The 72089-nt window shown below is 38.6% G+C and overlaps 1 protein-coding gene across 1 annotated transcript; it reads right to left on the bottom strand.

Moving 5' to 3' along the window:
- Positions 1-24881: 24881 nt before the first annotated feature.
- On the bottom strand, positions 24882-48533 carry LOC116552387 (U2 small nuclear ribonucleoprotein auxiliary factor 35 kDa subunit-related protein 2-like; the record flags this gene model as incomplete). The annotated part of the gene is made up of 5 exons (XM_032279116.1): positions 48383-48533; positions 48030-48208; positions 46578-46791; positions 30390-30393; positions 24882-24888 (listed from the first exon to the last, which is right to left on the bottom strand). Coding segments are annotated over exons 1-5 (555 nt in total), but the record flags the coding sequence as incomplete, so codon positions are not given.
- Positions 48534-72089: the final 23556 nt, after the last annotated feature.

The raw sequence follows: 72089 nt of genomic DNA, 5'->3' as shown, positions 1-72089 counted from the left end.
ATCCTCTTGTAAGCTTATTCTGGTTGTTGGCAGAAATTACTTCCAGGTGGATGTAGCACCGAGTTCCCCATTTCCTTCCTAGCTTTTTGGAAGATGTTCTAAGCTTCTAAAGGACACCTGGATTCCTTGGTTCATCACCTCCCTCATTCTCAAAACCAAAGTCAAATCTCTCTCATGTTTCAAATTTCACAGTATTTTTGGCTGCCTCATTTCTGTGGTTCTGCTGGAGAAAGTTCTTTGCTTTTAGAGGCTCATGTTATCTGACCTGGGTAATCCAAACTAAATCTCCCTATCCATAAATTTAATTATATCTGGTAAATCCCTTTTGCCATGTAATGGAACAAATTCACAGGTTTCAGGAACCAGGGCATGAACACCTTTGGGGAGCTGTTCTTCTTTCTTAATGGAACTATTTTAAAGTAATTACAGAAGGTTTAGTAATTGTCCCCATATAATTATCTGCCATTCTGAAATGAAATACTAGAACTTTGCATTTAAATTATTGGGAATTAGTTAATACTGAGTTATACTGTTTAAACATTTTGGTAAGGTGATATCTTTTCATTTGGCACCATTTTATTCTGTCTCTTACTCCACATATTTTATCTATTTGTGCATATCTTCTATATTCGTATTATATGTAAAATACTATATGTATGTATAAATAGCATATGTATATATGAGTGTGCATACTAAGGGTGTGAACTAATGGTCACTGAAAATTTATCTGCAGTAAGTATTTAAATTTCTCATGATTCTTTATCCTTTTTACTGCTCTTTGATATTTTACTGCTCTTTGAGATTTGCTGGTTATCTTTTGTTCATGTTGTCATTTATTTTTATAGTTAACATTTATTACCTAAATCATTAGTAAACCTGTTAAAGGTAGTTTCATTGGGGGAAACATACCTGCATTACACATGTGAAAAAAAGTCTTGCTCTTTTCTATTTTCCCCAATAAAATAATGGACTATCTTAGAACTCTTAAACAATGCAATACCTTAGCTCTCAACCCAAATTCTACACTTACTCAAATTGAAAGGGAAAATTAAAGATGTTCATGATTTGTATTTTATTTATAGCATGATCCACTTTTCCAAAGGCATAAACTTTTTGTATTCCTATTTACTAGAATCACGTATTTAACTTTCAAATTGCAAATTGGCTTAATTTCTTCTTTTTACAATCCACTTTAGGAGGAAATTGTTGATTTATAAAAAACAGCGCATGTTTAATGTTTACAACTTGGTGAATTTGGAGATAAATATATACCCATGAAATTATCGCTATGATCTGTCCCATAAACATACCCATTACCTTCTAAGGTTTCCTCCTGCCTTCTTTATTATTATTTCTCTTGTCCTCATAGATCCACCTGCCGAGAGACCCTGACAGCTGCCCCAATCACCCAGGGGTTGATTTCTAAGAAGCATATTGGAATATGGTCCCACAGACAATAGACAGTGGCAAAATCAGAGCCAGATGCTAATCCCTGCTGCTTCCGAAATCTTCATTCCAAATCAATGAGAAAAAAGAGAAAAACCCCAAAGGACCTGCACGCCACAGGATGGCTTTGGCTTTTATCAAGCCACAGAGAAAATGTATCAAACCCTTAAGAATCCGAGCAATTTTTTTTTTGTTGCTCTAAAATTTATCACAGTTAACATCAGAGAAGAGAAAACTTGCCTCGTCCAGGCCTACATTATAAAGAATGCAGTGAAATTCAGGTCCCAATATGACCAATACTGGCTATATTCTTTTTTTTTTAATGAAAGTAAATTCTATTTTCACAACAGCTTGCAATTTTTTATCAAAATAAAATGCTGACTTAACTCATTTGTTGTAGAACATTTCTAATGTAAGATATTTTCAGAGAAAAACACACTGAATTTAATCTATTCTAATCCACTGCTTAGTAAAAGCAAAGATTTAGCAAAAAAAAAAAAAAAAGTACAGTGGTAAATATTAAATGAAAAAATCACAACAGAAATGTCAGAAAGGAAATACTAAATACAAGAAAATCTGCCCTGAGCAAATATTGTATATTTATGTCATAGCATATCCAATATTATAAAATTCTTAATTGCCTTTAATATTTTAAAAGGAGTTTAAAAATTTGGCAAAGTGGAGAGGAAATTTCACAAATGGAGTCTCACACCATTGGCTTTGGTGCCAGAATTGGCATCAGGAACCCGGCCTCATTGTTTATGCAGTACATTAGATGCTACTCTGCTGTTATCCAAGGGCATGACAACAACCATAAGTGGCTGACATCACCCAGAGCAGGCTGAGGGCTGAGCCTACATTTAGTAGACATATCTCCTGAGGCTCCCCTTAGCTGTGACATTTGCTGAGATTTCCCTTGTTTTTAATGACTTTCACAGTTTTGAGGAGGACTGGTCAGGTAGGTGGTAAAATCCTTCTCCACTGGAGTTTGACTCATGTTTTTCTTTTGATTAGACTGGAGTTGTGGACCTGGGAAAGGAAGACTACAAAATGAAATGCCATTTTCAACACATCTTATCAAGGGTACATACTCTGTTTCCCTCCCTTCTTTTTTTCTTCCCCCTCCCCTCCCCTCCCCTACCCTCCCTCCCCTTCCCTTACCTCCTCTTTTCTTTTCTTTCTTTTTGATGGAATCTTGCACTGTCACCCAGGTTGGAGTGCAGTGGCTTGATCTTGGCTCACTGCATCCTCCACTTCCTGAGTTCAAGTAATTCTCCTGCCTCAGCCTCCTGAGTAGCTGGGATTACAGGCGCCTATCACCACACCCAGCTAATTTTTGTATTTTTAGTAGAGACAGGGCTGCACCATGTTGGCCCGGCTGGTCTTGAACTCCTGACCTCAGGCGATCCACCCACCTCAGCCCCCCAAAGTGTTGGGATTACAAGCATGAGCCACTGCACCCAGCCAAGGGCACATACTGTGAACCTAATGGCTATTGATGTTGACATTGATCACCTGAATTAGGTAGTGTTTAACATATATAAATAACACAATGCTAAGCTATTTTAAATAACTTTAAACATGATAGATGTGTGTTAAAGGCTAAGTGAAATCACACATTTTTTATGACTTTCAAGAGTGCTGAGTCTCTAGATGTTCTCAATGTTAAGAGCTATACATTTCTTGAGAATAGATTCACTTAGAGAAAAAAAAAAAAAAAACCATAAATGTTGTTTCATCCAATCTGTCTTCTGTTTTCCATGAAGATCCTATCACAGGAGAGTTCTTGTTGATCTGTGAAATACTTTGGGGTGGGTGTGGAGCTTAGTTTATCAGTGATATCAGGGGTGAGTTAAATGCTCAACAGAAATAAGAATTTGAGAGCCTGGGCACTATTCATAAGAAAAGAGAGTGAATAGTTAATACAGGAGTAGGAAAGAAAAGAAAAGAGCAGATAAAATAGGAATGAAGGTATACAATTGTATAAATGGGTGAGAGACATTCAGAGTCAGGAGACCCAGGCCATCGTAAGTTCTAGCTCATGCAGTTTGTGAGGTGAGCCCTTATGCCCCCAGTTCTCCAGTAGAGAATCTTCTACTCGGATGTAGCCAATGCCTTTGATGAGGCAAATAAAGTAGAACAAATTGTTTCTTGGATCCGAAATCATATTAGGGCAATGATATAAGGACCTCCTTAAAACACACACAAGATACTTTAAGTCATAGAGATGCTACATTGACACTATAGATGGGCAATGTAGACCTGCTAAAATTTTGGAGAGATCTGGGGAATGTTTTCAGAGTTCCACAGATGTTGGAAAGAAGGTTGGAGTCAATCTTTTCTGAACATTAGGTGTCAGGAAAACTTCACTGGCAGTGGTTAGCTCATCCAAGTTAATAACCTGATTACAGCCATGGTCTTAGTCATGCTAGATTCAGAAATATTTATCATAACTGTCTCCCTAATTCTGGGCTGCTTCTCATTTTTCTTGGTCCTCATCCCACTTTTCACCTCTTCCCTGCATACAGAATTGATCCCTACAAGCTGCAGTCCCATTTTCCCAGGACAGTTTTGTTTTGGGAGGATTCTCCCAATAGGAAGTTCCCGCAGGAAATGAGAGAGGGAAGGAGAGGGATAAACCAGAGCTTTTCTTGCCCACCTTCTCTCTTAGGTGGAGGCTGGCAGTGCCTGGGTCTCTTCTATGTCCCCATAGAATTCTGTGCCTGCCTTTGCCAAGGGGTGACCACAGCTCTGGGCTCTGATGCCTGCCTCCTGCCTTTGTTCTTCAAGCCCAGGGTGGCAACAGCTGCCTAGGGTGGCTCTTCCCTGGGTGGCCTCACTCACTCCAACATGGATTCTCAGCTTCTTCATCATGTGGATAAACAATACTGCTTAAATAATTTCTATTTAAATATGCCTGTCTAAAGCACACTAAATCATTTTCTTTTTCCTGTTTAGACCCTCACTGATAAATTGCTTATGCCCAAAGGTCCCCAGTAAGCCCCCATGAAAAATATATACCAGTGTTTCGCTTTAGATATTGTATTTCAACCAGTATCATTCTGTGAATTTAATGAGAAGGCCATCTGCAGCAAGAAGTATGGCATTTATTCTAAATATGTGAAAGACAAAGTAGCTATGGAATATAAAAGGTTTTGTTAACCCCTTGACAAACAGGAAAAGGACAATAAAGTCATTCATTCATTCATTCATTCATTGCTGCATTTATACATGTATTTAACGACATTTGCTAGCACCTTCCATTAATCAGAAATTCTCCTTTTTTTGTCTTCAGATGAAGGATTAGGGATCTGTGCACAGGGATTGTTAATAGTAAAATAAACAAAATTAGTTTCTGCCAAAATTCATTCAGATTCAATTGCAGGAGAAGAAAATCAACAGGTATTTACCATGACTCCCATCCTTCCACCACACTTGCTACCCCATCCACATTAATGCCAGGAGAGAAGGAAGGACCCAATAAAACACTTGTCATCAAATACACAGAAATGCAGTTTTATATAAATATTTGTTATTTCCTGAGGGTTTACTCTGATTACAAGTTAGTTTTCTGCATCTTCTGTTTGACTTTCTTAAGCCTGTTTTGATGTTCAAACCACAAATCTTGCAAGCTCTGCGGTCTCACAGCTGTTAAGGGACCAAAGTCCATGCTTTCCAAACTTAGGACCAAATAGAAAAAAGGCACATATGCTGCTAACCCAAATCATAAAACACCTGCTTCTCCACAGCCAACCTGTAGCTTCTCCAGGCCAACATCCTCTAGTCAGAGCACACCTAGAGCCTTCCCTCTTCACCCCCATGAAACCTGCCAGCCCTTGTACCTGTCTTGGAGTCTCTGGTAAATACAAATGGCAGTGATTGAATCTCTTACTATACACTAAGAAACTCTGAATAAATAACCTTTGCTGTTCTCATTTGGTTGGTCTTCATTTATTTCCAAATATGATTTCTCTACTTTCTCTTCTTACCTACATTGAGTTTACTAGATATGGTATTCATTATTATGAATGAGACATTTATCTTTTCAAAACCAGATTAATTACCTGAGCTTCAGTAAGCCACTTTTGAGAGAAGTTGTGAAACTGCTTGTTATGGAGTCTTAGCTCTAAGCCCGAGTAAATCTAATAAAGTACAATAAAGGAACAAAAGGGGATTCCTCCCTAGTGGTCTGTGCCATCTGGGCTAAAAAAAAAATAAAAATTAGATTTTAGTTGGGACAAAATCTAAAGCGATAAAATTAGAAATTGCCCAGAGAACAGCTCTGCAGTGCAAAGGAGTTTCACCAATAATTATCATACTTCAGGAGAGGGTGGGCAGGACATGGGGTGGGGCTGGAAGCCCCATTGGAGAGGACTAGTAACAACAAGCATTGGTCCACTCTTAGAAGAAATTAAAGAAGTTCATAGCCTACATCACAGATTTAAAAGGACCAGTGGTGGAAGGGCAAGGTGATCTTCTTTGTGATGCTCTAAAATACAGAACAAGAACTAATACGTTGAACATGGATGGAGAAAAACACATTTAACCATTAAAATATCAAAATGTTTCAGATATGAATTTTGGTGGGCATTAGGCTGAATGATTCCTTAGTTGTAACTTTTATTCCAGCTCAGGGGTACATGTGCAGATTTGTTATATAGGTAAACTTGTGTCACGGGGATTCATTGTACAGATGATTTTATCACCCAGCTATTAAGCCTAGCACCCATCAGCTATTTTTCTTGATCGTCTTCCTCCTCTCACTCTCCACCCTCCAATAGACCCCAGTGTGTGTTTCTCACCTGTATGTGACCTTGTGTTCTCATCATTAAACTCTCACTTATAAGTGATAACATGTAGTATTTGGTTTTCTGTTCCTGCAATGGTCTGCTAAGATAATGGCCTGCTAAGGATAATGGCCTCCAGCTCCAGCCATATCCTTGCAAAGGACATGACCTCTTTATTTTTTATGGCTGCATACTATTTCATGGAATATATGTACCACATTATCTTTATTCAGTCTATCATTGATAGACATTTAGGTTGATTCCACATATTTGCTAGTGTGAATAGTGATGCAATGAATATATGCATGTATGTGTCTTTATAATAGAACAATTTGTATTTCTTTGGGTATATACCAAGTAATGGGATTGCTGGGTCAAATACCATTTCTGTCTTTAAGTCTTTCAGGAACCGCCACACTGTCTTAGACTGGATGATTTCTAAAAATTCCTATGTCTCTAAGATTTTATGTTCCTACTCAACTACAATTATTATACTGAGATAATAAATAGCCAAATGTTGTCGAGAAAAGGACAGATATGATGTTTATAAAGTAAAGACTGTTTATTTTTTAGCTAGCCATAACTATTAGCAGAATCCAAAGCCTAAAGGTATTTCAGGACATTCTGACCCAGTTCCCCCTTGAAAATGTGTCCTCAGTGGAAGCTCAGGGACCATCCCAGATGGGTGGCAGTCATCAGCACCACACTCAGAACTATGTGTTCCATACCTGGGTTCTCCCTGCACAGGACAAGGCCTCACAGAAGACTAACCAGAATGGCCACACACAGCATTGTCACATGAAGTTGAAGGAAGATGAAGGGTTTAAAGAAATTGGCACATTTAGCCTCAGTAGCAGATGACATAGAGAAGTTTCATCTGAATCCGCGTTTGGGAAAATTATTATATGAAATACAAATCCTTCTTACATATGTGTAGTTCCACTGAACAAAATATGGCCATGTTTGGAATTCAGGAAGGAAGACTGTCAGTCAGTAATAGGAAAAGATTTAAAAACAGGTCTATATATTTCTTATAAGCTTTATAAGAAAACATGATGAATAAATTTATGTTTATCCCATATCAGATCCTGGAACAGAAAAAAACACAGTAGACAAAAACTTTGTATAATACAAACACAGTGTAGTGTTAATAAAAATATAACAATATTGGTTCATTAGTTGTGACAAATATACTGTAAAACATAGGACCTTCACTACAGGAGAAACGGAACATAGAATAGACAGGAACTCTCCACACTATCTTTGCATTTTCTCTGTAAATCTAAAAGGATTGCAAAATTTAACGTTCATTTAAAAAAATAAGAAATTCTTAAAAATGAAAACGGCTGATTGCCCATAGATTTTTACTTCCCTTCCACTCAGGATACGGAAATGCAACTAAAAACATTGTTAAAGGTATAAAGTGTCAAAGATAATATCATATGAAATTCTAATCTAAAGCTGTGTCTTCACAAATGCAAATAAAGAGGTATAACTCTTATTTTACAGGCAATTATTCACAAGAGTCACCAGAACGTTTACAAGAAGAACTTAGAGGCAGCCATAGCCATAGTTACAATCTAAAACCATTTTTATTGAACATCCTTTCCAATGTTCATGATTAACATTAAGATATGGAAGTAGAAATACTTATTACAAAATGTATAAACTATTACAAAGTGGTCAGGGTTTTCTTAAAAATGGGATTTTACTTATGGACTTGGAGTTCCTTTCTAAATAGTGTGGGAATTTATTCTTTTAGTCACTAAGTATTTAGCCAACCTAAATGAAAATATCTGCCCACACAGAGACTTACAAGCTAATGCTCAACATAGCTTTATTGTCAATAACCAACAACTGAAATAGTCTAGATGCCCATGAGGAGGTAAGTGGGTGCTCAAATCATACCATACCCATACCATGAAGTATTTAGAATATTAATAATCAAACAGAATGAATGATTGTATTGATACATACAACAACCAGAATAAATCACAAAATATGAAAGAAAGAATTAAATTTTGAGTGTGTGTACCTGTATGCCTGTAAATATACCTACTCTAAAATTATAGAAGATTCAACTAGATCAGTGTTCGCCTGTGGATAGGTGTGCTGAAGAGAGAGAAGAATTTTTAAAATGGCACAGGAACTTTTATGAGTTGATGGGTATATTCACTGTCTTGATTGTGGTGATGTTTAAGCACACATTTTACAGTTTCTGTATGTGTGGATATTTTATGCTAATTATATCTCAATACAATTTTTATTAAAGCTTCCATAAATATATGTATTTTAAAATGTAAGGATAAGTAATTTTTTAAAAATGTTTAACTTTTTCATATTAAATTGTCTCTAATGTATCCTTAATGAAACTGGAATTGGAGCATAAATGATTATGAGAGTTGCTTCCCAATATTTCTGTTAGCTTTTTTCTTTATCTATCATATTTAACCTTTAATTAGGCTTAATGTATGATGGATAACTAATTGTTTAAGGCAGCGTCCTGCTGAGTAGAACATGGTGCTTAATCTAGTGGAGCCGCTGATGTGAGGCTGCTCTTTGTCATCACTCTCGTTTAATTAAGTATCATTAGTGGTTGTTTATTAAATGACATGCTGTTATTTAGAATTTTGGGCCAGAACAGTTTCTTCATAAGAGAGGGTAATAATAACAGTGAAAAATGGATCAGGGTGGTAGGTCAGTCTAGATCTCCACTTGCTGGCCATATGGTTTTAGGTAAGCTATTTTACTGACAGTGCTCTCCTTTTTCTTCCATAATAGGGGGAATAAATAAAGTATCTTCTTCACAGGATTGTTAATTATTGTTATTTTTGTTCTACATTTTCCTTCTTAATTTGTCTAAAATCTTGCTTTACAATGTTATTATTTATTTCTTTAAAAGTCAGTTTTATTTTAAATTAATTAAAGAAGAAGGAACATACCATCTTTTGTAGCGAGTCATCTATCCGCCATTCATGATGCTCATCATCCCTTCTGTGGATATGCATTTCCAACTGGAAACCTTCTCCTTCAGTCAGAAGCACGGCCATTAGAAATTCTTGTAGCACAGTTGTCCTGGCAGCAAATTGTCTCAGCTTTTGTTGGCATCAAGGTATCTTGATTTTGTTCTCCATTTTGAGAAAAATCTCTCTGATAAGAGATTTTTATTTTCTTTTTTTAATATCCAACACTTAAAAAAGTACACTTCTGTTATCTTTTAGTAATTCTCCAGTTATTCGTATCCTTTCCCCTCTGTATGTAATGTATCTATTTTCTCTGGCTACTCTCAAGATCTTTTTTTAAACTTTGGTTTATAGCATGTTGAGTATAAGGTGTTGGGTCTTTAATAGGTATGGGTCTTTAATAATTATTTTACTTGGATCTCACTGAGATTTTTTAATGCGTGAGTAAATTTTATCAATCACTGAAAGGCTTTAGCTATTATTTCTTCAAATATTTTATTCCTTTCTAATTATACACTCTTCACCTTCTCAGGAACCAACAACATATACACCAGATCATTTGATGTAGCTCATAATTTCCTGAAGATCTTTTCAATTGAGGTCTCTCTAATCTTCAGATTGGTTAATTTCTATTGTCTGTCTTCTAACTCCAATAATCTATAAAGTAATTCAATGAATTTTTCGTTTATTTTGTTAAATTTTAACTTTCAGAATTTTCATCTGGTTCACTTTTATATTTTCCATGCCTGTTGAGGCTGTCTTACTTTCAATAAGACAACAAAGGACCCTGAATAATCATGGCCATCTAGGGCAAGAACATATGTAGAGGCATCACACTTTCTGATTTCAAAATATAGCGTAATGCTACAGAAACCCAAACAATATGGCACCAGCATAAAGACAGACTTATAGGTCAGTTGAACAGACTAGAGTCCAGAAATAAATTCACACATTTATGGTTAACTGATCTTCGGCAAGGGTGCCAAGAATACCCAATAAGAAATGGACAGTCTCTTCAATAAATTGTGTTTGAACAACAAGATGTCCACATTCAAAAGAATAAAATTGGACTCATATACTATATTTAAAAAGCAACTCAAAATATATTAAGTACTTAAATGTAATCCCTAAAACTCTTAGAAGAAAACACAGGGGAAAATATTTCTTACATTAGCCTGAGCAATAATATTTTGACTATGACAACAAAAGCACAGACAACAAAAGCAAAAATAAACAAATGGGATTTCATTAAACTCAATCGCTTCTGCACAGAGGAGCAACAGCCCAAAGAGTCAACAGCCTGAAGAGACAATGTACTGAATAGGAGAATATATTCGCAAACCATGTATCTTATAAATAGTTAATGTCTAAAATGTGTAAGAAACTCAGACAACCCAATAGCAAACAAAAAACACACACAAAATATTAATTAAAGTGGGAAATTATTTAAATAAACATTTCTCAGGAAATACATACAAATGGACAACAGCTATATGAAAATGTATTCAAAATTACTATTCATCAGGAAAACATAAATTAAAAGTACAATGAGATATTATCTCACGCTAGTTAGAATGACTATTATAAAAATGATGAAAGATACATGTTGGCAAGAATGTAGAGAAAAGAGAACATTTTACATTATTGATGAGAATGTAAAGGGGTACAACCAGGAAAGATGACTCACAACTATAATCCCAACACTTTGGGAGGTCACGGTGGACAGATCATTTGAGACCAGAAATTTGAGACCAGCCTGACTAACATAGCAAGACCCCATCTCTACCACATCTCTACCAAAAACACACACACACACAAATTAGCTGGGCATGATGGCATGCTAGTCCCAGCTACTCCAGAGGCCAAGGCATAAGAATTGCTTGAACCCAGGATGCAGAGGTTGCAGTGAGATGAGATCGCATCATTGCACTCCAGCCTGGGTGATAGAAGTCTGGCTAACATGGCAAAACCTAGTCTCTACTAAAAATACAAAAATTAGTCTGGCATTGTGGTGCATGCCTATAATCACAGCTACTCAGGAAGTTGAGACAGGAGAATCACTTGAAGCTGGGAGGCAGAGTCAAGATCACACCACTGAACTCCAGCCTGGGTGACACAGCAAGACTTTGTCTCAAAAAAAAAAAAAAAAAAAAGAAGACAGAAAGAAGAGAGTATTATAGAGGTTCCTTCAAAAAATTAAAATTAGAAATACTTCATGATCCAAGAATCTCACTTCCGAGCATATACACAAACGAATTGAAACCAATGTGTCAAAGCATATCTGCACCTCCACATGTATTACAGCAATATTCACAATAGTCAAGATATGTAAACAAACTAAATGTCCATTGATGGATAAATGAATAAAGAAAATGTAATATATAGTATATAATGAATTATTTATTTTTGTGTATATCTATGTATATACATACAAATCTCACTGAGATTTTTAAATGCATAAGTAATTGCATACATATGTAAACACAAAAAAATTGAATATTATTCAGCCACTAAAATGAAGCAACAATATAGATGGACCCAGAGAACATTATGCTAAGCAAAATAAGCCAGGTAGAGAAAGACAAATAATGCATGACCTCACTTCTATGCGGAATCTAAAAAATTTGAAGCCATAGAAACAGAGAGAAGGGTGAGAGGAAGTAGGAATGAGAGGATATAGGTCAGAGGATATAAAGTTTCAGTTATGCAGGTTATAAACACTCTGGAAATCTAATGCCCAGCAATGAGAATATAGTTAGTAATACTGTATTATAAATCTTCATAGCTTCCAAAATTTATGCCCTGATTATAAGACCTTTATCGCCTATAATATATAAGAAAGTTCACCTATTTTCTTCTAATCATGTAATTTGGTTTTATATTAAATTTTGGATATATCTAAAGTATTGATCTGGCTATATCACATTTTAATGGCTGGCTATTTCCCCCATCAGTGTATGTTTCAAAATACATAGCTGTATCACTTACTTAAATGGCTTAATTATGATAAATTCCTTATAAAAATATAGGTATAGTTGGGGGACAATATGCATGCACAAATTTCTAGGAGTTTATATATGCTTTGAAGAATATAAATTTGTACATACTCTAATGGAGACTTAGTTTCACTATTTCTCATTTTACAGATTAGAATTCTCCAGCTCTTTTCTGCATTCTTCCTTAGTAGAATTGTACTTCCCCAACGTCCTGAATTCGTACTTGGCAGTATGACATGCTTCAGTAATAAAATGTGAGTGAAAGTGGCATATGACACTTCAGGGCATTGCTGTCTGAGTCAGCAGATTCTTCACTATGTTCTCTTTTTTTCTGCCTTCCTGTTCATCTATGTCCCAGACAGTTCTAGTCTCACTGGGCTGGGTTTGACATGCAAATGACAGTGACACAAAGCAGATTCTGGAATGCTCTCAACGCACAATAAACATTTGTTGTTTTAATTACAACAATTAAATGTGAGTGTCATTTGTTATTTGTTACTAGAGCAAAATTTAGTTTATCTGACAGATACTGTAGGTCACATATGGATTTATTCATTAAAATTTTAGAATATCTCATCAGGGTTAATTTTTTTTTTACCACATTGAGTTATTAAGCATATAGAATAATTCAAAATAATAAATACATTTCGATTATGAATCTTCCTCTGCAAGAGTCTATTTATGTAAATATCTTAAGGGAAAATTTTGAGTCTGTTATGGTATAATTTATTTCAACCTTTTCCTAATGAAAAGTATATAATTATTTTATCTTTAATCTGTTAATAGTAGTGTAATAAAATTGTTTTACGTAAATATTTGAATTGACTTCTAATTTATTTCTCATTATAAATGCATAAGCAGGACCCCTAGATGAAAGATAATAATGATCTTGAGCTTCTATTGTCATCAAATAAAACCCTAGAAGAATTGCATGAATTTTCTCTTCCATTGGCTGTATTATTTATGTTGGTATTTTAATACAATTTTAATACTATTAAACGTTTTCTTTGGTAAAGTGTTCAGGTAGATAGGGAGAGGAGAGAGAAATAACATGTATGTGTGTGTTGGTGAAAAGATTCCCACAAATAAAAAGTGTATAAAACCTGGGCCACATGGTAAAACCCTCTCTGTACAAAAGACACAAAAATTAGCTGGGTATGGGGGTATGTACTTATAGTCCCAGCTACTTGGGGAGCTGAGGCAGGAGGATCATTTGAGCCCAGGAGTTCAAGGCTGCAGTGACTTGAGCTTATGCCACTGCACTCCAGCCTGGGTGACAAAGTGAGACCCTGTCTCAAAACAAACATGTATGTAAAATATGTGTGTGTGTGTGTGTGTGTATGTGTGAATGTTTATGTATGTGTGTATGTACACACACACATTTTAACCCACACAGTGAAATGCACAGAAATCTACTTATATACATGTTCCCACGCACATATCTACACATACACATATGTTTTTTAACGGTTGATTTCTGAGTGTTAACAATCATTATTTGGCCAATCTAGTTTTATTTACAGCTTTTTACTCTCCATACTCCCTAATCCACTGAAATATTGTAAAGCAAACTCCAGACAACATATCATTTCACTAATAAATTTGTCATTATGAATCTAACAGATAAGGAGGCAATACCCTTATTGCAAATAACAAAACTCTAGTGCTTCCTGAATGCCATATAAAGTTCAATCATTGTTCAAATTTCATAAAATGTCAACTAATATTTTTTGGTCTTAGGTTATTTTTTCTGGTCCTGTCTTTGTTTTTCTTGTTATCCATTGATTATAAGATTCCAGGTTATTTGTTCTGCGGACCTTACCACATTCTGAATAAAGTTAATTAATGTTCAAGTTCTCTTTTGTGATTCCAATGATATGGTTGGAAAACAGGGAAATACTGGGTGGAAGAGGGTGGTTCCCTGGCAATGCTCCACCCTCAATAATGAAAATCCATGGCCCTAAATGGGAAGAGGCATTCCTGTTTTTGCACCCAAATGTTGCCTTTTGGCCCACGACATCCCCCTATCCTGTACCCACATAAGCCCCAAACCCCACGCTCCATGAGCATACAAACAGACAAACAGAAGGACAGAGGAGCAGAAGAGTGCCATGGCAGTGAAGGAGAGAAGAGGAGCTTCTGAACGTCTAGAGGAGTTTGGCTGGGAGCAGTCAGAGAGGAAATTGGTCATAAGATTACCAAACTCTAAGAGAAGATCGTCTTCCTATTCCATCCCTTTTCCACCTCCCCATCTATCCTATTAAGAGCCACCTCCATCGGCAATAAAATCTCCAGCATTTACCATCCCTCAATTTATCCCTATGACCAGATTCTTTCTGGATTCAGGACAAGAACCTAGGTACAAAGAGGGCACTGAGCTGGATAACACTTAAGCTGTTTGCAGACAGCAGAGCTAAAAGAGCACTGTAACATGCCTGCTGGGGACTTGGGAGCCACAGGCACCCACCCCTAGACACTACCATGAGTCCAGAGCCCCAAAAGTGCTCACCCCAGCTCCCACACTTGCCCATCTGCATGTTCTCCCCCACCATGAGGGGTTTGAGCACATGGAGGCCAAACAGATGAGCCATGCCCCTCTTGCAGATCCTGTAAGGGGCATCAGGGAACTCTCCCATTTCACCAGTACATTGACTGTCATTTGTAAAGGCTTGATTACATAGGTCCCAGGGAAGGTACCACTGAAAGCAAGGATGTGCTAGTGGGGATGCTGGTGCCTCCTCCTGAGTGACCTCAGGAAACACTCCAATCTCATTTGTCTTCTTTTTGTGATGTTATCATTGGTAAGTCACTCAGAATTAGACATATTAGAATATATCTTAAAGAAGAAAACAGTATAGATTCAGGAGAATTCATTTTATATCCCTTTCACATTCTTTTACTCCATTCTCTGATGGAAACACATATTGTGTACCTTTATAGATGGGTGTCTGATGAAATATAGTGAATTTCTATACTTTTATATAAGCAGTCTATTACATATGTTTTTGTATCAAGATTTTACATTAACATCTTTCTTAGATGTATCAAGATACATATATAAATATAAATTTATTTGTATAGATACATCACACATTATGCATCCATTAAACTTTCAGTGAAATTTTAGATTTAAAAATTTATTATTACAAATCAGACTGAGATTAACATACTTGTGCATATATCCTTGTGATCCATTTAATCTTCAGTATCTCCAAAAGAGTAGGAATTGTGAGGTCATGGAAAAATCTACTGTTTTGTTTTCATTTTTTTTTTGTTTTTTGGATAATGCTAAGTAGTTCTCCAGTGTTTACACTTACTTGTCTGACATCTGAGCACAAACAGTATATTATGATTCTAATTAATCTACATTCTGGTCAGATATTTTTGTTTCAGGTCATTATGAAATTGTTGAATCTGCCTTCCCCAGTTACTAGGTAAACTGAAAATTCATCCATCATCAATGCTTTTCTGCTCTACCTTCGTAGTTGTTCCATGTTTCCAAGCATCCAGGCAGAGAGGAGGAAGCCCCGCTCCCCTGCAGAGCTGATGTTTCCATCCCAACTCACAGCAGCCGCCCAGACTCTCATGGGTTGTTGGACTCCCACCTCTGTATATCTCTGTATCTGCAATAGGACGTGGCCACATACCAGGAGAAACCATTGAATTATTATTAGCAAAATGCTGTGTTCAGAGAGGGATCTATCTTCCCTGTAGCAAGTTGAGAAATGGAGCTGTTGCGACTGGGTCCTGGGGAAAGAGAAACGCTTCCCATCCTTTCTCTTTACTTTAAGCAGCCATAAGAGCTAGCTTCCTGATAGATCAGGGAGTGAGGCTATTCTCTGTATTATATGTTGAAAAGACAAATTAGGGGCTGAAGCCAACTAGAAGTCAGTGTGTAAAGCCATTCTCTTTCAAACCCTTTCTCAGGAGAGGGGTGCCTTGCACCAGCCAGAATGGGAGCACAATGGCAACTTTGTGGTAGGGTGAGGGATAAAGGAAACCAACCTTCTTTGGGCTGGAACACTGCGCAAAAAGCTTCCATGAAAAGTTGAGCAACCTTTTAGACCCTCCGTTCTTCTACCATCACCTTCCCAGAAGGTAAAATAAGAGGAGGAATTTGCAGGAGTAGAGAGAAGCTTTCTTATGCCCCATTTACTGTTTACCAGACCATTTGTTGCAGGTGCTTGCTAGTGTTAAAACACCAATTCTTCCTGACATTTCTCCTTTTTTTGCTATTGGGTGTTGTCTAATGCATCTCATCCCCATCTTAAACAAAAAGACCATTGATGTAACAACGCAGACTTTCCAAGTTGCCATCATGAGCCGTGGATTCTCTCTCAAGTGATATCTGTTTCCCTGCAAAAGATTATCATTATTGTTTATCTCCCATAAAGCGACTTCCTGTGCTCTAAAACATAGTGCTCTGGGGAGCAGCCCTGCTTGTCTTTGAGGTTTTGGAAGCAGTGAAACCTCTCCTTCTCTGTACTCTCACAGCATAGTCATTGTAGGACAGGGCTGAACGCTGCATGTTTCCAGCTCCTCCCTCAGTATACGAAGCACTGGTAACATCACCCAGAGTGTCAGCCTTCATCCGACCTGGGAAAAAATAAGCAGTTCCCCTGCTTCTCATGAGTTTCATCAAGAGGTCAATGTATCTGTCTCGTGGCAATGCTTCTCAAAACCTTGAACTATTCCTTCAAGCAGAGGAAAGAGAAATGGAACCACTGAGATATGCGGGTGGCTGGCAGTGTAGCTTCAGAAAAAGTGAAATTCATATGTGAATATTTATATTTCACTTGTAAATGTTATATGGATTTTGTACCGTGTGCCATGATGCATTCATGTTTTTAGAAAAGTAACCTTTCATGTAACCTTTCTTTAAGTAAAATGAATTATCCCTGAAAGTTCACCATCTCTATTCTGTGGCTTCCTGTTCTACCTGACACATATGTGTCTTATTTGAAAATTAAGAACTTCAGGTTCTTAGTCTCTCTTACTTAAAAATACTCCTTAAGTTGTAGATAATGAAATGGTTTATTAGTCAATTACAGGTTGGTATGAATAATCTCGATAGTTCTTTTCTAGTAAATCCTTAATATAGAAAAAAGAGTGGTGCAATTATGAGATTCTGTTGATGTGGGAGAGGATAATGGACATCACTGAGCAAGGACAGTGACACAGGGCTGAGCAGGAAAATCATTGAATGAGTAGGAAGCAAGATGCATTGTGTGTAGTTTAAGGAATCCGTACAACAGTTGAAAAGCTGGCTTTTCTGTTAATAGGTGGCAATTTAATAGCTGCGATAGCATCAGTTATTTAATTTTGCCCATTACATTCCCAATCACAATTTGCAATAAAATAGGACATATATTGAGATGGGATGGAATCTAAAATGAGATGGGATCTAATAGGAGACAGATATCGACATTTCTCATTTATTTCTGTTTCATAGTTGAAAATCCAATGTAAACAGTGAACGCTGAAGTCACAGCATTCAGGTCTCTGGACCATGACTCAATGTTCACTAACAATTGCATTGAATGTTGTTTAGATTATTCTCTTCTGCTGAATTGTTCTCATTCCCTAATTGGCTTTGTTGTTATTGTTTATATGCTTTGAATCAAATTATAATATGTGTCAGCTATGAAAGTCTCTTACATAATGGATCTGGTAGCCAATGTGTATTTTGTGATCTTCATAATACAATAGAAATTGGACGTAAACTTTTGCTACAAAATCTGGCACACGAAAGCCCACATTTAGGTACATTGTGCACTGAAGAAGAATGTTTAGAAGAAACACCTGGGACTCATCTATACCAGCTCTTCTCAGTTCATTCATGCTTTTGCTATGCATGTATTTGCTGAACGCAACTTCAGTAAGTTGACCATTTCAGAGCAGTGCACTTGTCCTTAACCCAATCAGCAGGTCCTTTCCCCTTCTAGTCTACTTTCTTATTGGGAAGTAGCTTGCCAATTACAAGTGCACAGGTAAACAGAAGCCTAGCCATTCAAATACCTCCAATTTTCCCCAGATAGAGTGTGTATTTTTAAAACGTGCAAGCTCTGATAATAATCTTCAGAAGTACTCAAAACACAGAAAGAATATAACTTTAAACATTAAATACTGTTAAAGGCTTAGTTAGAACCTATCTTTGTGAAAATTATTCAGAACTCAGTATGTAAAATATTTCAGAATTATTTGTCAAAGGAAAAATTATGGAATGAAATATATGACATGAATAGCAATTTAAGAAGTGACTGCTAAAACCAGAGCAAATGAAGATGTTTGTTTACATGTGGAGCTAGCATGTTCCATGTGGTTGCTTTTATTCTAGGATTTTAAATCAAATTTTATTATAAGGGATTTGTATTTTTCAATGATTGTCAAGTAAGTCAGAAGAAGGCAAAGCAATGTAGTTCAGCAGATCTCAGCATCAGTTGCAGGCTAGAATCACGTAGAGAGTTTTAAATAAGACACACATGTGTCAGGTAGAACAGGAAGCCACAGAATAGAGATGGTGAACTTTCAGGGATAATTCATTTTACTTAAAGAAAGGTTACATGAAAGGTTACTTTTGGGAGTTGCACCCCACAGGTCTTGTAAGTGGTAGACTAAATATTGTATTTTTTTTTTAAAGTCCCAGGTACTCTTAATGTGCATAAAATGCTGAGATTCACCATATACAGTTCAATTCACATGTATTGAGCAGTCACATTCCCTAGTCTATTTTCTTGTTCTAAAGTCAAGGCCCAAATAGAACTGCCATTTATGACCCATTTTGCCAGAAATCTTCCATGCCTTCATTCACTGTTCTCAACTGGCTGGGAGTAGTTCCCCAGATCTAAGCTTCTCAAGGCTTCCTGGGATTAGGAGTCATCACGGGATGTTATTTAAGTGCAGGTTCTGCTTCTAGAGATCCAGGGTGGGGCCCACTCCACAGCACCACTAATAAGCTCCCAAGGGATGCTGGGCTGATGATCTAGGAACCACATTTTGAGTGACCAAAACCTTTGTTTTGAGATCAGCCTCAAAAAAAGAGAGAAAAGAAAAGAATGAAAATGAAAGAGAAAGGAAGGGATGGGAGGGCAGGGGAGGGGGAAGGAGAGAAGAGGAAGGAGAGGAGTAGGGGGACAAGAAAAAAATTTAAGCCAGAAAGGGGAGGGGAGGGGAGGGAAAGGAGAGGAGGGGAGAGAAGGGAAGGGGAGGAGAGGGGAGGGAAGGGAGAAGAAAAAAAGTGAAGCCAGAAAGAGGAGGGGAGGGGAAGGAAGGGAGGGAGGGAAGGGAGGGGGCAGGGAGGGAGGGGGGAGGGAATGGGAGGGGGGAGGGAGGGGAGCAGAGGGGAGAAATAAAAAAAGAAGGGAAGCCAGTTCCTCCCTCACTTGCAGGAAACATGGTTGGGGTTTCAAGAGAAACACCTACAAGGACAAGCTGACTTCCTGCCCATTATCAGCCTTTGCCTGAGAGAAGCAAAAGGCACTTCCACATTTCTTGTGACAGGTAGTTTGGACCCAGAAGTGGCATGATCAAATTGGTATCAAACAGAAGAACTGCCCAGTTACAGTGTGCAATACAGGCTGCCGGGAAGGGGGCTTGGAATAAAACTTTAACTGTGGAGCTGAACTAGGGTAAGTGCTAGGTGGCCCATCGGAAATTCAGAAGGCTCACTGGAGCTACAGATGTTAGTATTGGGTGATGTGTTAGGAAAAAAAACCCTCCTCCAGCTCACTGTCAAGTGCAGGAACCACTCACCTATTTGTGGAGGTTTGACCTGTACAGACATTGGCTGATGATCCAACCCACCTGCAGCCTGCTGGACACCTGAGGGCCACTGGCATGGTCAAGGCAAAAGCCTTGGGCCCCACTCCCATCTGCTGTACCTGACACAGGTTCCCTGTCCCAGTGGCAGTTGGTTTCCAGGGACCCATTCCTTCCTGGCATTTCTAGAGGCTTAGAGGCTGCTATTTCATGGAGCCTGGTTTGTCTCTTGTGAGAACACATGTGACATTTCTTGCTTGTGTGAACCAACACACCCCACTCACTTGTTAGAGACACTGACATGGCTGGAGAATACCTATAGACTTTAACCTAGAAGTCACAGCAGTAGCTAATCATGTTGATTAAAAAAAATCCTCAATATTTGGATTTTGCTTTTGAATGTGTTGGATGTGGTCACTGAGACCCACACCTTCTTGATGACCATCCATGAGAAGAGCTTTTCTGATGTGGTTGAATAGTTTTAAGCCTTATGGTTGCAAGAGGCTAAATAATATTCTGGAAAAATAAAGTGTTTGAAAAGCGATCATTTGAAAATCAGACCCTGAAGTTCAACTACCATGGAGATCACCCACCTCTCACCTGGAATGCATTTCTGACAACTAACATTAATGGCTGCCATTGTACCCTTGGTCCCTGGGGAGGTATCACCGAGAATCTGTGTTCAGGAATTTACACAGAACATACATCTTGGGGTCAAGTATTTCCATGCCTGAGTTCCACACCAAAAGATTTTGGTTTACCTGGATATTAGAAGGTTAAAAAGCTTTACCTAGGATTATGAGTCTCTGATTGCATGGAAGGTGGGTACTGAGTTTCAAAGATTGTTTTGTTTGTTTCAGTCTTTGAAATCTTTCAATTGTTTCAAAGATTCTTTTTGTCTACTGATACTTGATTCCAAAGCTAATTAAAGAGAGTAACAATAGGCCAGGCACGGTGGCTCATGCAAGCAATCCAGCACTTTGGGAGGCCGAGGCGGGAGGATCAAGAGTTCAGGAGTTTGAGACCAGCCTGACCAACATGGCGAAACCCTGTCTCTACTAAAAATACAAAAATAAAATTAGCTGCACATGGTGGCATGCACCTGTAATCCTAGCTACTCAGGAGGCTGAGGCCGGAGAACTGCTTGAACCCAAGGCAGAGATTACAGTGAGCTGAGATCATGCCACCACACTCCAGCCTGGGTGACAGAGCAAGACTCCCTCTTAAAAGAAAAAAAAAAAAAAAAAAACATAGTAACAATAGTATGGCAATTCTGTTCACATATACTCTTCAACTTTCCAATTAACTTTATAGAAATGAGCGAGGTTCAACGAGATGTCTACTAAGTCCTCGTACCTTTTCTGTCCCCAGGAGTGTCCTTACTTTACGCATATAAGAAGCAGAACTCCTAGGGAAGTAAAGGAAACACCCAAAGAGTTAATCATTCAACCAACAGCCCTGTGGCCATCTGAGGACTGACCCAAAAGCCTCAGGTCTCTCCACCGCCACACAGTTTTCCACTTGTCAACGGAAAAGATTACACTGAGTCACCGTGCCTTTCCCTCTCAATTTGCATTCTCAACAGATTCTCCATATCATGGCATCAGAGACATTTACAAATGTGTGTTTGTCCTCCTTCCCTGGACATGGCAGGGCTGTACTTCCTTGCCTCTTTAGAAGTTGGCTGGCTGGTGCGTGACTGATTTCACCACTGGCATGTGAGTGGAAGGGAATGCAGAACCACCCAGCAGGTGCCCTAAGAGCCAGCATGTCATTGGCCACATCCTCCATCACCTGTTGCTGCAAGTGTGTTAACTTCTACCAGGATGTCTCTTTTGCTTTCATTAGCCTAGATGGTGAAAATAAGTGATTCAAAATCTAAGCTATTGGAACTCGACATTTTTTTGAAACTTAAAGCAATGTAAATTACAGGCCTGAGTCCTGTGGCAGGCAGCCATAAGCTGTTGTTTGCTTTAATTACGTCTTTTACCTGGAATATTTTGTAAAATGATGTAACTGGTGAAGGGTGCCAGGGAAGATATCTTCCTTCTTTCTGTTAACTTTCATTATAGATTAACTTCCCTCTTATCATTCATTTTTTTAATTTTTAATTTTTGTGAGTATCTAGCAGGTGTGTATATTTATGGGGCACATGAAATGTTTGATATAGTCATGCAGTGCATAACAATCACATCATAGAGAATGGGATAGCATCCCCTGAAGCATGTATCCTTTGTGTTACAAACAATCCAATTATACTCTTTTGGTTATTTTTAAATGTACAATTAAGTTATTGATTATAGTCACCGGGCTGTACCATGGAATAATAGGTTTTATTGATTCTTTCTATTATTTTTGTACCCATTATCATCCCAACCCTCCTCCACTCCTCACTCCCCTTTCCTGCCTCTGGTAACCATTCGTCTACTCTGTATCTCCCTGAATTCAATTGTTTTAATTTTCAGATTCCACAAATAAGGGAAAACATGCAATTTTTGTCTGTCTGTGTCTGGCTAATTTCACCTAACATAATGTTCTGCAGTTCCATCCATGTTGTTGCAAATGACAGCATCCCTTTCTTTCCTGCAGTTGAATACTACCCCGTGGTGTATAGGTACCACATTTTCTTTATCCATCCATCTGTTGATGGTCACGTAGGCTGCTTTCAAATCTTGGTTATTGTGAACAGTGCTGCAGTAAACATGGGAATACAGAAATCTTTTTGATATACTGATTTCCTTTCCTTTGGGTATATATCCAGCAGTGGGATTGCTGGATCATGTGGTAGCTGGATTTTTTTGTTGTTGAGGAACCTCAAAACTGTTCTCCATAGTAACTGTATTAACTTAAATTCCTATTTTCCATATCCTTACCAGCATTTGTTATTGCCTGTCTTTTGGCTAAGAGCCATTTTAACTGGCGTTAAGCTACATTGTATTTTCGATTTGCATTTCCCTGATGATCCATGGTGTTGAGCATCTTTTCATATGTTTGCCATTTGTATACCTTATGTCTTCTTTTAAGAAATGTCTATTGAGACCTTTTGCCTATTTTTGATCAGATTACTAGATTTTTTCCTATAGGGTTGTTTGAGTTCCTTATATATCTGGTTATTACCATGGTCAGATGGGTAGTTTGCAAATATTTTCTCCCATTCTGTGGGTTGTCCTCTCACTTTGTTGATTGTTTTCTTTGCTGTAAAGAAGCTTTTTAACTTGATGTGATCTCAATTGTCTATTTTTGCTTTGGTTGCTGTGCTTGTAGGGTATTACTTAGGAGATTTTTGCCCAGGCCAATGTCCTGGAGATTTTCCCCAAAGTTTTCTTGTAGTAGTTTGATAGTCTTCAGACTTAAATTTAAGTCTTTAATCAATTTTGATTTGATTTTTGCATATGACAAGAGATAAGGGTCTAGTTTTATTCTTGTGTGTATGGATCTCCAGTTTACCTACCACCATTTATTGAAGAGACTCTTTTTCCTAGTGTATGTTTTTTCTCAAAAATGAGTTCACTGTAGGTGCATAGATTTGTTTCTGGATTCTCTATTCTGTTCCATTGGTCTATATGTCTGTTTTTCTTCCAGTACCATGCTGTTTGGGTTACCATAGCTCTGTAGTATAATTTGAAGTCAGGTAATATGATTCTTCCTGGTTTTTTTCTTCCTTTCTTTCTTTTTGCTTAGGATAGCTTTGGCTATTCTAGGTCTTTTGTGGTTTTATATAAATTTTAGAATTGTTTTTTTCTTTATCTGTGAAGCATTTTATTGGTATTTCAATAGAGATTGCATTGAATCTGTAGGTTGCTGTGGGTAATATGGATATTTTATAAATACTGATTCTTCTAACGCATGAACATGGAATATCTTTCCATTTTTGGTGTCCTCTTAAATTGCTTACATCAGTGTTTTATAGTTTTTATTGTAAAGATCTTTCATTTCCCCAAGTTAATTCTTAGGTATTTAATTTTATGTGTGACTATTGTGAATGGGATCAGTTTTTATTTCTTTTGCAGAGTGTTCAGCATTGGGCATATAGAAATGCTACTGATTTTTTATATGCTGATTTTGTATCCTGCAACTTAATTAAATTTGTTCATCATTCTAAAAGTTTGTGTGTTTGTTGGGGGGTGGAGTCTTCAGGTTTCTCCAAATATAAGATCATATAATTTGTAAGCAAGTATAATTTGATTTATTCCTTTCCAATTGGGATGCCCTTTATTTCTTTCTCTTGTCTGATTGCTGTAGCTAGGACTTCCAGTACTATGCTGAATAACAGTGGTGAAAGTGGGCATCCTTGTCATGTTCCAGATCTTAGAGGAAAGGCTCCAGTTTTTCCCCATTCAGTATGATACTAGCTGTGGGTCTGTCATATTTGGCATTTATTTTGTTAAAAAATGTTTATCCTATGCCCAGTGTTTTAGGGTTTTTAATATGAAGGGATGTTAAATTTTATTGAATACTTACAGCATTAATTGAAATGATCTAGTTTTTATTTTTTATTCTGTTGATATTATGTTTCACATTGATTGATTTTCATACGTGAAGCAAACCTTGCATCCCAGGGATACATCCCCCTTGGTCATGATTAATGATCTTGCTAATGTATTGATTCCAGTTTGCTAGTATTTTGTTGAGAATTTTTACATCAATATTCATCAGAGATATTGGCCTGTAGTTTTCTTTTTTCTTTCTTTTTTTTTTTTTTTTTGGATGTGTTTCTGTCTGATTTTTTGGAATAATTTGAATAGGGTTGGTATTAGTCCTTCTTTAAATGTTTGGTAGAATGCATTAGTGAAGCCATCAGGTCCCAGGATTTCTTTGTTGGGAGACTTTTTATTATGGCTCCAATCTCATTACATTTTATTTATCTGTTCAGATTTTGGATTTCTGTCTGGTTAAATCTTAGTAGGTTGTATGTGTCTAGAAATTTCTTCATGTATTCTAGATTTCCCAATTTATTGGCACATAGTTGCTCATAGTAGCCTGCAACAGTCCTTTAAATTTCTGCAGTTTGAGTTGTAATGTCTTCTTTTTCAATTCTGATTTTATTTATTTGGGTCTTCTCTCTTTTATTTTTGGTCACTCTGGCTAAGGATTTGTCAATTTTGTAAAACTTTTCAGAAAATCAACTTTTTTTGTTGATCTTTCATTCTGTAATTTTAATTTTATTTCTGCTCTGATCTTCATTATTAAAAGGACTTGGGTTTGTGATCTAAGCTGTGTCTACTCTTACTATGCCCAGTAATATTGTGGTTCTTGCAGACTCATATAGGTACCATCTTGATGGTCCTACACAACATCTGGTGCAATTCTCTGGGTTAGTAGGCAGAATCTCTCACTCCCTTTTACTACTTTCTTCCAAGGAAACAGAATCTCTCTTTCTGTGCAGAACCACCTGAAGCTGGGTATGAAGTGACACAAGCAGCCTTGTGGCCACCACCACTATCACTGTGCTGGGTGAGTCCTGAAGCCAAAACATCACTGGATCTTGCCCAGGGCCTGCTGTGACCGCTCCCTGGCTACTGCCTATGTTCACTCAAGGCCCTCAGACTCTACAATCAGCAAGTAGTAAAGCCAGGCAAGCCTGTGTCCTTCCCTTATGGCACCAAGTTATCGCAGTCTCTGGGGGGGTCCAGAGGTAAATCCAGGAGCCTGAGACTAGAGTCAAAAGCCTTAGAAGTCTACCTGATGTCCTGCTGTACTGCAGGCTGAGCTGGCACTCAAACCTCAAGATGACATCATTTCCACTCATCTCTCCCCTTTCTAAAGGCAGAGGAGCTCCACCCCATTGCCACCACCACCATAGTTCTACAAGGAGTACCGCCAGACCTATCACTCATGTACTCCTTAACACCCAAGGGCTCTTGAGTCAACTTGTGAATGCTACCTGGCCTTAGACTCACTGTTCAGGGAAGTGGGCTCTCTGTCCCAAGGCAGGTCCAGAAATACTGTCCAAAGGCAAGTTCTTGTATAGGGCACTCCAAGAGCTCAGTTGCTCCTCTAGCCCGCTGCAGCTGAGCTGGCATTTAAGGTGCAAGACAAAGTCCCCTTTATTTTTCTCTCTGTTTTTCTCAAACAGAAAGAATCTCACCTCATAGCCACCACAGCTAAGAATGTGCTGAGTCTCACCTGATACCAGTAAGTCTCAGAGCTTCACCCAAGGCCTCCAGTATAATACCTGTGTATTGATATCAGTTATTCAGGGGTCAAGGGGTCTTCCGTTAGCAGGTGATAAATCCTGCCAGGACAAGGTCCTTCCCTTCAAGGCAGCATGTTCTTTTCTGGCCAAAGGCATGTGTAGAAATGTTGTCCAGGAGCTAGGACCTGGAAAGAGGACCTCGCAGCTCTGACTGGTGCCCTATCTTACCATGGCTGTGCTGGTTTCCAAGACACAAGACAGAGTTCCCTTTCTTCTCCTATCTCCACTCCTCAAGTGGAAGGAAAGGGTCACTTTTAGAGCCCATGAGCTGTGCAGCTTGGGATTAGGAAAGTGGTGATGCCATACTCCCTTAGCTGTCCTGGCTAGTGTCTCAGTTGCTCACGTGCACCCAACCTGTTGTTTCTGTGCCCAGTTCAGCACTAGGACTCATGTAATTGTTGCAGTCCTTGTGGCTAGACTGCCTTTCAAGTTTATTAGGGCCCCAGGGCACCTTAGCCCACTGTGGTGAAGCTTGCAGGAACTCAGCTTCACTGCTGGGGCTGGTGATTCCCTTTGACTAGGGCTGGTTTATATGCTCCCTCTATAGGTAGGCATCAGCTCAGTTTCTTCTGGCCTACCTTTCTCTTCTAACAGGACAGCGCTGAGTTCAGTGCCTCACAATTGCAGTGCTCTCCCTCTGCCAGTTCACAGAGATGCTCTCGACACCACACTGTACTGCCAGGGGATGGTGGAGAGATGGTGTTGGTGATTCAATACAGTTTTTCCTACCTCTTTAGTGCCTCTTTCAGTTATATGAAGTTAAAGCCAGGTACCGTGAGTACTCACCTGAGTTTTAGTTCTTAGGAAGTTGCTTTCCTTTTGTAGATAGTTGTTCACTTGTTGTCCTTGCCACAGGGATGATCAGTGGAGCCTTCTATTCTGCCCCCTTTCTCTGCCTCCCTCCAATCCTCTTACTTTTTTCACACAGCCTTCATGGTTATCACAGTGACTTAAGATGGAATGTTACACTCTTTTCTATTGGAAAGAAAATGAAAACCAGATATAAAGAAAAGAAAACAGGCCACAGAGAAAAGAAAACAAACTGTGGATAATTAATTTATTATGACTCATAAGCCCAGCCTTGTGTAAAAAATGTTGTAATCCTGTTATATTTCTTTGTCTTATTTTATTAGTAAGAATTTGGCTTTTAACTTTTAAGCACTATCCCCATTTCTCTGGAGTGGTGCATCCCAGAATGACTATTCCTAGCTTTTTGATTAAATAAGCTCTTTAAATAGAAAATTGACCCTTCTGATTATTTCAGTTTGGCAGTACATTGATTATTACAGGCACAGTATCTTTGCCAGAGTGCACTGTGTAACCTGGAGAAAAACCTGAATTTCTGTTTCTAGGTTATACAATGCAGTCTGGCAAAGATACTGTGGTTTTAAAACCACTGAGATTTTAGATTGTTTGCTGCTGAAGCACCACAGTGTTTTTCTGACTGATACACTGTAACTCAACTTCTGAAACCTCTGTGGGGGAATTTGAAAATGTCTACTGGCTTGCTGAGCCTAACTTAGTCTAATATGTGATGATGATGATCCTAATAGAGTAACGTGTTTGACTTACCAAAAAGAGATTATTTTTCTTGTGTTATGGCTATAAAACTTGTTTATGACTTTATTTGGCAATTTCTGGGATTTGACCAATGTGATTTCTAGATTTCAATGTGTTTCAGAGTTTTATGATTCTAGGGCTGAGAATAACAGATTTTCTAGGCATTTTGGCTCTCGTGACAGCCAGCAAAGAAGGAGCAAGAGGTAGTTTTGCGATCTAGCGGTCAGTGATTTGAGCCAACCCCCGCAGAACCTGTGTGAGAAGCTTCACACAAAGCCAATTTCCCCCTCTGAGGTTTCATTTTATTGGGTTTAACATTTTATACCTGATATTCAGTTATTAGCTTATACATGTGGCAATGAACTAAGTAGATGGCATTTAGCTGAGATCATAGGCACAAAATTACATTAAAAATTACGATAGCAAGGTTCATTTACCGTAGCTGCTTGCTAATGAAGATATATAACTAATGGAGAAGCTTAGCCCTTAACAGGAACTTCTACCTGAGATTGCAAAAAATACAGAAGCCACAAGTAAACTAAGACAAAGCTGTGAAAAATTATTTCGAATTAAACATCAATCAGGTATTTTCTGAACCTCAGACTGAAATAAAAAGCGCCCCTAGTTGTATAACCAAAGAATACAGGCATAACTCTTTCTGATGCGATCTTAGACTAATTTGAATTTGAATTCAAAGTTGTCAGTATACTCTGCCCAGTGTTCTTGTTCTTTAAAAATGCAATTCCTTGTATCTTTGCTCTTGGTTCATGTGTTCCAAAATAGGGTAATACAAAACCAATCAGCACTCAATCTTTAGAATAATGGCTGTGACAGCAACAAGCACGTTCTACATTTGTTCTCTTTCTTCTGCTGAAGATTTGAACATATGTTGACCTGCCAGAGTCAAAGCAGGGCCCATAGCTTGTCTGATATCTGGAACTGCATCTTTCTTTTTAGCAGACTCCATGGTGTGTACTTGCATTCTAGAAGCACATGGTAAAACTGAAGGAAAAAGTCATATCTTTTGGTTATTCACAGGAATGCTTTCAAGAATAAGTAGAACATAAAAATCATGAAATGGGCTGGGCAAGGTGGCTCACGCTTGTAATCCCAGCACTTTGGAGGCCAAGGCGGGTGGATCACAAGGTGAGGAGATGGAGACCATCCTGACTAACATGGTGAAACCCTATCTTTACTAAAAAGATACAAAAAATTAGCTGGGCATGATGGCATGCACCTGTAATCCCAGCTACTCAGGAGACTGAAGCAGGAGAATTGCTTAAATCTGGGAGGCAGGGGTTGCAGTGAGCCACGAAAACGTCACTGCACCCTAGCCTGGGTGTCAGAGCGAGACTGTCTCAAAAAAGGAAAAGTCATGAAATGACAATTTTTGAGGCTGTTAGGTTGGAGGCAGTAATGTGCAAAACAGCGAGGCCAAATAAACAAATGAGGGGATTCCAGGGGCCCACGGAAGCATAAAGTACAAAGAAGTTTCTCAGCCCAGGGACAGCAGATTGCAGAGTCTCACCATGTTAGCTAACAGCCTGATACCACTCACCTGTTGGGTCACAGTTCAAACAATGAGTCTTGAGAAACCCAGAGGGGAATCTGGTGGAATATTCTGATGGCAAGGATTTTTTATAGGCATCGAACATTAGCCAACGTATTGTTTTGTGTGCAGCGTCCTGCTGTCCACAGTAATAGCATGTAAATTATATTTTGGGTATTGATGTTCACTCAGTTCTTAAAGAGTATTTATTGCATGCCTATGTGCTAAAACTGGGCTGTAAAAATTAAAAAGGTCAAGATTTTTTTTTTCAAGAGGAAAAATCTAGTTGGCTCTGAAGGTTTAGTTTCTTTCTTCTTCTAGGAGTTCATTACATGAGTGGATCAGCAGGTCAGAGTTAATTCAATAGAACAGACTGATAACAGCCACTGCTAACTCTTCCTGATAAAGCCACTTTTAAACTAGACAGCATCCATTGATACTAGTTACAAGAGTGCTCCATGCTCCCAAGCTATATACATATGTAGAGCATCAGAGACATGAAGGCACCATATACCAGCTTGTTGGCAATAGGTATGAAGTCTATGACGTAGGGTAGTGAGAGTTCAAGGGTGCATGTGCCTCCCACTTCTCTGATCCTAAGCTCATCCCCAGTAAACTCCAAGCTCTATCTGTGCCATATGCTAGAGGTCTTGACATTAACCCCTTTGCACAGCTTAGGAGGGGCACAGACAAGTAAATAGCCAAACAACGTAGTCTTAAAGTAAAGTAAAGCAATATTATTTTTCACTGCTGAGAAAAAGAGCACTAATACCATCTGCATTCTATGGGGAAATTTCATGAAAGTTCTGTCCATTAAGAGGGTCCCTAAATACTGAGAAAAATTTGGATAGAGGCAGGGAGGAGGCATTTGAGGTGAAGGTATGTGGCTAACAAGAGTGTAGGGTGCTTGGCTGGTAAGAAGCTTTTAGGGCTTGGATGTGTACGTGTATTCTCGGCAAATCACATCTGCCCTTTGCTAAGGACACAGAAGTAACCCTGAATTGTTTTATGCCACAGACTCCCTAGAAATATGAACATCAATAGAAGAGTTATAAATACGAAATCCTACAACATAGAGCTGAAATGCCTCTAAGATCTATTAGAATATGCTTTCTCTTCATTCTGGTTTTCCACCTTTCTTTCAAGGCATTGCTTTCTCTGAAGGGGGCAGCCTTGAGCTTCTATACCTAGCACACACTGTTAAACATTCATATAGTTTTAAAAGTTTGGGTTTTACTGCATTTTTCTTATAACTTTGGTTTGGTATTTGATGGTAATAGGTAGGTTCTTTACCTTCTTTTCTTCCAGCAAGCAGGGTTTGCATTTATGTCTTCTGGAGGCTCTGGGGTTTGCATCTGTTGCTAAAATAGTGTCAAAGTTGTCGGCATCAAAGGAGAAAACTCAGTCCCCTTTAACGTTTCTAAGAAAACACCTGTGTCTAAATGCCAAGTAAACTATTTAATAATAATGTGTCATTCCATAAAGAATTTTAATTTTTCAATAAAGTTTTTTGATGTCACTTAAGCAGAATAAATACCAGGAAAAAAATAGAAAGGTCACCCAACTGATTCTTTCTCAAAAACACATAATACCATTGACTAAAGTAAGAGTTTTAATTCATCGAAATTTCTCTGAACTGTTGAAGAAATGTTTTATAGATCTGAGGTTATGTGAAGATTATAAACTTAATACAACTTGACTTCATATACCCTAGCTTCTGCCTATAGACCTTGAATTGGTAAAAAGGGCAGATGCACAAGTTATATTAAATGTGAAGTTAATATCCATCATTTCATTCCAACCACTTTCTTTTCTTAACATGAAATTCACTTTGACCTTCTTTAATAATAATTTCTAGTATCTGGAAGAGGGCAGGGGAGTATGACATAATGAATGTCACAAAGTATTGGACAGGCAAGGTTAGAAGTGAGGGAAAGCCCACCTAGAATGTTAAACCTAGCTAAATTTATATTATAAGGGCAAAATACAGACATATTTAGTTTAAACAAAATTAAATACAATCTTTTTCAACCAACTTTCTCTACAATATATTATAGAGAAATGTCTTCAGGTTGAAGGAAAATTATAGTACATGAAAATTTGTATATACATAAAGGAATATGCAGACTTGGAAATGATAAATATCTATGTAAATAACACAAGCATTTTAGAATTCTATTTAAAATATAATTAACAGTTTAAAGGAGCAGTTCTCAAACACTTTTGTCTCACCATACCTTTGAGGTTGTGAAAATTATTGCGGATCCAGATAATCTGTTGATGTGGTTTATATCTACTAAGAGTTTCTGTATGAGAAACTAAAACTGGCATATTAATTAATAATATCTATTAATGAAAATATTTATTTATTTAATTAAAAACTAGTAATAACCCAATTTCATATTAACAAGAATAATATCTTTTTAAGAAAAGTAACTACATTTTTCAAAAGAGAAAATTAGTGAGGACAATGGTATCTTTAAAAATATTTTCCAAACTCTTTAATGACAGACTTAATAAGGAACAGCTAAAGCATAATATGTGCTTTTGCATTCAATCTGTTGCAATATTGTAAATCATGTAGCTTTTGAAAAACTCCCCTTTTGAGAGAATGAAATGAAAAAGTAAGCAGTGTTTTACAATTGTGAAAATAGTTTCAATCTCATGTATACCCTGAAAAGATCTTGTGAACCACAGAAGACCCCAGACTGTACTTTTAGAACTACTTGTTTGAAGCAAACATAGTAGGAGTATACTTTGAAGTTTATGACATACGTAGAAATAAAATATATGAACACATTAGTATATAGGTTGAAAGGAAAAAGTGAAAGTAAATTTTGTATGATTCTTATGCTTTACCTTGGGCTCTATAAGATAATTTAGAAGTAACCTATGGTAAGCTAAATATGTAAATTGGAATGCCTAGAGCAATTATTAGATTAAATAAATAAAACAAATTTAATAAATAATCTAAAAGTGGAGAATATTAAAATATAACATTAAAAATAATCATTTAATCTTAAAGAAGACAGGAAAGAAGAAAATATGAATACATGGCACATATAGAAAATAAACAATAAAATGTTAATAACGTGCCAAAAATATCATAAATTGCATTAATTGTAAATGGTTCATAATCAATGACTTAAGCTTCTACATTAAAAAGCTAGAAAAAGAAGGAAAGACCAAGTTTGACCAAAACAAGTATAAGTAAGGAAATAATAAGAGTTTAAACAACAAAATAGAAAACAAAGCAAAAACATGGAAAATCAATAAATCAAAAGCTTGATCTTTTGGATCAGTAAAATTTAAAAATTCTAATTACACCGGCAAAGGAAAAAAGAGAAGTGAAAAGATTACTAAGATCAGAAATGAAAGATGGACTATCCTAGAAATCCTTTAGAAATTAGAATAATGTTAAAATAAGTGTGATGTGATGCTGAGACTGTATATTCTGTTGATTTGGGGTGAAGAGTTCTGTAGATGTCTGTTAGGTCCACTTACTCCACAGCTGAGTTCAAGTCCTGAAATATTTGTTAATTTTCTGTGTCATTGATCAGTCTAATATTGACAGAAGGGTGTTAAAGTCTCCCACTATTATTGTGTGGGAGTCTAAGTCTCTTTGTAGGTCTCTAAGAGCTTGCTTTATGAATCTGGGTGCTCCAATATTGGGTGCATATATATTTAGGATAGTTAGCTCTTCTTGTTGCATTGATCCCTTTACTGTTATGTCATGCCCTTCTTTGTCTTTTCTGATCTTTGTTGGTTTAAAGTCTCTTTAATCAGAGATAAGGATTGTAGCCCCTGCTTTTTTTTTTTTTTCCATTTGCTTGGTAGATATTCTTTCATCCCTTTATTTTGAACTTATGTGTGTCTTTGCATGTGAGATATGTCTCCTGAGTACAGCACACCAATGGGTCTTGACTCTTTATCCAATTTGCCAGTCTATGCCATTTAATTGGGGCATTTAGCCCATTTACATTTAAAGTTAATATTTTTATGTGTGAATTTGATCCTGCCATTATGATGCTAGCTGGTTATTTTGCCCGTTAGTTGATAGGTCTTTTCATAGTGTTGATGGTCTCTGCAATTTGGAATGTTTTTGCAGTGGTTGGTACCAGTTTTTCCTTTCCATATTCAGTGGTTCCTTCAGGAGCTTTTGTAATGCAGGCCTGGTGGTGAGTAAATCTCTGAGCATTTGCTTATCTATAAAGAATTTTATTTCTCCTTTGCTTATGAAGTTTAGTTTGGCAGGATACAAAATTCTGAGTTGACACATTGCCACGTATGTACCTATGCAACAATTCTGCATGATCTGCACATGTACCCCAGAATATAAAGTACAATTAAATTTTATATATATATATATATATATATATATATACATACATATTTTAAAAAATGAAATTCTGTGTTTAAAATCCCTTTTTTAAAAATGTTGAATATTGACCCCCACTCTTGTCTGGATTGTAGGGTTTTGGCAGATCTGGTGTTAGTCTGATGGACTTCCTTTTGTGGGTAATCCAATCTTTCTCTCGGGCTGCCCTTAATATATTTTCCTTCATTTCAACCTTGATGAATCTGAAAATTATGTGTCTTAGGGCTGCTCTTCTCAAGGAGTATCTTTGTGGTGCTCTCTATATTTCCTGAATTTGAATGTTGGCCTGTCTTTCTCGGTTGGGGAAGTCCTCCTGGATAATATGCTGAAGAGTGTTTTCCAGTTTGATCCCATTCTCCCCATCGCTTTCAAGTACACCAATCCAACATAGGTTTGGTCTTTTCACATAGTCCCATATTTCTTGAAAGCTTCATTTGTTCCTTTTTATTCCTTTTTCCTCTAATCCTGTCTTCAGGTTTTATTTCACTAAGTTGATCTGCAATCTCTGATATCCTTTCTTCTGCTTGATTGAATTGGCTGTTGATACTTGTGTATGCTTCATGAAGTTCTCATGCTGTAATTTCAGCTTCATCAGGTCATTTATGTTCTTCTCTAAACTGGTTATCTTAGTTAGCAATTCCTTTAACCTTTTTTCAAAGTTCTTAGCTTCCTTGCATTGGGACCACGTACATTTAGCTAGGAGGAGTTTGTTATTACCCATTACTGAAGCCTATTTCTGTTAATTCATCAAACTCATTCTCCATCCAGCTTTGTTTCCTTGCTGGCAAGGGGTTGTGATGCACTGTAGAAGAGGCATTCTGGTTTTTGGAATTTTCAAACTTTTTGTACTGATTTTTCTTCATCTTTGCGGATTTATCTACCTTGGGTCTTTGATGTAGGTGACTTTGGATGGGGTTTCTGTGTGGATGTACTTTTTGTTGATGTTGATGCTATTCCTTTCTGTTAGTTTTCCTTCTAACAGTCAGGCCTCTCTGCTGCAGGTCTGCTGTCTTTTGCTGGAGGTCTACCCCAGACCCTGTTTGCCTGGGTATCACCAGCCAAGGCTGCAGAACAGCAAAAATTGCTGTTTGTTCCTTTCTCTGGAAGCTTCATTCCAGAGGGGCAGCTGCCAGATGCCAGCCTGAGCTCTCCTGTACCAAGTGTCTGTCAAGACCCTGCTGGGAGGTGTCTCCCAGTCAAGAGGCAAGGGGGTCAGGGACCTACTTGAGGAGGCAGTCTGTCCACATAATTGAAAGTAAAACATTCCTCAGCAAATGCAAAAGAACAGAGATCATAATAGTCTCTCAGACCACAGTGCAATCAAATTACAGCTCAGGATTAAGAAACTCACTCAAAACCACACAACTACATGGAAACTGAACAATGTGCTCCTGAATGACAACTGGTAAATGAAGGCAGAAAAAAGAACAAAATGAAGGCAGAAATAAAGAAGAAACAAATGAGAGCCGAGACACAATTACAAGAATTTCTGGGACACAGGTAAAGCAATGTTTAGAGGGAAATTTATAGCACTATGTGCCCATAAAAGAAAGCAGTAAAGATCTAAAATCGACACCCTAAGATGACAATTAAAAGAACTAGAGAAGCAAAAGCAAACAAATTCAAAAGCTAGCAGAATACAAGAAATAACTAAAATCAGAGAGGAATTGAAGGAGATAGAGACAAAAAAAACTTTCAAAAAATCAATGAATTCAGTAGCTGGTTTTCTGAAAAGATTACCAAAATAGATAGACTACTAACCAGACTAGTAAGGAAGAAAGAAAGAAGAATCAAATAGACACAATAAAAAATGATAAAGCGGATATCACCACTGATCCCACAGAAATACAAACTAACATCAGAGAATACTGTAAACACCTCTATGCAAATAACTAGAAAATTGAGAAGAAATGGATAAATTATTGGACACATACACCCTCCCAACACTAAACCAGGAAGAAGTTGAATCCCTGAATAGACCAATAACAAGTTATGAAATTGAAGCAGTAGTTAATAGATTAACAACCAAAAAAAAAAGCCCAGGACCAGACAGATTCACAGCCAAATTCTACCAGAGGTACAAAGAGGAGCTGGTACCATTCTTTCTGAAACGATTCCAAACAATAGAAAAAGAGGGACTGATGCCAAAACCTGGCAGAGACACAACAACAAAAAAAGACACTTTCAAGACCAACCTCCCTGATAAACATGGATGTAAAAATCCTCAATAAAATACTGCAAACCAAATCCAACAGCACATCAAAGAGCTTATCCACCATGATCAAATCAGCTTCATTCCTGGGATGAAAGACTGGTTCAACATACACAAATCAATAAACATAATCCATAATATAAATAGAGCCAATGACAAAAACCATATGATTATCTTAATAGATGAAGAAAAGACCTTTGATAAAACTCAACATCCCTTCATGCTAAAAGTTCTCAATAAACTAGGTATTGATGGAACGTATCTAACAAGAACTTTAAACCCACAGCCAATATCATACTGAATGGGCAAAAGTTAGAAACATTCACTTGAAATCTGGCACAAGACAAGGATGCTCTCTCTCACCACTCCTATTCAACATATATTGGAAGTTCTGGTCAGGGCAATCAGGCAAGAGAAAGAAATAAAGGGCATTCAATTAGGAAGAAAGAGGAAGTCAAATTGTCTCTGTTTTCAGATGACATGATTGTATATTTAGAAAACCCCGTTGTCTCAGCCCCAAATCTCCTTAAGCTGATAAGCAACTTCAGCAAAGTCTCAGGATACAAAATCAATGTGCAGAAATCACAAGCATTACTATACAACAGTAACAGACAGAGAGCCAAATCATGAGTGAACTCCCATTCATAATTGCTACAGAGAGAATTAAATACCTAGGAATACAGCTTACAAGAGATATGAAGGACCTCTTCAAATAGAACTAGAAACCACTGCTCAAGGAAATAAGAGAGGACACAAACAAATGGAAAAACATTCCATGCTCATGGATAGGAAGAATCAATATCATGAAAATGACCATACTGCCCAAAGTAATTTATAGATTCAATGCTATCCCCATCAAGCTACCATTGACTTTCTTCACAGAATTAGAAAAACCTACTTTAAATTTCATGTGGAACTAAAAAGGAGCACATATAGTCAAGACAATCCTAAGCAAAAAAATCAAAGCTGGAGGCATTACATTACCTGACTTCAAAGTATATTACGGTAACCAAAACTGCATGGTACTGGTACCAAAACAGATATGTACACCAATGGAACAGAGCAGAGCCCTCAGAACTAATGCCACACATCTGATCTTTGACAAAACTGACAAAAACAAGCAATGGGGAAATAATTCCCTATTTAATAAATGGTGGTGTTAAAACTGACTAGCCATATGCAGAAAACTGATACTGGACCCCTTCCTTACAACTTATACAAAAATTAATTCAAGATGGATTAAAGACTTAAACATATGACATAAAATCATAAAAACCCTAGAAGAAACCCTAAGCAATACCATTCAGGACATAGGCATGGGTAAAGACTTTATGACTAAACCACCAAAAGCAATGGCAACTAAAGCCAAAATTGACAAATAGAATTGAATGAAACTAAAAAGCTTCTGCACAGCACAAGAAACCATCATCAGAGTCAGCAGAAAACTTACAGAATGAAAGAAACTTTTTGCAATCTATCCATCCAACAAAGGGCAAAAATTGAGAACCTACAAAGAGCATAAAAAATTTACAAGAAAAAAACAAACGCCATCAAAAAGTGGGCAAAGGATATAAACAGACACTTCGCAAAAGAAGACATTTATGTGGCCAGCAACAACATGAAAAAAAACTCATCATCATTGGTCATTAGATAAATGTGAATCAAAACCACAATGATATGCCATCTCACATCAGTTAGAGTGGCAATCATTAAAAAGTCAGGAAAAAACAGATGCTAGAGAGGATGGGGAGAAATAGGAATGCTTTTCCACTGTTGGTAGGAATGTAAATTAGTTCAACTATTGTGGAAAACATTGTGGTGATTCCTCAAAAATCTGGAATCAGAAATACCATTTGACTCAGCAATCCCATTACTGGTATATTTATATACCAAAGGATTATAAATCATTCTACCATAAAGACACATGCACACATATGTTCATTGCAGCACTGTTTACAATAGCAATTGGAACCAACCCAAATGCCCATCAATGATAGACTGGATAAAGAAAATGTGGCACATATACAGCACAGAATACTATGTAGCCATAAAAAGGATGAGTTACCAAAACACCAAAAGCATTGGCAACAAAAGCCAAAACAGGCAAATGGGACCTAATCAAACTCCACAGCGTCTGCACGGCAAAAGAAACAGTCATTAGAGTGGATCAGCAACCAACAGAATGGGAAAAAATTTTTGTAGTCTACCCTTCTGACAAAGGGCTAATACCCAGAATCTACGAAGAACTAAAACAGATTTATAAGAAAAAAACAAACAAATCCATTCAAAAGTGGGCAAAGGATATGAACAGACACTTTACAAAGGAAGACATACATGAGGCCAACAAACATATGAAAAAATGCCCATCTTCACTGGTCATTAGAGAAATGCAAATCAAAACAACATTGAGATACCATCTCATGCCAGTTAGAATGGCGATCATTTAAAAATCTGGAGACAACAGATGCTGGAGAGGATGTGGAGAAATAGGAACACTTTTACACTGTTGTTGGGAGTGTAAATTAGTTCAACCATTGTGGAAGACAGTGTGGTGATTCCTGAAGGACCTACAAATAGAAATTCCATTTGACCCAGCAATCCCATTACAGGGTATATATCCAAACGATTATAAATCGTTCTACTATAAGGACACATGCACACGAATGTTCATAGCAGCACAGTTTACAATAGCAAAGACATGGAACCAACCCAAATGCCCATCGACGATAGACTGGACAGGGAAAATGTGGCACATATACACCATGGGATATTATGCAGCCATCAAAAATGATGAGTTTGTGTCCTTTGTAGGGACATGGATGAACCTGGAAACCATCATTCTCAGCAAACTGACAGAAGAGCAGAAAATCAAACACCGCATGTTCTCACTCATAGGTGGGTGTTGAACAATGAGAACACATGGACACAGGGAGGGGACCGTCGCACACTGGGGTCTGTTGGGGGGAAATAGGGGAGGGACAGCAGGGGGTGGGGAGTTGGGGAGAGATAGCATGGGGAGAAATGCCAGATATAGGTGAAGGGGAGGAAGGCAGCAAATCACACTGCCATGTGTGTACCTTTGCAACAATCTTGTATGTTCTTCACATGTACCCCAAAACCTAAAATGCAATTTAAAAAAAAAAGGATGAGTTTATGTCTTTTGCAGGCACATGGATGAATCTGGAAACCATCATTCTCAGCAAACTAACAAAAGGACAGAAAACCAAATACCACATGTTCTCACTCATAAGTGGGAGTTGAACAACAAGAACACATGGACACAGGGAGGGGAATATTACACACTGGGGCCTGTTGGGCAGTGGAGGGATTGGGGAGGGATAACATTAGGAGAAATACCTAATGTAGATGATGGAATAATGGATGCAGCCCACCACCATGGCACGTGTATACCTATGTAACAAGCCTGCTTGTTCTGCAGATGTACCCCAGAACTTCAAAGTACAATAAAAAATAAAATCAATCAATAGCAGTTATAAGTGGGTGTATGGACCCACATAGAGCCTTTAGCTATGATGCTGTAGAAATTATTACCGTTTTCAATCATGATTCCAGAATTCAGGATTCAGTGACAGACTGAGAATCATAAGGTATTGCCACTGTTGCTCTGTCGCTCACTCTGCTCCAGGTGATACTAAGACTGGTGACCCTGGGTTGGTGGATTCACTACCTTCCCTGTCAGAGGCTCTGGAACCCTGGAACACTGTGGGCTTTGAATCGCGGACACATCCTTTGGCCTTATTTTGCTAATCTTTTATGCTGCCCTTGCAGACTCATCTTTTCAAAAGTTTCTCAATTCTAAATATATTACTTTAAAAATGGCAACAGATGTAGTGCCAGGTATAAAAACCAAAGGAAAACCCAAAAGAAGAAAATATGTTTTAACAACTGAATAATAAGAAAACACTACTTAGAAATATTTTTCTAAAACCTGGAGCAGAGAGAGATACAGGCAGAAGTTAGATGAGTATTGAATGAATATTTAGAAACTGGCCTGGAGTTACCTACGGCAATAGAAGTCAAAACAGCAGCTGCATTCAGGAGGAATACTGAGTAGAGAGGGGCACCCAGGCACCCTCAGGGTGCTGGAAATGTTCTATAGGGACATATGCATGTAAATATATAGGCTCAGTTGAGATGCACACTTATCAGTGCAGTTCCCTCTACGCATACTTCTCTCAGTAAACAAGCACAAAACTGTGCCTGATAGAATTAATTTTGTTAATGATGCTGATTGAGAGAATGTAAAATTAGATTTGCAAACATTTTATTGTCCTGTAAGAACCTCAGAAACTTAAAATAGATCTAAAATAAATTGGAGTAAAGAACAAAGAGGCTTTGTTTAATCACAGAGCTCACTGGTCATGTGAGATCAAATTTAATGAGAAGGGAAATAAAGCAATTTACCATCAATGGAAATCCCCATCACCCAGTCCTGGAGTTCTCCTGAAAGGCATAGCAAAGACCTGCTGAATCCTCAAACACCATGGCCCTGAGCATGCTGTGTTTGTCTTTATTTTTGACAGCTACACACTATCTCATGGCAGATGACACCACTTACTCCAGGCATCCTATATGGAGGCTGTATGTACAGTCAGATTTTTAATTACCAGGACCACTATGGATCATACAACAACTTGGAAGCTAGCTGTCTTTTCAAGCATTGACACCCATCAATCTTTCCCCTTTACCTAATGCTGCAGTCAAAAGAAATATGCAAAGCAGCAGAAAATTAAAGAGGACCAAAATCTAAACAAATGCCAGGCTCTCTCCGTATAAGTGAGTTTCCTTGTTCTCCTTATAAGGCAAGATAATGAAGGACTTTTAACTAAGAGGGTGGGGGGAGGGGCTTACTTTATTATAAATTAACAATATAATGACTGATTCAGGGATAGACTACTTAGATGGTGCATGGTAGAGTATTGAAGTCCTGGGCTAGGTACATTGTGAAGGTCCCACAATGAAACAATACTAAATATTCTAAGTGAGTAATTTACAGCTATTACAAGAAAAATGAGCACCATGTTAGGGGAGGAATAGACGAACCTAAAATCTCAGTGACTCAATAAAATAGAAAATTATTTCTTGCTCCTGGAAAGTACAATGAGCATGCTTATTTTTGTGGGCCCACTCAGGAGTTCATACCATGGGAAGCTCAACCTCTGTACCACCTGGATCCCCAGGTTACCCACAGCCTGGTGACCTCTCAGCTGGTTGGAGGAGAGACAAAGTGGAGGGTATGTCTGGTGGGCTTTGAGTGCCAGGCCTGTAAGCAGTATAAATCATATCTGTCCACATCCAATTGGCTGGAAGTCAGTTATGTGGCTACATCTAGATAAAAGTGGCCAGCAAAAATAGCTATATTATGGAAGAGATTCCTCAGTCTTGGTGGCCTGAGAGCTGTCTCCACCACAGACAACAGAAGTACCATTGGAAAATAATATTCAAGACCATTAATGCAGTAAGTTGCTTCAATGGGTCCAAATTAGAAAATGCTTGCCTTTCGTGTTTTAGTCATGAAGTCCTTGCCTATGCCTATGTCTTGAACGGTATTGCCTAGGTTTTCTTCTAGGCTTTTTATAGCATTAGGTCTTATGTTTAAATCTTTAATCCATCTGGAGTTAATTTTTGTATAAAGTGTAAGGAAGGTGTTCAGTTTCAGCTTTCTGCACATGGCTGGCCAGTTTTCCCAACACCATTTATTAAATAGGGAATCCTTTCCCCATTGCTTGTTTTTGTCAGGTTTGTCAAAGATCAAATGGTTGTAGGTGTGTGGCATTACTTCTGAGGCCTCTGTTCTGTTCCATTGGTCTATATCTCTGTTTTGGTACCAGTACCATCCTATTTTGATTACTGTAGGCTTGCAGTAGTTTGAAGTCAGGTCATGTGATGCCTCCAGCTTTGTTCTTTTTGCTTAGGATTGTCTTGGCTATGAGGGCTCTTTTTTGGTTCCATATGAAGTTTAAGGTGGTTTTTTTCAGTTCTGTAAAGAAGGTCAATGGTAGCTTGATGGGGATACCATTGAATCTATAAATTACTTTGGGCAGTATGGCCATTTTCACAATATTGATTCTTCCTAACCATGAGTATGGAATGTTTTTCCATCTGTTTATGTCCTCTCTTATTTCCTTGAGCAGTGGTTTGTAGTTCTTGAAGCTTCACATCCTTTGTTTGTTGTGTTACTAGGTATTTTATTCTCTTTGTAGCAACTGTGAATGGGAGTTTGCTCGTGATTTCATTGACATCGAAATATCCAAAGCAATTGGATTCAATTATTCAAAAATAATCTACTAGAAAGACTTGCCTTTGAAATAAAATAATTCCCTCTTTAAAGGTAGAGCAGTAAGCAATGTCTGAAAGGACTGGAATATATAAATTGAGAAAAATGGAGTAAATGTCAATAATTCTTAATTAGGGAGAGTTTTTAATTCAGGTATTAATTAATTTCTATATGAGAGTATGAGTGTGAAAATTTTAAAGCATAAAATTTATTTTAAAGTATATGCTTTATTTAAAGGTAGTGTACAAAATTTACACAAATCAGAAGTGCTCACCTCAATAAATTTTCACACAATGAACACACCTATAAAACCAGTGACCAGATCAAGATAAAAAAAATGTTCCAAATGCCCATCAATGATAGACTGGACAAAGAAAATGTGGTACATACACACCATGGAATACTACCCAGCCATAAAAAATGATGAGTTCGTGTCCTTTGTAGGGACTTGGATGAATCTGGAAACCATCATTCTCAGCATACTGACCCAAGAACAGAAAGCCAAGCATTGTATGTTCTCACTCATAGGTGGGTGTTGAACAACGAGAACACGTGGATTCAGGGAGAGGAGCATCACACACAGGGGACAGTTAGGGGGGTAGGGGAGAGATAATGGTGTGTAGGGAGGGAGGAGAGTGCGGGGAGGGATAACACTGGGAGAAATGCCAGATATAGTATGCACCTAAAGTAAAATAAATAAATTATAAAAGAAAAACAATGTAAAAGTGCCACCCTTAAGCCCTATTCTCCCCCACACCAATAACAGTGCCAAATGAAGTTAACTACTATCTTAGCTACAAGTATTTCAGGGTAATTTGATCTGATTGTGAATGGTATGAATGGTGTCATACAGTGTTTACCCTTTTATCAAATTTGTTTTTCTCAACATTATGTTTATCAGATTTATTTATGCTATGGCATATGGTAGTGATGATGAAAGAATATTCCATTGCTACTTCTAAAGCCTTAGCAATAGAATATTCTGTGAACTATTTTTAATAGTTCCCACAATTTTATGTATACTCTTCTCTTTCTTTGGGATTTTTCTCTCCAACTACCACAAAACCCTGAATTCTCACATATTTCACTTAAGCCTTAATCCCTCATCTAATGATAAATACCTAAATTTATTGCACAGATACTAAGTATAGGGCCCTGAGATATGGAGACTGATGAATATAGTTTCTAGGTTCTTCTTCCTTAGCCTCTTTTGAAGTTGGGTGTGGCCCTATTGCTAAATTTCAGCCAGTGGCAAGTGAGTCTGTATGATATCGAGACTTGCAGAAATGACCCAAACCAATCTCTCTCAATTGATTCTTTATATTGTTTCCTCCCAATTACCATACATGGGCATCCTGGAAGCCACCTGCTGAAGATGATGAAGGCACAAGGAAGAAGAAGGCTAGGCTCCTAAATCACTGCTCAAAGGAAAATTTTCTGCCAGCCAGGAACACTGACTCTGGGATTTATGTAACTAAGCAGCAATAGCCTTATGCTTAGTTTTGAGATATTATACACACAGGGTTTTGGTTTTGTTCTGCTCTGCTTGAAGTATGTATTTATGCTTATTTTATCTACTATAGCAGTTGGAGTCACCTTGACTAGTTTACCTGCTGCAGGCACAAATGGCTATCTGTCCGTTGATATCTCCCCTACAGGTTTCACAGGGTCCTGAAGCTTGGCAGGTCCAAAATTGAGCCTGCTTCTCTTGCCTATCCCAACTCTATTGCACCCTCTCCATTTCATGCTGTATTAGGTCATTTCAAGCTGCTATAAAGAAATACCCCAAACTGGGTAATTTATAAAAGAAAGAGTTTTAGTTGACTCACAGTTTCACATGGCTAGGGAGGCCTCAAGAAACTTACAATCATGGCAGAAGATAAAGGGGGAGGCAAGTACATTTTCACAAGCCAGCAGGAGAAAGAAGAATGAAAGGGGAACTTCCAAACACATAAAACCATTAGATCTTGTGAGAATTCACTCACTATCATTAGAACAGCACGAGGGAAACCGCCCCCATGATCCATCCACCGCCCTCCCTCGTCCCATGAGGATTGCAGGTCCCTTTCTCAACAGGGTATCACAATTCAAAGTGCAATTTGGATGGGGACAAAGGGCAAAGCCATATCATTCTCTCTGTGGCCTCTCCTAAATCTCATGTATTTTCACATTCAAAGCCAATCATGCCTTCCCAACAGACCCCCAAAGTCTTAACTCATTTTAGCATTAACTCAAAAGTCCACTGTCCCTTTAGCTTCATCTTCTGACACCTTTTCCAGACACCCCACTCCGAATGCCCTGCTTCAGGATGACTCACTCAGCCCTGGGTCTCTGCTGTGCTAGTGGGTATGTCCTAATGTGGTTTACCTGCAGACTTTGCTTATTCTGTGTTCGCTGCCTGGCACACTCTGCATCATATTGTGAGCCCCTAGGGCATCTACTCAGAGCTACCCTTTACCAAGATCTCCTTACTTAGAGGGAAGCCAAGGTGCTGTGGACCAAATTGTGTGTTCATACATTAAGCCCTAACCCCCAAAGTGATGGTATTTAGAGGTGGGGCCCGTAGGAGGGACAAGGATTAGGTGAGTTCATGAAGGTGGACACCCCTACGATGGGATTTATAAAGAAAAGATGTAATGAGTTAATAATGGGATTTGAGATGAGAGAGAAAGACTGAATCTCCCTCCTTCCCCTATAAGGAAACACAGTGAGAAGCCTGCACTGGCAAGCCAGGAGCAGAGCCCTCACCAGAAGCAGCCCTACCAGCACTCTGACCCTGAACTTCCAGCCTCCAGAACTAGGAAGAATACGCTTCTGTTGCTTAAGCCCCCAGCCTACGTATTTGTTATGGCAGCCTGAGCTGGGCCTAGAATTGTGCCTAGAATACAATGAATTCTTTGTGAACATTTGGCTTTTATTTATTTTAAGTATTTATATTCTATTTTGTGTCACATTTTCACATTGGAATTTGAGACACTATTAAAAACCTAAGCCAGTACAATATGTTTGATGTTATTATTAACTTGAAGAAAATGCTCTTTATTTGCATTGTTATTATTTTTCAGGGCCTCCTTTACTTACAGAGGTTGGCAGGGGAACATTCAGCACAGCACGCCTGACTCCACTGAACCCTGAGTTAATGGACCCTGAATGAGACTTCAGTACATGAAGTTCCTTCTATCTTGGAAACAAGATGATGGACATATTAATAGCACACTTACAGCTTTTGAGGCTGAGGATTCAGGTTAAGTTAATTGCTTCAAACCCCCAGTAATTTAACCTACAGGAAAACAATCACATTTGTAATAGCAGTGTTAAATATAGTCGTGTTTACCTTAAGACTTTAGGTAGTGTTTTTATACAAGATGAGAGAAAATCATGACAAATACAATGGCAGTGAAGATTAAACATCAGTAAAATAAAAAGCACATGCAAGAGAGAACAAAAACACTAATAACCAATTAAATCAGATCCAGGAGAAAGCCAGCTATATATTCTTGCTGGGACTGAAACAAAAATGAGAAGGTGATGTAATGAAGTTAAGAGGTGGTCAATAGCTGAATGCATCCTAGGCCACTTACAAAACCAGAAACTCTCAGCCATAGGAGAATGTAGATGCCATTTTTCTTTTCTTTCTTTTCTTTTTTTTTTTTCAAGAACAAAACAAGTTTATTTGGATTTGGAACTCTGAACAGTTCTGTGTCTATTACCTTTGGCTCCGGCTTCGGCCCCTATTTCTTCTTCATCTGCTCTGTGAACTGTGCCTCTCCCGACTCTGATGTGTGTTTGTGAGACTTATTCCCCGTGTGAGTACTCCTGTTCCTCCTGGATTCCCCGTTTCTTCTGCAGGAGCGGTGTGGGATTGCGTTTCTCCTTCCCCGCAGCCTGCTGCAGTATTCGTCCCAGTCGCCCACCCACCCCCTCCTCTCAGAGTTCTTGCCAGAGGAGGAGCCAGTCCCATCTGGAGACCGGCAGACGCCTCTATGCACTTCCCAGAATCCACTGTTGGGACTTCTGAACACATGAAGAAAGTCACCGTGTTTTCCTCTTGGACGTTGCTGTATTTCAAATAAAGCACAAATCGCCATTCTCCACCAGGTCACGGAGCAGAATTCACACTGAAGCCGTCTTCCAGCATACAACAGAGAAAGGGCAGCTTGGCACCCTCGTTCCGACTGGTACTGAACGTACGGGTTGCCCTCAGGTGAGGTTTGCAGCTGACCTTGAACTGAATCACTCTCCCCACGTTCTCGAACTCGGGCAGCACATCCTCATAGACATCTAGGAACTGCTGGTAGGTTTCTTCCTTGCTGCCTTCCAGGCTGGCGTCAGGGCCACGGTCATCCCTCCCGCGCTGCTCCATCCCAAACGCTGTGAACCTGCCCTTAACAAGAAGGGTAGGACCGGATATTGGGGAATTATGTCCACATGAACGTCTATCTCCAAATCTGCAAGCTCCTGTTCTACTGCAGAAGGGACAATTAGCTCGATCCTTCTCCATGACTCTGAAATCCACGGGTGGTTCTGGGTTTTGCCAGGTGGAGCCATTTTCCAACTCATTTTCAGCCTGATCCAGCATCTTCAACACAGCTTCCTCTTTCTTCTCCTGTCTTTTCTGGTCCTCCTCTTCTCTCTGTCTCCTCTGTTGCTCTTCCCATTGTTCTTTTTTTTTTTTTTTTGCACAGATAGGCATTTTTTATTGCATTTTAGGTTTTGGGGTACATGTGAAGAACATGCAAGATTGTCGCATAGGTACACACATAGCAAAATACCTAGGAATACAGCTAACAAGGAATGTAAAGGACCTCTTCAAGGAGAACTACAAAACACTGCTCAATGAAATAAGAGAGGACACAAACAGATGGAGAAACATTCCATGCTCATAGTTAGGAAGAATCAATATCGTGAAAATGGCCATACTGCCCAAAGTAATTTACAGATTCAACACTATCCCCATCAAGCTACCAATGACCTTCTTCACAGAACTGGAAAAAAACACCTTAAACTTCATATGGAACCAAAAGAGAGCCTGCATAGCCAAGTCAATTCTAAGCAAAAATAACAAAGCAGTAGGCATCACACTACTGGACTTCAAACTATACTACAAGGCTACAGTAATTAAAACAGCATGGTACTGGTACCAAAACAGAGATATAGACCAACGGAACAGAACAGAGGCCTCAGAGGCAACACAACATATTTACAACCATCCAATCTTTGACAAGCCTGACAAAAACAAGCAATGGGCAAATGATTCCCTGTTCAATAAATGGTGTTGGGAAAACTGGCTAGCCATGAGCAGAAAGCAGAAACTGGACCCCTTCCTGACACCTTACACTAAAATTAACTCCAGATGGATTAAAGACTTAAACATAAAACCTAACACCATAAAAAACCTAGAAGAAAATCTAGGCAAAACCATTCAGGACATAGGCATAGGCAAGGACTTCATGACCAAAACACCAAAAGCATTGGCAACAAAAGCCAAAATAGACGAATGGGACCTACTCAAACTCCACAGCATCTGCTCAGCAAAAGAAACAGTCATTAGAGTGAATCGGCAACCAACAGAATGGGAAAAAATTTTTGCAGTTTACCCATCTGACAAAGGGCTGATATCCAGAATTTACAAAGAACTAAAACAGATTTACAAGAAAAAAACTAACAAGCCCATTCAAAAGTGAGCAAAGTATAAGAACAGACACTTTACAAAAGAAGACATACATGAGGCCAACAAACATATGAAAAAATGCTCATCATCACTGGTCATTAGAGAAATGCAAATCAAAGCAACATTGAGATACCATCTCACGCCAGTTAGAATGGCAATCATTAAAAAATCTGGAGACCACAGATGCTAGAGAGGATGTGGAGAAATAGGAACACTTTTACCCATTGTTCCTTTAACGTTCTGTCTTGTTCTTGCCATTTGCTAGCTGCCTTTTCCTTCTCCTTTATTCTGAATTCTTGTTGTGTCTTCTGCTCTCTCAGTAACCACTCATGTAATCTTTGCCTCTTTCTTTCCAATAGCTTCTCTTCTCCTAGTTGCTGTTCTTCAATAAAACCCCTCCCCCTCCCCCCTTCCCCTCTTCCTCCTCCTTCCCCTCTTTCCCCCTCCCACTGCCCCTTCCTCCCTTCCACTCCTCCTCCCCTTTACCTCCCTTTTCCTCCCTCCCTCTTCCCCCTCCCCCTTCCTCCTTCTCCCCCTCCCCTGTCCCCCTCCTCCCCCTCCTTCCCCTTCCCCTTCTCCTTCCCCTTCTGTGAGAGTCCTGAGCCTCTCAGTCCAGCAAGTTCCTGCCAACGTTTCTTTGGTTTCTCTTTCTGCAAGGCGGCTCTGTACTTTTTGTGGCATGGTTTCTCTGGAAACGTCACCTTCTGGGGCACAGCCATCTTGCCGGCTCCCGGATGCCATTTCTTTACCAAACATGAGGGAAGCAAGGAAACCAGAATGGCTCACAAGATCTCATCCTTGCAAAGGTACCCACAGGAGATGTGGACATCCTTTGTCAGGAAACAATCAGTACTAGCTCTATTTCAGGTATACAAAATGAGAATTCTGCCACAAACTTCTTGAACCAGAAACAGCAGATATAGTCAGCCTCTGGATAGCCTACATTAGAAACAGCAGAGATTAATCCCATCACCTTGCTTCCCCACAAAAATGTCATTGTATGAAAAGAAGTAAAGAGAAAACTTCTCCAACCCGAGATTCCCTGTAATTTTTTTTTTTTCCGAGACAGAGTCTTGTCCTGTTGCCAGGCGCCAGGCTGGAGTACGGTGGCACAATCTTGGCTCACTGCAATCTCCGCCTCCTGGGTTCAAGCAATTCTCCTGCTTCAGCCTCCCGAGTAGCTGGGACTACAGGCGTGCACCACCATACCTAGCTAATTTTTGTATTTTCTAGTAGAGATGGAATTTCGCCATGTTGGTCAGGATGGTCTTGATCTCTTGACCTCGTGATCCGCCCGCCTTGGCCTCCCAAAGTGCTAGGATTACAGGTGTGAGCCACCACGGCCGGCCTTCCTGTACTTTTTTATTTTCTCTCCCTATTGTTTGTTTTATGTGGTGGTGGTGGTGGTGGTGGTGGTGTTTGTTTTCATTCCAGTTTGAACCAGAGTCGCGTTTGCTTCCTAATCCAGCGCTTGGACATTTCTGTCTTCCAGGATAATTGTTGTTAATAATTGCTGTGGATAATTATCTAACTTAGGGAGATATCTACATGAACCCTTTCTTTTTTCTGTGACATGGTGCTGAAGGGCATGAGCTGCCTGGGAAGTCTATAAAATGAGATGACCCTTATATCCTCAATTGCTCTTCAAACAGTCTTTGATATGCAACAACCCTTTGCCCCTTCCTGAATCAGCCCTTTCTCCAAACATTCCCAGGTCACAGCGCCGGCAGTAGTACCCATGGGACAGGATAAAAGGAAGAATCCGTTTTATATATGAGAAGAGGTATGTTATTTCATTTCTTCTCTTGAAGTTTTTTCTTTGGTTGGTTTAACCACTAAAGATAAGCTTTGAACTTAATGAGCCTTTTATTTGATATAAGTAATGTTTCATTTTTACATGATTCATCTAGACTCAGATTAATTAAATAAGCATAATCTTCTATTTAATTACTGGATATGTTTAGGCAATTAAATTTTGAAGAGAAGAATTGGTATTGTGTAGGCTACTTTATCTCATTTTTAAATTGACTGAATATTTTTTCTCTGTCAGACTGCAGAATATTGTATATACTTTTCATCAATAAGTTAAGATAATTTTCTATAACAAATTTTCACAATAAGTTTTGTCCCATGAGCAGGTGGCTCCAAATCCTTCATCACTGACTCTGGTGCCCTACTTCCTTCCCCTCAATTCATTCCTATGGTTTCTTGGGAAATTCCTTAGGAGCAATTGACTGAGGAAGTAGAGACTCAAGCCTTGTTTACAAATGGTTCTGCATAGTATGCTGGTAACACTACCAGGCCACTCAAGGTCCCCTCTGAAAATTGGAGGAGGCCGCTTTTCCCTCTTAGCTTCTACACAGCACCAGCCTTCAACCTAGAAGCCCAGAAGCTCTAAGACCTACTCTGGGTCTTCAGTGTTCTCAGGAGGCTTGGGAGGTAAGAGGGTTTTCCAGAGGCTGTGCAGGCAGAGTATAGGTCACTGAGAAATTACCCAGAGAGAAGGGAAAAAGGGCAAACTTGTAGGTTTATGGGGACACACAGGATTCCCTGTAAGGACTGCCTTAGATAACTGGAAGTCCTTGAAGAAAAGATAGATGACATCATTATTTCAAAAGTCATGTCACTGCCCAACAACTATTTCCTGTGATCTCCTGGTTGAGATGCCTTACACCATTCATGCAGATGGGTCACTACTTCTCCTAATTAAATACATGCATGTTCTCGGCATCTTTCATAATTCCAGAGTGGCTTTAAGGACCTCTTCAAGGAGAACTACAAACCACTGCTCAAGAAAATAAGAGAGGACACAAACAGATGGAGAAACATTCCATGCTCATGGTTAGGAAGAATCAATATTGTGAAAATGGCCATACTGCCCAAAGTAATTCACAGAACTGGAAAAAAACACCTTAAACTTGATATGGAACCAAAAGAGAGCCTGCATAGCCAAGTCAATTCTAAGCAAAAAAGAACAAAGCTGGAGGCATCACGCTACCTGATTTCAAACTTAACTACAAGCCTACAGTAATCAAAACAGCATGGTACTGGTACCAAAACAGAGATATAGACCAATGGAACAGAACAGAGGCCTCAGAGGCAACGCCACACATCTACAACCATCTGATCTTTGATAAACCTCACAAAAACAAGCAATGGGGAAAGGATTTCATGTTTAATAAACGGTGTTGGGAAAACTGCCTAGCAGTGTGCGCAAAGCAGAAACTGGACCACTTCCTGACACCTTACACTAAAATTAACTCCAGATGGATTAAAGACTTAAACATAAGACCTAACACCATAAAAACCCTAGGAGAAAACCTAGGCAAAACCATGCAGGACATAGGCATAGGCAAGGACTTCATGACCAAAACACCAAAAGCATTAGCAACAAAAGTCAAAATAGACGAATGAGACCTAATCAAACTCCACAGCTTCTGCACAGCAAAAAAAAAAAAAAACAGTCATTAGAGTCAACCAGCAACCAACAGAATGGGAAAAATTTTTTTCAATCTACCCATCTGACAAAGGGCTAATATCCAGAATCTACAAAGAACTAAAACAGATTTATAAGAAAAAAAAAACCCATCCAAAAGTGGGTAAAGGATATGAACAGAACACTTTTCAAAAAAGAGATATATGAGGCCAATGAACATATGAAAAAATGCTCATCATCACTGATTATTAGAGAAATGCAAATCAAAACCACATTGAGATACTACTTCATACCAGTTAGAATGGCGATCCTCAAAAAAATCTGGAGACAACAGATGCTGGAAAGGATGTGGAGAAATAGGAACACTTTTACACTGTTGGTGGGAGTATAAACTAGTTTAACCATTGTGGAAGACAGTGTGGCACTTCCTCAAGGATCTAGAAATAGAAATTCCATTTGACCCAGCAATCCCATTACCGGGTGTATATCCAAGGGATTATAAATCATTCTATTATAAAGACACATGCACATGTATGTTCATAGCAGCACTGTTTACAATAGCAAAGACCTGGAACCAACCCAAATGCCCATCGATGATAGATTTGACAAGGAAAATATGGCACATGTATACCACGGAATACTATGCAGCCATAAAAAACAATGAGTTTGTGTCATTTGTAGGGACATAGGTGAATATGGAAACCATCATTCTCAGTAAACTGACACAAGAACAGAAAATCAAACACCACATGTTCTCACTCATAGGCAGGTGTTGAACAATGAGAATGCATGGACACAGGGAGGGGAGCATCACACACTGAGGTCTGTTGGGGGGGCCAAGTGAGGTACAGCAGGGGCATAGGGAGGTCAGGGAGGGATTACATGGGGAGAAATGCCAGAGGTAGGTGATGGGGGAATGGAGGCAGCAAACCACATTGCCATGTGTGTACCTATGCAACAATCCTGCATGATCTGCACATGTACCCCAGAACCTAAAGTACAATTAAAAAAAAAAACGACAAAGATTTTTTATATAAAAGATAATTTTCCCCTAACACTGGTGAAGGTATTTGGAAATGAGAAGGAAATATAAACTGAGATACTGTTTCCAAAGAGTAATTTAACAATCAAATCAAAAGCCTCAAGTGTGTGCCAGACACTGGCACTGTAACTTCATTTATTGGAAATGTCTTAAGACAGATCATTTTCATTTATGGGAAATGTCTTATGATAGTCATCACAGTGTTGTTTGTAATGAAACACTCGGAATCCACTTAACTTCCCACAAGCATAAGCTGGACATTCCTGACATTGGAACCGCTTAATGTGATGAAGAATATCCAACAATCTGTTGTATGGAACAAAGTCATGTAGAATGTTAAGAAAGGAAAAACAAGTTAAAGTATATTCAATTCATATTTTTAAAAATACGTATATATGCCTAATAATATAAACAGCCTCACTGGAATAGCCACATTCTTGAATATCAATTTGCCTTGTCTGCAGCACCATGCACAGACTTACAGAATTCTTATCTATCAGCATGCTATTCTGTACAATAATGCTTTTGATCTGGAACTTACTTCACAACAATAACTACAGCAATGGGCTTATATGCATAGAATTAACTGGTCTTACTTGGAAGCTGATGGGCTAATTGTACAGTGGGATGGTTTGCTAGGGACTCTGTTATGGTACCAGTAGAGCACAATGTCCAAAGCAAATGGCATTCTGTCTTACAAAATGTGATCTATTTTTTGAATTGGAGGTCACTATATGATATTCTCTCCTCCCAAAGGCAGAATACATGAGTCTAAGAATCAAGATCTAGAAGGTGGTCCATCTCGTCTCAAAATTATTCCTAATAGCCAACCCACAAAAGCTTTGCTTTTTGTCCCAGATATCTACTGGTTTTGAGGCCTTGTTTCCTAAAGGGTGAGAATACACTGCATTGAAACATGACACTGCTATCTGGACATTTTGGTCTTTTTATGCCAACAGAGAAAAAAATGAAGTTGCTCTGCCCCATGGAGTAATTGATTCTTATTATTGAGGAAAAAATTCATTGCTGCTACTAATGGAGGGTAAGGAAGACTGCGTCTAGAACCCATAATGGTTCTCAGGGCTAAGGCTTAGTACTCCCCATTATCAACATTAAAAGTTAATGAAAAAGTATAGTAATCAAAATAGAATTTTTGAGTATCAATATTATACAGGATTTGGGGCACTCCACTAGAAAGGGAACCTTGACCAGCTTTTGTTATGGCTGAAGGAAAAGGAAACATGAAATGATTAGTAAAGGAGAAAAGAAAACAGATAGCAACTACATCTTTGTTACCAATTCAAAACTGAGGTTATTATTTGTATATTTATATTATTTGTAATCAAATACAACAATAGTAATCAAAATGGAATTTTTGAGTATTAATACCATACAGGGATGAGGATTTAGGCCACTCCACTAGAAAGGAACATTGACCAGCTTTGGTTATGATTGAAAGAAAGGGAAATGTAAAATGATTAGTAAGGGCGAAAAAAAAAAAAAAAACATAAAATAATCAACTACAGCCTTTTTAACAATTTCAAAACTGAAGATTATAGTTTATTTCCATATTTATATTATTTGTATTTAATAAACATTTTTCTTTTCTCTTCTTTCCACTTTAATTTTATGTACAAGTCATTGAAAATGACTTTATATAGTCTTTAAATAATGAATATTTAATGCTGTCATAACTGAATTTGATCAGTAATTAATACAGCCCACAAAGGAATCTAACAGGTTGTTAGGACTGTATGCATCTTCCTGATAGGGAAAAAATGATAGTTTATTCACTTATATGGAGGATGGTTTCACCTTTTTAGGTGGAAACAGCGGCACATTATTGTACAGAAGTTCAAAAATGTGTAGAAGGTTGCACTGGAAGCTGAGAGTCTAAAGGAACAGTCTGTACCATGTAACAATTTATTGCTCTTTGGCTCAAACCTACATTTTTTTCACTCTTCCTGATGATGCTACACCTCTGCCCTGTGAACATTTATTATTTGCCAGCTGACACGATATTTAAGGACACTAAAGAGTAACTGCAAGAGAAAGGCATTTCATTACAAGAAAAGAAAACTACAATCCAGTATTCCAAATTAATAAATAGAGAGAAGATGCAGATCTCCAATGCAGAGCTTTAAATAAGTGATTTACATACTGCAGTGCAAAGGAGGGAAATTATGACTTCATAATCATTAAGTTTGAGCCGCAAACCGTGACTTCCTTCAAAAGACTGCCATGTGGAAAGAGGGAAAAAATAGAATAACTTTACAAAAGAGTAATCCTTATAAACACTACATGGGCCTGATGATCAAGGTAAGTAACAACAGTTATAAATCATGTTTAAAGCGTGGACCCTTTATACAATAAAAATGGTGCTTTACTTCTGTGATCTTCCTCCCCAAAACCATAAGAAAATCATCAGACAAATTTTAATACAAAGGGATATCCCATAATATGCATGAGCAGTATTCCTCAAAAGTGTCAATGTCATCAAATACAAAGAAAATCTGAGAAAATGTCACAACCAAGGGAAGCTAAAGAAAACATCACTATTAAATGTAACATGATGTCCTAGATCTCAGAAAAGAAGAAAAAAGTAAAAACTAAAGAAATTTGAATGCATATTGGATTTTAGTTAATGATTATTAATATTGGATGAAAAATGTACTGTGCTAATGCGAGATGTTTGTAATAGGAGACACTATGTACAAGAATGGGTAGGGGAATTGTATATGGAAACTCTGTAAGCTGCTCAATTTTTCTGTCAACATGAAAGTGTGACAAAAATAAGTACTATTCATAAAATTTATTTAAACACTTGTAAAATGGGTAAAAGGTTTGAATAGACATTTCTCCAAGGAAGATACACAGCTGACTCATGAAAGATGCTCAACATTGTTGGTCATTAGGGGAATTCAAATCAACACTGTAACAAGAGGCCATTTCACATCCACTAGGAGACCTATTTTAAGGCCAGGCCTGATGGCTCATCGGTTGTAATTCCAGCACTTTGGGAGGCTGAGGCAGGCGATCATGAGGTCAGGAGATCGAGACCACCCTGGTCAACAGGTGAAACCTTGACTCTACTAAAAATACAAAAATTAGCTCGGCATGGTGGGTGTGCCTGTAGTCCCAGCTACCTGGGAGGCTGAGGCAGGAAAATCACTTGAACCCGGGAGGTGGAGGTTGCAGTGAGCCCAAATCTCATCACTGCTCTCCAGTCTGGCAACAGAGGGAGACTCCATCTCAAAATAATAATAATAATAATAATAATAATAATAATTTTTATTGAAAAATATTAAGCGTTTGCAAGGATGTGGAGAAATCAGAATGTTCATATGTTGCTGGTTGCATTGCCAAATGTAAAGTGATGCAGCCTTTATGGAACACAGTACCTCAAAATCTTAAACATGGAGTTACCACGTGACCCAGAAATTCCATTTCTAAATATATACCCAAATGAATAGAAAACGTATGTTCAGACAAAAACATGTACATGAATGCTTATAACAGTATTACTATAATAGTTAAAAAAGGAAACAACTCAAATGTTCGGTAACTGAAAAATAAAACACTTTTTGATGTGCTCTATTGATACAATGGAATATTATTCAGCCACAAACATGAGTAAACTACCGATACATGCTGCATGAAGAAACCTTGCAAACATTACACTCAGTGAAATAAATCAGGTACAGAAGGCCACAAATTGTATAATTCCACTTCTGTGAAGTCACCAGAATGAACAAATCTATAAAGACAGAGAGTAGTTTAGTGGTTGCCACATGTGAAGGGAGGGAGACATAAGGAGTGACTGTTAATGAGCATGGCTTTTTTATGAAGCCAGAGTGAATTTTTTCTAAAACAAAAAGATTGTACTGATGGTAGCACAACCTAGTGACTGCGCTAAAAATAGTTGATATGTACACTTTACAGTGATAAATTTTATGGAATGTAAATTATATCTGAATTATAAAAACTTTTATGAGGGGCATAGTATGTAGGAAATTCTGAAGTGAGTTTATGGAGGAAACCAGTTATTATGCTTTGGAAGTTGGCTTAGACTAGATCATGAAAAGGTTTTACATCTCATTCTAAACTAAAATTTTACATTGAAAATTAAGAGAAGCGTTTTTAACAAGAGAGTAGAATGATCGGGCATGAGTTTTAGATACTCATTACCAGGGTAGAGTGATAGAGAAGGAGGCCAGAAGAAGGGGCAACAGCTGGGGGCTCACTGCAATCGTTCCAGTGGGAGACAATGAGAGTGGGAACTAAGATGAGACAGGGCAGCTGAAGGGTCAGCAGAGTAGAGTGCACTGGCCACAGCCACTGGGTGTGTCTATTAAGAAAAGGGGAGAATCAAAGATTCTTGGAAATTTTTGTCTAAGGCCTAGAACACAAAGTGAATGGGTGTGCTGTGACCCCAGGAAGGGCTTGTGAAAGGAAGAATTATTTGGGTGGGGAAGTGAGAAGATACATTGCGGAAATGTTGAGACGAAGGTGCTTATAGTACATCTGGGTAGAGATATCTAGTTGATGGTTGAATATTTCTGTCTATATTTCAATAAAAGTATCCAAGCTAGAAATATGATTCTACATCTATACTTATATAATCATAATTTTGTATCTCTAACCTATAATTTTAAACCTATCATTATCCTGTAACTGGCAATTAAAGCCACCAGAACCCTTCACCTTACCAATTAAGTCACTTAATTTGAGATAAGTTATGTGACCTCTCAGGGCACTAAAATATACTAGATGCAGACAAGTGTCAGGAAATTCAGGGAAAAGAAACACTAGCACTGAGATCCCAGGAGAAGAAAACACATGATCTAGGGCTGCCCCATGCTATCCCCAAGTGCATTGCTCGATTGCATCCTGCTCTCTCTTTACCACATATTCTAAAAAGAAATTTTTATGCTGATGCATAGAAAACAGTGGGAATTTTAAACTATTTTCTTGTTTCAGAAGCAAGTTTATCAGCTTAGATTTCTTGGACATTGCCTAGATATACTGACAAGTGTTTGAAACTACTATTACTTTAGGGCAACATGTCATAATATTACAAAGCAAGTCACATCTCATGACAAGAATATTTCTTATATAGTACCAAGGCATGGGACTAAATTCCTGATTTTGCCAATTATAGAAAAAGCCTTTGCATCTGTCTTTGTTCACAGAGTGGCCAGCTTTGACGTGTGTGTGTGTGTTAGAGGTGGGAGAATTATTTTATCTTATTCTACTTAATTTTTTGTTTTATCTACCCTGAATGCCTTTCTGTAAATTATTAGGTATTCCTATAACAGACCACTGAATGACACATTATCATGGAATATGAATTTTTAAAAATATTTTTGTCATTTAGTTATATGTAAGAGAATAAAGCATCTTATGCAAATGATGAAGTAAAAGATGCTCAAAATATATTCCAGAGCAATTTATACTCATACTAATAAAATCTATAAAAAGGCAAGACAATGTTGCTTCTCGAAAGAAGGATCTAATGTTTTATACTACAATAAATGAAGCATTTATTGAAATGAATATTACTCAGGTAAAAATAAAAGGTGCAAAGAGGGCTGGAAGCTATGAAGGAAACAACCATAAAAACAGATTGTGTGGTAAGAGAGGTCAGCTTTTCTTTCTTTCCTCAAGCAATCATTTTATTGAAAGTACCTAGATTTTATCAACAATAAATGTAAATTTCAATTATTAGAGGTTGATAGGGGCCCATCTGGGGAGTCATTAGCAACAAAGCCATTCATTTATTACACTCACACAGGTAATAAAAATGAATATCCCAGCTTGATTCCTGCAGTTATGATTTTATAATAGAATTGGAAAGACAATATGACAGAGGCAGACAGGCCAGTGAGAAAGACTTCTAACCTTGGAATTCAATCACCCATGCTCAAATCTCACTACTGCCAATGGCATAAATCACTCAGGCAGAGTTTCAGTTTTTTCATCTTTAAAATAGTTATAATTTTTGCCCTAGTCCTTAAATGATTTGCAAGCTAAAAAGGTGATGTACTACTTTAAAAGTGTATTAGTCCATTTTTACGCTGCTGATAAAGACACGCCCAAGACTGGGCAATTTACAAAAGAAACAGGTTCATTGGACTTAAAGTTCCACATGACTGGAGAAGCCTCATAATCATGGCAGAAGACAAGGAGGAGCAAATCACATCTTACATGGATGGCAGGAGGCAAAGAAAGATTGTGCAGAGAAACTCCTGTTTTTTAAACCATCAGATCTCATGAGACTCGCTCACCATCATGAGGACAGCACAGGAAAGTCCTGCCGCATAATTCAATCACCTCCAACCAGGTCCTCCCATGACACATGGGAACTGTGGGAGTTATAATTCAAGATGAAATTTGGGTGGGGACACAGCCAAACCATATCGAATAGCAATACAGTTATTTGTAAAGTAAGAAGCCATTACTATTAATTTGATGGCCGGAAGATGAATGTTGGGGTGCACCGAACCAATCATGAAACACTGTCATTTCTAACACTGGGCATGAGTCTTCTGGATTAAGAATAAAATCAGCTACATGTGCATTTTGTCTTGCAACACTTACTGTGGCAAAAGTCACTTTTCTCTACTTCGCTTAAGTCAAATCTGCTCTGACCCTCACCTGCCTAGGAATTGGGAAATTCAAGCTCAATCACCATCCCTCTTCTCTACTCACTGCTCCCTCCCTGTGCAGGTTGTACAGGATCCCTGCTGGTCTGTGCTGCCATAAGACAGCCTCAGCAAAACATCTTAACTAAGTTCACAATGTCCTCTTAGAGCTGCAGACACAGATGGAGTCTGTGTGCTCCGTTAGAATAAAGGGATTCCCTTCTCTGTGGCAACTGCGGGCTTTTATCAACCCCTTTGAGTTCAGCCTCCTGATTTTGCACAATAGATCACAGTGTACATCAACTCAGTGCATCCCAGAACTCTCAGAATCTGCCATCCTTCTCATGCCCTAAGTTCAGAGGCAGCCTTCTTTCCTATCCTGAGTCAGTCACTTCTGCTGCCACAAGGCCTCCTACCTGAGAGAATCAGATTGTTTCTAACTATGTAGACAATGTGCAGAGATAGAGATAAATGCCTGGTGGACTAAAACTAGGAAGTTGACTTTACAGAGCAGACCTGGTCCAAGGAGCAGCTTCCCTTTTAGTACTTCTCCTGGGAGAATGCTCAGGAGCAGCTCTCTCCTTCCCCAGGTGTGAGGATGCCTGGAGCTTCAGGTCCTGATAATTCCATGCTCAGGGAACCAGCCATTTCAGTTCTAGAAAACTCAGGACAATGGCCTTCAGTGATCTGGAAGCACAAAAACTACTCTCACCCCACAACGGACCCTCAAAGCCTCGTGCCCTGACAACCAGAAACAGAGCCATTAAATCAAAAGGTAGGAGCCAGGGATGGTGCTGCTTTACTTTTTCCTAATGAAACTCTGGCTCCCCTACCAGCCCCACCAACAAAAATAATTAAATAAATAGCACTAGTTAGTTTCTTCTCTCTTTAATAACTCACTCAGTCACATGCATATAGAGACAGGCACATGCATATGCATGCAATTTATTGCCTACTTAGTACCTATTTCTTAATTAGTTCCTCCTAACAGAGCTCTAATTTTATTCAAGTGGTAGTTACATTCAGGTAATTTATCAGAAGCAGGTTCGATCCACACACTCATTATTCACCATTTGCATATTTAGCAACCCCTTCTACAGCCTTTACTTTGTTCCAGATGTTACTTCTTTCAAATATTGATTCAATAACTCACTACCCTTTACAGGTGTGTTCCCTCAAGTCACCTAAACAACTAGATTTAGTCCATTCTCATTACCAGTGTTTAGATCTGGAATGGAGACCTGGTAGCATCTGAGCCAATAAATTATAAAAAGAAGTTTCCCACTGGCTTCATGGGAAGTTCCCACTGCTCCCCTGGGAGAATGCTCAGGAGCTGCTCTCTGCATCCCCAGATGTGAGGTTGCCTGGAGACTCAGGTCCTGATAATTCCATACTCAGCCCTGCTTGCAACTGGCCTGTGCCTCAGGGACCAAACAGACAGAGTCTGGATCTCCTATGACCCAACTGAACAAGAGAATCCATCATCACCAAGGCCAGAGGGGCATTGGATCTCCCCATTGTGACCTCAGGGTCACTTCTTTACTTCCTCAATAAGCAGACAAGAGCAGGTTCTATCTTTGGTCTGCTGGAAATACTTCCACATGTTCCACAAGCCCTCCAGCCTGAGAGAATCAAGTTGTTTCTAATTATTTGGACAATATACAGAGATAGAGGTAAATGCCTGGTGGACTAAATCTAGGAAGTTGACTTTACATAGCAGACCTGCTCCCAAAGAGCAGCTTCCCTTTCAATTATAAGCAAATGTTCCCTTTCCTATGATTCAACCCTTCCTCGGTCTTAACACTCAAGTAGACAAGAAAAATTATTCTACAGGACTTGTAAATACGCAAATGAATGACAATACTCACACAAAGTCAATTATAATTAAATTTGTCATGCTTCCAGCTTGGTCTGATTGATTATGGAAACATAAGTTGTCAGAAGAGTTTGAACTAATTCTAGAGTAGAATTTTGGTCTCCAGTTCCTTTCCTTGAAGCATTATTGACTGTTAGCCAGTGGCAGCAGTTTAAAATGCATTCTATTTGGAAACCTACCAGAGGAATGCCCTACTCTTACAGAAGTATGAGGAAATGAAACAACTTCATATTTTCAAAGGCCTCTTTCAAATTGTATATCAGCAAAATTCCTAGAAAATGTATTTAGAATTCAGCCTTCAAATATGTTGATTCTTGTCTGGTCACATTGCTAAGGTACTTGAACGAACACATAGCTTCCCAAAGTCACAGATGGAGTGTCTCACCTTCCAGCAGTGTAAAAAGGCAAAAGTGGAGATCACAATATATGTCTCCTACCAACTGGCAAAAACTAGGACACATTAATTCTCATCTTTGTATCTCAGTTTCCTTTTTTTCAAAATGGCAATAAACCTCTCTGTTAAAAGATTTATGAAAATTAAGTGAGACTGTATTTCTAACACCCATTACCATGACGATCTCATAGGAGGTATGCAATAACTATTTGTGTTCTCCTCTTTCTCTACTCTCAAACTTCAAAAAAATAACATCCACCCAGTCTACTGTTCAAGTTTCTCCTGAACTGGGCTCCAGTTTACCCTTTAACCTCACCTTGAACTTCCCTTCCAGGCCCTGCCTTTCCCTATGAAGACATCTCTGTGTCTCTTCCAAGCCCTATGAATTACCCTAACCATCCAAGCCTCTGTTCTTGCTTCTCTCCCTCCCAGGCAGCCTTCACCCTCCTTTCAGCACACATGGACCTTGGAAGCCCAGTTTGCAACCTGCCTCTTCATGAAGGCCTCTGCCTGCTGCAGGCTCCAGGCTCTGCCTTCATTGTCAGGTGCTCTCTGTTCTGTGCCCCTCTCCTTCAGAGGCTGTTTCACCCTCACTACTGTTCATGGTGTTATTCAACTTCAGGTGCCTGGCTTCTCAGAAGCTGGACATTAGGCTTCTCGTGGGAGGTGGGCACAGAATCATGCCCTGTCATATAGTGGCCACAGGAGCTTAAGCACCCCACTCTATGCACTGATGTTTTACTCCTCATGTGTACCCCAGTGGGAAACTGGACAAATCAAATCATCTTCTCTCTCTTTTTACTTGGATAATTGGGCAGGGTATTCTTTATTAAACATGGCATAATTGAATATAATAATGCCTTCCTTAATTTGCACTTCTATATTTACAAATTACAGAATTAAATTATATGATCAAAATTAGTATCAATGGTTTCAGAACAAGTAGTTTCACTTTGAAACTATTTTCAAAATGAAGAAGAGCAACCGGGTCATTCTGCAAGTGCAGTGCCTCTGTGGGTGTAGGAAGCAGCTCACCGTGGCACTCTGACTGGCCAGGCTGTGCGGCATTGATCACTAATGGCGAGAGATGAGGATTCAGAACACCTGGGCTCTAACCAAACCCTGCCACCACCAACTAGTCATGTAACTTCAGCTCTTTAATCAACGTCAACCAAGACCCTCATCTGTAAAATATGATGATAATAGTACCTGCCACATAGGGTTGCTATGCGTGGGGATCAAATGAGCGAATACACCTGGAGCACATGCAGGAGAGACTTACCCATGAAGCTTCCTCATTAACCACAGAGCTCCGCATCATGCAATGACATGGGATGTCTACTAGGGACGAGGCTCAGATGATTCATCACCACGAGGCTCTCAAAGAGGGAATAGGGTGGAAAAATCTGGAAAAGGGCACCCGCTGGTATAAGCCAAATCCCACAGCTGCCCACCATTGACAGCAAATGGGTTCCCAAAACAACAGAGACTGAAAATAGTACGTTCTATTTTTAACATTTTATGTGATACAATTTCATTTCTTTGAATTTGTATTTTTATTAGTGACAGGATTCCTCTAGTGAACCACAAAGCTTGTAACCATTGTACATAAAGAATAAACTGCCTAATCTTAATTTCAATTAGATTATTTAATCTATACATCATGCCTTAGTAGAAAACATATTAACCTGGACTCTAAATTCAGCATGAAAGGTTACCAGCCACATTTCCCTTCCAAAACTTCACTGTCTTTATTTAAAGCAAAACAAACCAAACACCTACCTTCACTTCTTAATGAATTTTATGAAAGTTTGAATTGAAGGAAGTTATGGCAAACATGTGGGTCACCTTAAACCACTACAGAGGCACAAAGAACTATTAGGAAGCTGAACTTACGACATAGTGTTTAAATTAAAAATTTCTAAGTGACAGGTATGTAATATGTCATCTGTTCAAAGCTGACATAGAGCAAGAGGTTGTTAGTTTAGTTACGATCAGCTTTTTTGAATTCACATTTAAATCAAACTGGACAGTAGGATGAAATGTGGACTTTTACTTTTCAAATATCCTTCAATTACTAATAAATCCATATTGACATGTGTGTTTGTGTGTAAGAATAAAACACATAGTCGTATACATTAATGTCAGCAATTCCTGGAAAAACCATGAATGAAAAGTATGTACCTCTACTGGAAAACATGGATTCAACAATTGTTTAACAGCCTATAAGAAAGCACTTGATTTCAGAATATTTACTCCTCTTACTTCTCTGGGCGACCTGTAGCCACTTGGCTTTCCCTGCATGGTGCACTGGGGTGATGGGAGTGCCACAGCTGTGGGCTTCCCTCACATTTACCTGCCATGACCAGCGGACATGAGACAGGAGATGGGGAGGCCCCACACCAAAGCAGCACTTTTCCTTTCTTTTACTCATCACTCTCTCTTCAGTAGAGAACTGGCTGGGGAGATGAAGAGTTCTTTAACTCCCCAGACCTCTATTTCCTCATCTATGAAATGGGGATGATGGGACCAGCCATCACAGGACAGAAGTAAGAATCAAATGATGATTCAGGGATAAAGTTGATGGAATCCCTCATATCTGTGTTTTCTTCCCTGTGTGCCTCCCTGGACACAGGTCCCGTGACCGCAGGCAGTGGGACTACACAGAGTGCCCTGTGCCAGGTGTGGAAACATCAAAAGGAGCCTCTCCATGGAGAAGCTTGCAGTTTATTTCTTTGTTTTCTGTTAGTGCTTTTTAGAGCTCCAGGCTTCTTAGTGCCTTCCTAGCATTGACCCAAGAGTGAGAGAGGCATAGCAGCAGTTCAGCTCCTCTCCACAAAAACAGCTCTGTAAAGTGGGATCATTTTTCCTCTGTAAGGAAGAAATTGAGAAAGACAGGTGACTTTCCCAGAGTCACACAGAGAGTGCACATGACTCATGGCTGGCTGGGTCTAGACTAGATCTTTTGGAAATCCTGCATCTCTTTGGCATCCTGCATCTCCACCATCCTGCATTTGGTGGGCAAAGAGACCAGCCCACCTCTAAGCACCTGGTCACGTGGGCATAAGACGAAAGAGGGGATATGAGGTTGTCACTCCATGGGGCCACAAAGCTTGTGCTTGAGGAGAGTATCTCCTTTGCTGGAACATGCAAAGGAGCCTGTCTTTCTTCCTATAGGGATCCTTAGCACTCTTCTCTCCAGTGATGTGGAACCACAAGAGGAATCTGAACCACCTAGGGGATGCCCAGCTTCTGTAGCTCACAATGACTTGACAGGTGGCCCATTGGAGGGGAAGTTTGATGAAATGGCCTTTCAGCCAAGCCATTTACCAGGTAAAATGCTGTCTTCCTCACTATATACCATGCCTTTGTCTTCACCAAAACATTTACTGGACAGAACTAGTGCATGCCTCTGTTACGGAGATTCTTTTTCATTGTTGAAAAGGAACAAAATAAATACTCATGTAGTGAATTTGAAACTATAGAAAATTGAACTATTTAATGGTATTTACTTCAACATTTATCATAGAACAATTAAATCTATTCCTGATGTTGTAAGAGGATGTTATCATGGAAAAATTTACTTTCTAGTTTATCTTCTTTATGACAAAGGTTTGTTGGCAGCAATGAAAGTCTTTCAAACCAAGAGTATAATGATTTGTAACTTAGCCGAGTTCAGAAGTCCTAGGTCAGTTAGATGCAATTAAAGTCTAGATCCTCATTAGATAGTATGCCTCAAAATGGTTTATAAATCCAAACGGACAAGCAATTATTTCATCGATGTATTGTTATTATTAAATATTTATGATTGAATTCTTGATTTAAATGCATTTCAGTTGCATGCAATGAGGAACACTTTTCATAACTGGGAAAAACAAATACTACACAATTTGGATATTATGACATAAATGTTTTAATAGATTTTCAGAATACTGTGATTTATCAGAGGTGACATTTATAGCTTAATATAAATTCTGAACACAGTACAACACATGTGTGACATTGAGCATATGGGCTTACACTTCAATATTAATCTAAGGTATGTGATAACAGGTAGCAGGTAGAGTAGATAAAGATATGTCCGGGGTGGCAAAGTTATGACACAGAAAACATGAAACCCCTTTTGGAGATATCATGCAGAAATTGTGCCCACTCCATGGAGAGACAAGAGCAGTAGCCTTTACATCTTCATGAAAATAAGGCAGTAATCGTGCACAGAAATTGTACACTTAGCATTTGCCAGGCATCATCTTAAGGATTTTACATGCTGTCTCATTTAGCCTTTAGGATAGTTTAGAGAAAGAAAGGCAGAGCTCAGCAAGCGGGAGGAGTGGAAGACATGGCTAAATGAACTGGTACCTAAAAGTACCATGTTTTGGTTGGTAAGACATCAACTACCATCTAGGAAGAGTTTTCTGCAAAGTGAAAGTGTCTTGGTGGGAAGAGTATGAATGTTAAGGACTTTTGGTTATTCTGGGCATCCAGTAAATTAGTATGGTAGGAATAATGAGTAAAAACAAATAAAACGTACTCAGGAGTAGGGGGAATTAAATAGGACTAGGTCATAAAAGAAAGGTAAGGCCTCCCTCCTCTGCACTCAACTAAATCCTGAGGTTAGAAAACAAATGCATCAAGTTGAATATTGCTCTTGTTCTATCATACGTACAACTGGGTCAATGGTTAACTGACGTAACCATTGAGACTTTTATTTTACTGTTTTTACTTTCGGTCAAACAGTGTTTCTGTGCATGGCAAACAGGGTGTTTTGGGAGATAGTTAAATTGTAGTCCGTATATGTACCTCAGGGGAACACTAAATAAATTCTACACTGTAGTAGAATAATGAATGTACTTGCAAATATTTTAATACTACAATTAATACAGCTAGACCAAAAAAAAAAAAAAAACAAAACAAACAAACAAAAAAAAAAAAACTGGTCCAATCGTTTCACCTCTTCATCCCTCTGGCCATGATTTTGAGATGCTAATTTCTTTTTGGCTTTTACTTTCATTAACTATAAAATTAGGGCATTGAATTATCATGTCCCTTTATGAAGAGGAAGATCCCATGGCCCTGAACCCTATCTTCCTTGACAGAGAGATTTATAAGAGTGCTACACAGAAAATGTCACAAAATATAAGTGATCTAGGCCAGGCATGGTGTCTCACACCTGTAATCCCAGCACTTTGGGAGGCCGAGGCAGATGGATCACAAGGTCAGGAATTCATGATCAGCCTGGCCAATATGATGAAACCCCATCTCTACTAAAAATACTAAAATTAGCCAAGCATGGCGGTCACACTTGTAGCCCCAGCTACTCTGGAGACTGAGGCAGAAAAATCACTTGAACCTGGGAGGCAGAGGTTGCAGTGAGCTGAAATTGTGCCACTGCATTCTAGCCTGGGCAACAGAGCAAAACTCTATCTCAAAAATAAAAATAAAGAATAAATAAGTAAATAACTGTCCTGCTTAATGCATTAATTTTGTTTTCATTGTGTATTCCACCATTTCCAGGAGATGGACACACTTACCTCTAAGTAGAGGTAGTCAAAAATAGTGGAAAATGAGAGGTCTTCAGAATGGAGCCTGTAAAAATTATTACAATTATTGTCCCAGACAGTTCCTGTATCTCTACCAGGCAGTCTGCAACATCAAAGTGATAAGAATTCTGTAACATAATTTGCCTTTTCCACTTTGATTCTGTCATTAGTATAGAGTTGAATTCTCTGGAGGATACATCACATGATGTCACCATCAGTCTGATAAATAATTGAATGTGTGTCTGTGTATTCATGAGTATTCTAGAGCATTCCAATGTATTACATCTAGAGTATTCTTATGTTCAGTGTCAGAGATTAACTAGCTCGTTCTCAGTACTCCTACCATCTGTTCCTTTCTATCTTTGGTTATACTCCTAAATTTTCTTTAGCCTTATTACTGTTCAATAAGTAGTTTTTCCAAATCCAGTGATTTTTCTTAGTTTGTATGCAGAAACACAAGAAGCAAGTATAATTTTTGTCTTATTTTCCAATATAATTTTTTGGAAAACATTTTAAAATTTAAAGTTTATTTATACTATTATTTATTTTAGAATATAGTAATGTATTATTCTAAAATACAAGACAATTTATTTATATTCTAGTCAAGGATTGAGCAGTGGCTTTAGAAAGGGTTATGATACCTAACCCACAGCAATATCATCTATGTATAAAGAGATTCTTCCCAGTTGACTTATCAGAGAATTCTCTAACTTATTAAAGGACATATTCTACTAAAATTGGGTAAAACTATTCATAAGAAATTAAAATATGATGAAATCTATTTTCTGTTGGCATTATAAATGTTAACGATTTACTATAATCTTATACAATGGAAACTTTTGAATAATGTTATGGTACCAGGTAAGTCGTAGTATCACTTTGAGTTCAGTCAATCAAATAATAAAGGAAGGGAAGTTGAATATGCTAACCACAGCTGTGATGAACTCTTTCAGATCCACAAATTATTTGTTACAGACTTTCTCACACATGAGAAATGAGGCAGCATTTTCCAGGGTGAATTATTATGTTGCTTTGGCTGGAGGACCACATGCAATAGCTGAGGCTCACGTTGCTGAATGCCTGCTGGATGAAGATGCAACATAAGAACCAGGGCCCCTCTCCCACCATCCAGTAACTTGTTGATTTAAGCATTTTGCTGAAAACTCAAAGTTTCAATTTTATGTCTTGTCACCAGCAGTTGCCTTTGCCTTACAAATGGCTACGTCTGTACATGTGGCAGGACTTGCTCTTTTGCTTGCATCAGTCCAATATGAGAAATAAACAATCATCAGGAAATATTTTCTACGATGTGAGTGCCTAACAAAAACGTCGAGTGCTGCTGAAATATTCCAAGTATCAAATAACCATTTTGAAATATCTTGGTTTTTCCCAGAACTGTGTTGATGTTCTTATTGATGATGCAAAAAGCATTAGTGGCTTATGGATCAAGGCAATGGCATGAAACTGAATGCAGCAGTTACATTCCTCCCCACCACATACCCCCACTAGAGAAAACAAAGAAATTACACTTGAGAATGCATCCAAAATTATTACAATTATTGTGTTAGGGTTCTCTAGAGAGACAGAACTAATAGAATTTACATATACATTTATTAAGGAGTTCATTAAGGAGAATTGACTCACACGATCACAAGGTGAACTCCTCAGATAGGCTGCTTGCAAGTTGAGGAACAAGGAAGCCAGTAATGGATCAGTCTGAGTCCCAAAACCTCAAAGGTAGAGCAGCCAACAGGGCACCCTTCAGTCTGTGGAGAAACGCCTGAGAGGGCCTGCAAACCACTGGTGTAAGTCCAAGAGTCTAAAGACCAAGAACTTGGAGTCTGATATTCTAGGGCAGGAAGCAACTGGCACGGGAGAAAGGTGAAGCCGGGAAGGCTCAGCAAGTCCATTCTTTCCACCTTCTTCTGCCTACTTCTTCTAGCCATGCTGGCAGCAAGAGAATAGACCAGGGGATTGCATCCTCACTAAAAACATCAACACAGTTCTGGGATAAACCAAGATATTTCAAAATGGTTATTTGACACTTGGAATATTTCAGCACCACTTGCTGTTTTTGTTAGGCACTCACATTGTAGAAAATAATTCCTGTTGATCATTTGGGTGAACGGTTGTCCACCCAGATTAAGGGAGGGTCAGCCTGTGCCAGTCCACCAGCTCAAATGTTCATCTCCGCTAGCAAAACCCTCACAGACATACCCAGGAACATTACTTTGCATCCTTCAATACGATCAATTTGACACTTGATGTTAACCATCGCAATTATCAAATCTCGACCTTTTAGTATGCATCCTTTTGAAAATATTTTACTTGTTAAAATGAGAAATTCAGTGGTTATCTCAAGATAAATCAGTCATGTGATTATCTGAGTTTCAAATTGTTCTAGCCATTTTTTCCATAAACCACCTTTTATATTTGAAAGAAAGACAGACAAACTGGTTATTTAAACATAATATTTGGCAGATGTATAAAGTGATCCATTAGCAGCAAGGGAAACAGCTGATAGTATATGTTTTCATGATAAATCTGAGCTTTCAAGTGAAAATTAGAGTTTTGGAAAACTTACGTCTGACGCTGTGAGTTTGGCTGCTTCTTAATACTTAAGCCACACTTCCCATGATATTGGTGGTCATATTCACAAATGTGATTTTGTGTGCATGTTATGTTTATAACATGGCATATATTAATAGACATAACATTTATAAGCAAAACCTCTTTTGGAAAACTCATTAATATTTTAAGAGTATAAAGGGGCCTTGAAATAAAAAACCTAGAAAACATGAGTAGTATATTGTTGCCGGAAAACAAGATCTGAAGATGTGAAAAATAAATCCTGGTCAGACCAATCAGAATAGAGATAATGTTCTTACTTAAATTCAGCCAAGAGTTTTCACAAGCACTTTACTGAGGAGGGTCTAGAAATCTGTATTATCACCAACAGTTCTTTTTATATGGTGCCACTTTACTCTGACTATAATTGAACCAGTATGCTATAAATTGCTTGAGAAAAACTAGACCTCATTGTATGATGTGGGCTCAGACCAACCTTGGGAAACCCAGGCTCACCAGGCACATGGGTATCACGGCCACTGAAAGCCTCGATGTGAGTCCTGGCTCTACAACAACCATTCTGTGACTTAGACAAGTTGCACTGGCTGTCAGTTTCCTCATCATTAAAGCTGGGGTAATAGCAGGGATTAGGACAATTGAATTATCATCTCCCTTGCCTAAATCGTTCTACTATAAGGACACCTGCACGCGAATGTTCATTGCAGCACTGTTTACAATAGCAAAGACATGGAACCAACCCAAATGCCCATCGACGATAGACTGGATAGGGAAAATGTGGCATATATACACCATGGAATATTATGCAGCCATCAAAAATGATGAGTTTGTGTCCTTTGTAGGGACATGGATGAACCTGGAAACCATCATTCTCAGCAAACTGACAGAAGAGCAGAAGATCAAACACCACATGTTCTCACTCATAGGTGGGCGTTGAACAATGAGAACACATGGACACAGGGAGGGGAGCACTACACACTGGGGTCAGCTGGGGGGAAATAGGGGAGGGACGGTGGGGGGTGGGGAGCTGGGGAGAGATTGCAGGGGGAGAGATGCCAGATGCAGGTAATGGGGAGGAAGGCAGCAAATCACACTGCCACGTGTGTACCTATGCAACAATCTTGCATGTTCTTCACATGTACCCCAAAACCTAAAATGCACTAAAATAAATAAATGGGGAAAAATTTAAAAAAAGAATTATCATCTCCCTTTAAGAAGACGAGGATCCCATGGCTCTGAAACCTATCTTCCTTGACTAAATACTAAATGCTAAAAGGGATTAAGACATTGCAACCAGCTACATTTCTTTTTTAATTGAGTAATTCATAGGGCTATTAGGGCAATGAATATGCATGCGATGTCCTGACAAGAGTTCCCAAAAGAAAGCGAAACCTGACAAACGCTCTCTGCCTGCAGCATGCTGGTGCCCAGTGAACAAAAACAGAAGGCATCTGTGTTTGAGAGAAGCAGTGGTTCTCAAACTTGACTGTGTTTGAGAATCCTCAGCAGGACTCTCCAGGCCCTTCACAATCTTATTCCTAGTTCCTCTTCCAGACTGAGTTCCCACCATTGTCTGAACAGACTGTGATCGCAGTAAATTTCCATGCTCAGTTGTTACCATTCCTGGACTCATGCCCTTCCACTCTGCAGTTCCGTGCAGTTAAGATGGAGCAGTCTTTCTGTGCCTGGCTTACTTTAGCATCATGTCCTCCAGGTTCACCTATGTTGTCCCCAAGAACAGGACTTCCTTCTTTCTGAAACCTGTATAGTATTCCATTGTGTTTATATATACCACGATTTTATTTCATCCATCCATGCATACTTAGGTTGATTCCTGTATTACTTCATCCTTGCATTGTTATAATTACCTGAGACTGGGTCATTTATAAAGAAAAAAGATTTGATTCACAGTTCCACAAGTTGTGCAGGAAGTATAGCCAGGGAGGCCTCAGAAAACATAATCATGACGGAAGGTAAAGAGGAAACAGGCACATCCTACATAGGTGGAGCAGGAGGAAGAGTGCAAAGTGGGAAGTGCTACATGCTTTTAAACAAGATTGTGGGAGAACTCACTATTACAGGAACAGCAGGGGGAAAATCCACCCCCATGATCCAGTCACCTCCCAACAGACCCCTTCTCCAACATTGCGTATTACAATTGGACATGAGATTTGGGTGGGGGCACAAATCCGAGCCACATCAATTCCTGAATGCTATTCGCAATAGCGCTGCAATAAACATGAGGTGCAGATATCACTTCAACACACTGATTTCATTCATTCCCTTTGGGTATATACTCAGAAGAGGAATTGCTCCATCTCATGAGAGCTCTAATTTTAACTTTTTTGAGGAGCCTCCATAGGATTTTCTATAAAGGATCCACCATTTTATATTCCCATCAACGGGATACATCTCCCCATTTTCTCCACACCTTTGTGAAACTTGTTATCTCTTGTCTTTTTTTTCATAATGATCATACTCACTGGTGTGAGGAGATATCTAATCATGATGGTTGGAGAAAATGGGGAGATGTTGGTCAAAGTGTACAAATTTTGAGAACAGGTATAAGATTAGCCAGCCCTGGGGGTGTAAGGTGCAGCATGGATGATGATGGATGTGTAAATCAGGTTCACTGAGACAACCATTACACAATGTATACCTATATCAAATCATCACATTGCACACTTTGAATGTATTCACTTTTTGTTTTTCAATTAAATCTTTCAAATAAATAAATATAGCAGCCATGTGCTTCTT

This window comes from Sapajus apella, unplaced genomic scaffold, assembly GCF_009761245.1.
Source record: "Sapajus apella isolate SASKATOON/1434 unplaced genomic scaffold, GSC_monkey_1.0 scaffold11, whole genome shotgun sequence".
Taxonomy (NCBI): domain Eukaryota; kingdom Metazoa; phylum Chordata; class Mammalia; order Primates; family Cebidae; genus Sapajus; species Sapajus apella.
The sequence above is the reverse complement of the archived record's forward strand: the minus strand, read 5'-3'. Positions and strand labels throughout refer to the sequence as shown.